The 71438-nt window shown below is 52.0% G+C and overlaps 3 protein-coding genes and 1 non-coding gene across 5 annotated transcripts in view; 1 reads left to right on the forward strand and 3 right to left on the reverse strand.

Annotated features, from left to right (window-relative positions):
- Positions 1–4922: 4922 nt before the first annotated feature.
- LOC122924170 (junctophilin-3-like) lies at positions 4923–5471 on the reverse strand (the record flags this gene model as incomplete). The annotated part of the gene is made up of 1 exon (XM_044275111.1): positions 4923–5471. A coding segment is annotated over exon 1 (382 nt), but the record flags the coding sequence as incomplete, so codon positions are not given.
- Positions 5472–9020: 3549 nt separating this feature from the next.
- On the reverse strand, positions 9021–9091 carry TRNAG-GCC. Its single transcript has one exon. It is a non-coding gene; the product is annotated as a tRNA-Gly (tRNA).
- A 16701-nt stretch (positions 9092–25792) lies between these two features.
- On the forward strand, positions 25793–58769 carry ZCCHC14 (zinc finger CCHC-type containing 14). 2 transcript variants are annotated; one of them, XM_044275109.1, is made up of 14 exons: positions 25793–26105; positions 36180–36868; positions 39418–39541; positions 43853–43926; positions 44659–44730; positions 44963–45069; positions 45152–45246; positions 45322–45376; positions 45461–45722; positions 46983–47074; positions 51118–51242; positions 51704–51847; positions 53191–54597; positions 55748–58769. In XM_044275109.1, the coding sequence occupies exons 2-14, from the start codon at positions 36347–36349 to the stop codon at positions 55801–55803; spliced, it is 3135 nt and encodes a 1044-aa protein (XP_044131044.1). In that variant the 5' UTR covers positions 25793–26105; positions 36180–36346; the 3' UTR covers positions 55804–58769. The 2 variants fall into 2 exon arrangements, with proteins under 2 accessions (XP_044131044.1, XP_044131045.1); XM_044275110.1 differs by lacking the exon at positions 44659–44730.
- Positions 58770–66004: 7235 nt separating this feature from the next.
- MAP1LC3B (microtubule associated protein 1 light chain 3 beta) overlaps positions 66005–71438 on the reverse strand; it is a 6120-nt gene continuing 686 nt past the window's right edge. The window contains exons 2-4 of the mRNA XM_044275112.1: positions 70389–70609; positions 68413–68519; positions 66005–67087 (exon numbers count right to left, since the gene is read on the reverse strand). Coding sequence (XP_044131047.1) covers positions 66916–67087; positions 68413–68519; positions 70389–70609 — 500 coding nt within the window. The 3' untranslated portion in view covers positions 66005–66915. The remainder of the gene's footprint in view (positions 67088–68412; positions 68520–70388; positions 70610–71438) is intronic.

Raw genomic sequence — 71438 nt, forward strand, 5'->3', positions numbered from 1 at the left:
ATGTGCAGAACTATTCACCCCCTAAAGTCAGTACTTTGCAGATCCCCTTTTGCGGCAATCACAGCTCCGAGTCTCTTTGGATAAGTCTCTAGGGACAGTCGCCACATCTGACCGCTGGGATTGTTGCCCGTTCCTCCTTGCAGAACGGCTCCGGCTCCTTCAGGTCGGATGTTTGCGCTTGTGAACAGCCATCTTTACGTCTGACCACAGATCTGCTATTGGACTGAGATCTGGGCTGTGACTCGGCCGTTCCATCACATTTACAGGTCTCCCCTTAAACCCCTCAAGTGTTGCTTTTGCCGTGTGTTTGGGGTCATTGTCCTGCTGGAAGGTGGACCTCCGTCCTGGCCTCAGATCACGCACAGAGTGGGCAGGTTCTGCTGAAGAATATCCCTGGATTTAGCACCATCCATCTTTCCCTCAGCTCTGAGCAGTTTCCCAGTCCCCCCAGTATGATGCTGCCACCACCAGGTCTCACTGTGGGGATGGTGCTCTTTGGGTGATGGGATGTGTTGGGTTTGCACCAGACACAGCGTTTTCTTTTGATGGCCAATAAGTCCAATGTTAGTCTCCTCAGACCGGAGCCCCTTCCTCCATACATCCTCCAGTCTCTGCTGTGGAACTCTGCAGCTCCTCCAGGGTCACCTTAGGTCTCTGTGCTGCCTCTCTGATTAATGCCCTCCTTGCCCGGTCCGTCAGTTTTTGTGGGCGGCCGTCTCTTGGCAGGTTTGCTGTTGTGCCATATTCTTTCCATCTGGTTATGATAGATTTGATGGAGCTCCTGGGGATCATCACAGATTTGGATATTCTTTATAACCTAACCCTGACTTGTACTTCTCCACAACATTGTCCCTTACTTGTTTGGAGAGCTCCTTGGTCTTCACGGCAGGGTTTGGTTAGTGATGCCTCTTGCTTAGGTGTTGCAGCCTCTGGTGTGTATATGTAATGACAGATGATGTGACACTCAGATTGCACACAGGTGACATCATGTCAATAATTATGTATCTTCTGAAGGTAACTGGTTGCACCAGAGCTTTTTATGGGCTTCCTTACAAAGGGGGGTGAATACATACGCACAGGACAATTTTCTTTTTTCTATTTCCAAACAATAGTTTTAGTTATATATTATTCTCATTTCACTTCACCGACTTAGACTATTGTGTTCTGATCCATCACATACAATTCAGTTTAACAAAACAGTGAACTTAAGGCTGTAATGTAACTAAACACAGAAAAAGTCAAGGGGGTGAATACTTTTGCAAGGTACTGTATAATAGATATTAGCTAGATATTCCATAGATAGATCCATCCAGAAAACGAGGCAGCTTTGCATAAAGACAGAAGAGCCGACCACTAACTATCCCTCCACCTGACAGCAGTCGCTCTCTTATACCAATGTATCCAATATGTATCTAAGAGTTACATCGATATTAGAGAAATAGATCAATAGCTATTAGAGGTTATGCAGATCAATGCAGGAGAGAGATCTGTCTGTGTCACATCTGTACAATCTCCATCTCACAGCTTCAAACAGATCCTTCTCTCTAATATCTGTCCCTCTATCTTTAATAATAAATAATAATAATCTTTCTATTGCGCAGCGTTTTACACTCAGGGGCTCATGTACAAACCAAGTGAGGGCCCTGATCACAAGAGCTTACAATCTATGAGGAGCCGGAGGAGCCGCAAGAGCTTACAATCTATGAGGAGCCGGAGGAGCCGCAAGAGCTTACAATCTATGAGGAGCCGGAGGAGCCGCAAGAGCTTACAATCTATGAGGAGCCAGAGGAGCCGCAAGAGCTTACAATCTATGAGGAGCCGGAGGAGCCGCAAGAGCTTACAATCTATGAGGAGCCAGAGGAGCCGCAAGAGCTTACAATCTATGAGGAGCCGGAGGAGCCGCAAGAGCTTACAATCTATGAGGAGCCAGAGGAGCCGCAAGAGCTTACAATCTATGAGGAGCCGCAAGAGCTTACAATCTATGAGGAGCCGGGGGAGCCGCAAGAGCTTACAATCTATGAGGAGCCGGGGGAGCCGCAAGAGCTTACAATCTATGAGGAGCCGGGGGAGCCGCAAGAGCTTACAATCTATGAGGAGCCGGGGGAGCCGCAAGAGCTTACAATCTATGAGGAGCCGCAAGAGCTTACAATCTATGAGGAGCCGGGGGAGCCGCAAGAGCTTACAATCTATGAGGAGCCGGAGGAGCCGCAAGAGCTTACAATCTATGAGGAGCCGGGGGAGCCGCAAGAGCTTACAATCTATGAGGAGCCGGGGGAGCCGCAAGAGCTTACAATTTATGAGGAGCCGGGGGAGCCGCAAGAGCTTACAATCTATGAGGAGCCGGGGGAGCCACAGGAGCTTACAATCTATGAGGAGCCGGGGGAGCCACAAAAGCTTACAATCTATGAGGAGCCGGAGGAGCCACAAGAGCTTACAATCTATGAGGAGCCGGAGGAGCCACAAGAGCTTACAATCTATGAGGAGCCGGGGGAGCCGCAAGAGCTTACAATCTATGAGGAGCCGGGGGAGCCGCAAGAGCTTACAATCTATGAGGAGCCGGGGGAGCCACAAAAGCTTACAATCTATGAGGAGCCGGAGGAGCCACAAAAGCTTACAATCTATGAGGAGCCGGAGGAGCCACAAGAGCTTACAATCTATGAGGAGCCGGGGGAGCCGCAAGAGCTTACAATCTATGAGGAGCCACAAGAGCTTACAATCTATGAGGAGCCACAAGAGCTTACAATCTATGAGGAGCCACAAGAGCTTACAATCTATGAGGAGCCACAAGAGCTTACAATCTATGAGGAGCCACAAGAGCTTACAATCTATGAGGAGCCACAAGAGCTTACAATCTATGAGGAGCCACAAGAGCTTACAATCTATGAGGAGCCGGGGGTGACACAAGAGCTTACAATCTATGAGGAGTCGGAGGAGACACAAGAGCTTACAATCTATGAGGAGTCGGAGGAGACACAAGAGCTTACAATCTATGAGGAGCCGGAGGAGACACAAGAGCTTACAATCTATGAGGAGACACAAGAGCTTACACTCTATGAGGAGCCGGGGGTGACACAGAAGGTAAGTACTTGTTCAGTACAAATCTACGTGCGCGGTCACCAGCCGATATCCGTAGCTCGGATCTCTCTAATTTCTACGGTTTTAGGAGACCGTTACATCACATAGAGCGATGTTCGTTTGTACTTTCGGTCATTAATAGTTCGCTACAAAGTATCGCGCCTCGATGTGATCCATAAGCGACTCCATGTTCTACCAACGGATCTGTGACCGAGGAACAGGGATTTAGCAGGAGGAAAAATCGCGAATGGTGAGAAACGTGCGATTCCCGGCTCGGCGTTTAATCTCTCGTACCTATTACATCTCATGAGACTCGTACAATATTTGCGCCGTCTAATATGGGCTTCACTCTTACATTGATAGAGATATCCGTCCATCTCTCCGTCCGTCTGTCTGATATTTCTGTCTGTCGGGCGGCGCTGTGTGCAGTCAGTTGGGCGCAGGACAGGAGGCTCCATCTGGAATGATCCTCACACGCAGGCACTCGGGGGGCAGTGCCCACACATCAGCTGTGCCACCCGGCGGGTACAATGCAATGGTGAAGCCAGTGGAGGGTGAGATCTGCAGAGGGGGTTCGGAGAGCGCCGATCACCAACTCCACTACCCACAGCTGGGAGATCTTCCTGGGGCCCTCAGTGAATAACATGAGGATGTCCAGAGGCCCTCACTGTACACATGACAGGGTACCATCCAGGGGCCCTCAGTCTCTACATAACACTGGACCATCTAGGGGCCCTCAGTGTGTACAGGACATGGGACAATCTAGGGGCCCTGAGTCCATACATAACACTGATCCAGGGGCCCTAAGTCTACACTTGGCAAGGGACCATCCAGGGGCCCTCAGACTGTACATGACATGGGACCATCCACCATGCAGGGGCCCTCAGTCTGTACAGGACATGGGACCATCCAGGGGCCCTCAGTCTGTACGTGACATCATGGGACCATCTACAATCCAGGGGCCCTCAGTGTGTACAGGACATGGGACAATCTAGGGGCCCTAAGTCTACACATAACACTCGACCATCTAGGGGCCCTAAGTCTACACTTGGCAAGGGACCATCCAGGGGCCCTCAGTCTGTACATGACATGGGACCATCCACCATGCAGGGGACCTCAGTCTGTACAGGACATGGAGCTGTCCATGGTCCCTCAGTATGAGCATCAAAAAAAATCAGACCATCCACCATGCAGGGGCCCTCAGTCTGTACATGACATGGGACCACACAGGGGCCCTCAGTCTGTACATGACATGGGACTATCCACCATCCAGGGGCCCTCAGTCTGTACGTGACATGGGACTATCCAGGGGCCCTCAGTCTGTACGTGACATGGGACCATCCACCATCCAGGGGCCCTCAGTCTGTACGTGACATGGGACCATCCACCATCCAGGGGCCCTCAGTCTGTACGTGACATGGGACCATCCACCATCCAGGGGCCCTCAGTCTGTACGTGACATGGGACCATCCACCATCCAGGGGCCCTCAGTCTGTACATGACATGGGACCATCCACCACACAGGGGCCCTCAGTCTATACGTGACATGGCACTATCCAGGGGCCCTCAGTCTATACGTGACATGGGACCATCCACCATCCAGGGGCCCTCAGTCTGTACATGACATGTGACTACACAGGGGCCCTCAGTCTGTACATGACATGTGACTACACAGGGGCCCTCAGTCTGTACATGACATGTGACTACACAGGGGCCCTCAGTCTGTACATGACATGTGACTACACAGGGGCCCTCAGTCTGTACGTGACATGTGACTATCCAGGGGCCCTCAGTCTGTACGTGACTACACAGGGGCCCTCGGTGTACACAGGGGCCCGGGGTCTTACCTCCGTCGGAGTAGGTCTCGGTGCCGTAGCCATCCTGCAGCCCGTTGGTCCAGGTGCCCTCGTACTTGGCGCCGGTGCCCGCGCTCTCCCGCACCCCGTAGCGCCCCTTGAAGCCGTTGGTCCACTCGCCCCGGTACACCCACTTGCCCTTGCTCTCCACGCCGATGCCATGGCGCTTGCCCTGCGCCCAGGTGCCCTGGTAGGTGTTGCCGCTGGGCCAGGTGTAGACGCCCAGCACCTCGAAGCCGTGGCTCCAGGAGCCCGTGTACTCGCCCTGGCCCCTGGGACCCGTGCAGATGCCGTGCCCGTGCGCCTTGCCGTCCTGCCAGCCGCCGCAGTAAGACCCCCCATCGTCAAAGTTAAATCTGCCCCCCGTGGACATGCACGTACCGCGGCCCCTGCACACAAGCTGTGAAGACGGGGCTCCGGGGGGCCCGGGGCTCAGCTCAGGGGCGCGCTCAGGGACCCCGGGCTCCCCAGCATTCCGGGGGATGCTCGCCGTGTACGGGGGGATGAGCACTGCAGCTGCCGAGCCCTCTCCCTCCTCCTCCTCGGTTATGTCCCGGCCCCCGCCTCCTCCTCCTCCCGCTGCATTGGCTGCCGCTCCCGGGACTGACGGAGCTGACAAGACGCAGCGACTGCGCAATGAGGACAGCGGTCTAACCCGAGACAGCGGCGGCGGCGGCGGCGGGCGGGGCCTGGCATCCTCCGCCGCCGGATACACCCCCCGCGTCACCATGGAAACCGGCGGTGTCACGGACCTGTCAGCGGAGGCACCTGGAGTCACCGCATGGACCCCCAGATGTGCCCCCAGAGTCACCACATGGACCCCCCAAATGTGCACCCAGAGTCACCGCATGGACCCCAGAGTCACCACATGGACCCCCCAGAGTCACCGCATGCCCCCCAGAGTCACCACATGGACCCCCCAGATGTGCCCCCAGAGTCACCGCATGCCCCCCAGATGTGCCCCCAGAGTCACCGCATGGACCCCCAGATGTGCCCCCAGAGTCACCGCATGTACCCCCCCGATGTGCCCCCAGAGTCACCGCATGGACCCCAGAGTCACCACATGGACCCCCCAGAGTCACCGCATGCCCCCCAGATGTGCCCCCAGAGTCACCACATGGACCCCCCAGATGTGCCCCCAGAGTCACCGCATGCCCCCCAGATGTGCCCCCAGAGTCACCACATGGACCCCCAGATGTGCCCCCAGATTAACCGCATGCCCCCCAGATGTGCCCCCAGAGTCACCACATGGACCCCCCAGATGTGCCCCCAGAGTCACCACATGGACCCCCCAGATGTGCCCCCAGAGTCACCGCATGCCCCCCAGATGTGCCCCCAGAGTCACCACATGGACCCCCCAGATGTGCCCCCAGAGTCACCACATGGACCCCCCAGATGTGCCCCCAGAGTCACCGCATGCCCCCCAGATGTGCCCCCAGAGTCACCACATGGACCCCCCAGATGTGCCCCCAGAGTCACCGCATGCCCCCCAGATGTGCCCCCAGAGTCACCGCATGGACCCCCAGATGTACCCCCCCAGATGTGCCCCCAGAGTCACCGCATGTACCCCCCCGATGTGCTTCCAGAGTCACCGCATGTACCCCCCCAGATGTGCCCCAGAGTCACCGCATGGACCCCCCAGAGTCACCGCATGGACCCCCAGATGTACCCCCAGAGTCACCGCATGGACCCCCCAGATGTACCCCCAGAGTCACCAAATAGACCCTCAGATGTACCCCCAGAGTCACCGCATGGACCCTCAGATGTGCCCCCAGAGTCACCGCATGGACCCCCCAGAGTCACCACATGGACCCCCAGATGTGCCCCCAGAGTCACCACATGGACCCCCAGATGTACCCCCAGAGTCACCGCATGGACCCCCCAGAGTCACCGCATGGACCCCCAGAGTCACCGCATGGACCCCCAGATGTGCCCCCAGAGTCACCGCATGGACCCCCCAGATGTACCCCCAGAGTCACCGCATGGACCCCCAGATGTGCCCCCAGAGTCACCGCATGGACCCCCCAGATGTACCCCCAGAGTCACCACATGGACCCTCAGATGTGCCCCAGAGTCACCGCATGGACCCCCAGAGTCACCGCATGGACCCCCAGAGTCACTGCATGGACCCCCCAGAGTCACCGCATGGACCCCCAGATGTACCCCCCCAGATGTGCCCCCAGAGTCACCGCATGTACCCCCCCCAGATGTGCCCCCAGAGTCACCGCATGGACCCCCAGATGTGCCCCCAGAGTCACCGCATGGACCCCCCAGAGTCACCGCATGGACCCCCAGATGTGCCCCAGAGTCACCGCATGTACCCCCCCAGATGTGCCCCCAGAGTCACCGCATGGACCCCCAGAGGTGCCCCCAGAGTCACCACATGGACCCCCAGAGTCACCGCATGTACCCCCCCAGATGTGCCCCCAGAGTCACCGCATAGACCCCCCGAGTCACCACATAGACCCCCAGAGTCACCACATGGACCCCCAGAGTCACTGCATGTACCCCCCCCAGATGTGCCCCCAGAGTCACCGCATGGACCCCCAGATGTGCCCCCAGAGTCACCGCATGGACCCCCCAGAGTCACCGCATGGACCCCCAGATGTGCCCCAGAGTCACCGCATGTACCCCCCCAGATGTGCCCCCAGAGTCACCGCATAGACCCCCCGAGTCACCACATAGACCCCCAGAGTCACCACATGGACCCCCAGAGTCACTGCATGTACCCCCCCAGATGTGCCCCCAGAGTCACCGCATAGACCCCCAGATGTGCCCCCAGAGTCACCGCATGGACCCCCCAGATGTGCCCCCAGAGTCACCGCATAGACCCCCAGATGTGCCCCCAGAGTCACCGCATGGACCCCCAGAGTCACCGCATGGACCCCCAGATGTGCCCCCAGAGTCACCACATGGACCCCCAGATGTACCCCCCCCAGAGTCACCGCATGGACCCCCAGAGTCACCGCATGGACCCCCAGAGTCACCGCATGGACCCCCAGAGTCACCGCATGGACCCCCCAGAGTCACCGCATGGACCCCCAGATGTACCCCCCCAGATGTGCCCCCAGAGTCACCGCATTTACCCCCCCAGGTGTGCCCCCAGAGTCACCGCATGTACCCCCCCAGATGTGCCCCAGAGTCCACGCATGGACCCCCAGATTCACCGCATGGACCCCCAGACCCATCGCATGGACCCCCAGAGTCATCGCATGGACCCCCCCCAGAGTCACCGCATGGACCCCCAGATGTGCCCCCCGAGTCACCGCATGTACCCCCCCAGATGTGCCCCCAGAGTCACCGCATGGACCCCCAGATGTGCCCCCAGAGTCACCGCATGGACCCCCAGAGTCACCACATGGACCCCCAGAGTCACTGCATGTACCCCCCCAGATGTGCCCCCAGAGTCACCGCATAGACCCCCAGAGTCACCGCATGGACCCCCCCAAATGTGCCCCCAGAGTCACCACAGGGACCCCCAGAGTCACCACATGGCCCCCCAGATGTGCCCCCAGAGTCACCGCATGGACCCCCCAGAGTCACCACATGGACCCCCCAGATGTACCCCCAGTCACCACATGTACCCCCCAGATTCACCTGTCACCGGACATAGCCCAGTGTCCTCCACTGCAGCTTCAATTGGGGTTGTCACTCGTCATTCCCAGGTCCCCCTGGACCCGCAGCATAGTAAGCAATAATAGATTACAATACGGGCAGTTTGGGCGGCTCCCGGGGGCCACAGACTGGATGTGCACTGCAGTTTTATTGAGTTTTTTGCCAAAAATCAGTACCAAAAAGGCAACATGGCTGCTTTGTACTATGATCCAAAAGACCTGCACATGACCCCAGCAGGTCCTCCGGCCACAAGGCAGAGCCGCCAGGTCTACTTCCCCGCTCCACTACTTCAGATCGCATAAAATCCGCCAGGACAGACCGACGCTGCGATTCTGAGCCGCAAACAGAAAGACCGCTAAAGCCACAGGTCGTCAATGCTTCCACCAGTGATAAAAAGTCACCGTTTTCTAAGATCAGATTTATATAAATGCACAGATATAGAGAAAAAACGTATACAGAAAAAAAAATCTGCTGTGCATTGGCCGGGAATCGAACCCGGGCCTCCCGCGTGGCAGGCGAGAATTCTACCACTGAACCACCAATGCTGCAGCTGTGAGCTCAGCCCCGGGCAGATGTGGAATTCCTGAGGATCCGCACCAAACCCTCCATACTTGCTTCTCCACAGAGCACGATGAGAGTTGTTGTCTTATAATGTTCTGCGGACCTCTAGAGAGGTCAGTGGTGTAATAATCTGCAGGATCTATCACTATGTGTCAGGAGGTAGAGAGGACAGAGCGATGTTCTGCAGATCTCTAGAGAGGTCAGTGGTGTAATAATCTGCAGAAACTATCACTATGTATCTGTCAGGAGGTAGAGAGGACAGAGCGATGTTCTGCAGATCTCTAGAGGGGTCAGTGGTGTAATAATCTGCAGGCTATATCACTATGTATCTGTCAGGAGGTAGAGAGGACAGAGCGATGTTCTGCAGATCTCCCGGTGTCAGTATTAGCAGTGATGAGTTGTCAGATCCCAGTGAAGGGATCCGAGGGGAATGTTTGTATATCTGGAGTCCCGTAGTACTATTCCGCCACCCAGTGGACACAGGCGAGTACTGCATTACGTTTACCTTCCACTAAACATGATTGGTCCTCTCGGTACAGCCATAGGAGGTGCTCTTAAAAATTTTTTTAAAAAAAAGGGTTAGGGGTCCCAAAACCCATTATAAATCAATAGGTGTAGATAGCAGGAGGCCTCTGTTCCTATATACTGTATACGTGTAGATAGGAGGAGGCGTCTGTTCCTATATACTGTATACGTGTAGATAGGAGGAGGCCTCTGTTCCTATATACTGTATACGTGTAGATAGGAGGAGGCGTCTGTTCCTATATACTGTATACGTGTAGATAGCAGGAGGCCTCTGTTCCTATATACTGTATACGTGTAGATAGCAGGAGGCCTCTGTTCCTATATACTGTATATGTGTAGATAGCAGGAGGCGTCTGTTCCTATATACTGTATACGTGTAGATAGCAGGAGGCGTCTGTTCCTATATACTGTATACGTGTAGATAGGAGGAGGCCTCTGTTCCTATATCCTGTATACGTGTAGATAGGAGGAGGCGTCTGTTCCTATATACTGTATACGTGTAGATAGGAGGAGGCCTCTGTTCCTATATACTGTATACGTGTAGATAGGAGGAGGCGTCTGTTCCTATATACTGTATACGTGTAGATAGGAGGAGGCGTCTGTTCCTATATCCTGTATACGTGTAGATAGGAGGAGGCGTCTGTTCCTATATACTGTATACGTGTAGATAGGAGGAGGCCTCTGTTCCTATATACTGTATACGTGTAGATAGGAGGAGGCCTCTGTTCCTATATACTGTATACGTGTAGATAGGAGGAGGCCTCTGTTCCTATATACTGTATACGTGTAGATAGGAGGAGGCGCCTGTTCCTATATACTGTATACGTGTAGATAGGAGGAGGCGCCTGTTCCTATATACTGTATACGTGTAGATAGGAGGAGGCGTCTGTTCCTATATACTGTATACGTGTAGATCGGAGGAGGCGTCTGTTCCTATATACTGTATACGTGTAGATAGGAGGAGGCGTCTGTTCCTATATCCTGTATACGTGTAGATAGGAGGAGGCGTCTGTTCCTATATCCTGTATACATGTAGATAGGAGGAGGCCTCTGTCCCTATATACTGTATACGTGTAGATAGGAGGAGGCGTCTGTTCCTATATACTGTATACGTGTAGATAGGAGGAGGCCTCTGTTCCTATATCCTGTATACGTGTAGATAGGAGGAGGCGTCTGTTCCTATATACTGTATACGTGTAGATAGGAGGAGGCGTCTGTTCCTATATACTGTATACGTGTAGATAGGAGGAGGCCTCTGTTCCTATATCCTGTATACGTGTAGATAGCAGGAGGCGTCTGTTCCTATATACTGTATACGTGTAGATAGGAGGAGGCGTCTGTTCCTATATACTGTATACGTGTAGATAGGAGGAGGCCTCTGTTCCTATATCCTGTATATGTGTAGATAGCAGGAGGCCTCTGTTCCTATATACTGTATACGTGTAGATAGGAGGAGGCCTCTGTTCCTATATACTGTATACGTGTAGATAGCAGGAGGCGTCTGTTCCTATATACTGTATACGTGTAGATAGCAGGAGGCCTCTGTTCCTATATACTGTATACGTGTAGATAGGAGGAGGCGTCTGTTCCTATATACTGTATACGTGTAGATAGGAGGAGGCCTCTGTTCCTATATACTGTATACGTGTAGATAGGAGGAGGCGTCTGTTCCTATATCCTGTATACGTGTAGATAGGAGGAGGCGTCTGTTCCTATATACTGTATACGTGTAGATAGGAGGAGGCCTCTGTTCCTATATACTGTATACGTGTAGATAGGAGGAGGCGTCTGTTCCTATATACTGTATACGTGTAGATAGGAGGAGGCCTCTGTTCCTATATCCTGTATACGTGTAGATAGCAGGAGGCGTCTGTTCCTATATACTGTATACGTGTAGATAGCAGGAGGCCTCTGTTCCTATATACTGTATACGTGTAGATAGGAGGAGGCGTCTGTTCCTATATACTGTATACGTGTAGATAGGAGGAGGCCTCTGTTCCTATATACTGTATACGTGTAGATAGGAGGAGGCGTCTGTTCCTATATACTGTATACGTGTAGATAGGAGGAGGCGTCTGTTCCTATATACTGTATACGTGTAGATAGGAGGAGGCCTCTGTTCCTATATACTGTATACGTGTAGATAGGAGGAGGCCTCTGTTCCTATATACTGTATACGTGTAGATAGGAGGAGGCCTCTGTTCCTATATCCTGTATACGTGTAGATAGGAGGAGGCGTCTGTTCCTATATCCTGTATACGTGTAGATAGGAGGAGGCGTCTGTTCCTATATACTGTATACGTGTAGATAGGAGGAGGCCTCTGTTCCTATATCCTGTATACGTGTTGATAGGAGGAGGCGTCTGTTCCTATATACTGTATACATGTAGATAGGAGGAGGCGTCTGTTCCTATATACTGTATACGTGTAGATAGGAGGAGGCGTCTGTTCCTATATCCTGTGTACGTGTAGATAGGAGGAGGCCTCTGTTCCTATATACTGTATATGTGTAGATAGCAGGAGGCGTCTGTTCCTATATACTGTATACGTGTAGATAGCAGGAGGCGTCTGTTCCTATATACTGTATACGTGTAGATAGGAGGAGGCGTCTGTTCCTATATCCTGTATACATGTAGATAGGAGGAGGCCTCTGTCCCTATATACTGTATACGTGTAGATAGGAGGAGGCGTCTGTTCCTATATACTGTATACGTGTAGATAGGAGGAGGCGTCTGTTCCTATATACTGTATACGTGTAGATAGGAGGAGGCCTCTGTCCCTATATACTGTATACGTGTAGATAGGAGGAGGCGTCTGTTGCTATATACTGTATACGTGTAGATAGGAGGAGGCGTCTGTTCCTATATACTGTATACGTGTAGATAGGAGGAGGCGTCTGTTCCTATATACTGTATACGTGTAGATAGGAGGAGGCGTCTGTTCCTATATACTGTATACGTGTAGATAGCAGGAGGCCTCTGTTCCTATATACTGTATACGTGTAGATAGGAGGAGGCGTCTGTTCCTATATCCTGTATACGTGTAGATAGCAGGAGGCGTCTGTTCCTATATACTGTATACGTGTAGATAGGAGGAGGCGTCTGTTCCTATATACTGTATACGTGTAGATAGGAGGAGGCCTCTGTTCCTATATACTGTATACGTGTAGATAGGAGGAGGCCTCTGTTCCTATATACTGTATATGTGTAGATAGCAGGAGGCGTCTGTTCCTATATACTGTATACGTGTAGATAGCAGGAGGCGTCTGTTCCTATATACTGTATACGTGTAGATAGGAGGAGGCGTCTGTTCCTATATCCTGTATACATGTAGATAGGAGGAGGCCTCTGTCCCTATATACTGTATACGTGTAGATAGGAGGAGGCGTCTGTTCCTATATACTGTATACGTGTAGATAGGAGGAGGCGTCTGTTCCTATATACTGTATACGTGTAGATAGGAGGAGGCCTCTGTCCCTATATACTGTATACGTGTAGATAGGAGGAGGCGTCTGTTGCTATATACTGTATACGTGTAGATAGGAGGAGGCGTCTGTTCCTATATACTGTATACGTGTAGATAGGAGGAGGCGTCTGTTCCTATATACTGTATACGTGTAGATAGCAGGAGGCCTCTGTTCCTATATACTGTATACGTGTAGATAGGAGGAGGCGTCTGTTCCTATATCCTGTATACGTGTAGATAGCAGGAGGCGTCTGTTCCTATATACTGTATACGTGTAGATAGGAGGAGGCGTCTGTTCCTATATACTGTATACGTGTAGATAGGAGGAGGCCTCTGTTCCTATATCCTGTATACGTGTAGATAGGAGGAGGCCTCTGTTCCTATATACTGTATACGTGTAGATAGGAGGAGGCGTCTGTTCCTATATACTGTATACGTGTAGATAGGAGGAGGCCTCTGTTCCTATATACTGTATACGTGTAGATAGGAGGAGGCCTCTGTTCCTATATCCTGTATACGTGTAGATAGGAGGAAGCGTCTGTTCCTATATACTGTATACGTGTAGATAGCAGGAGGCCTCTGTTCCTATATACTGTATACGTGTAGATAGCAGGAGGCCTCTGTTCCTATATCCTGTATACGTGTAGATAGGAGGAGGCGTCTGTTCCTATATACTGTATACGTGTAGATAGGAGGAGGCCTCTGTTCCTATATCCTGTATATGTGTAGATAGCAGGAGGCGTCTGTTCCTATATCCTGTATACGTGTAGATAGGAGGAGGCCTCTGTTCCTATATCCTGTATACGTGTAGATAGGAGGAGGCGTCTGTTCCTATATACTGTATACGTGTAGATAGGAGGAGGCCTCTGTTCCTATATCCTGTATACGTGTAGATAGGAGGAGGCGTCTGTTCCTATATACTGTATACGTGTAGATAGGAGGAGGCCTCTGTTCCTATATCCTGTATACGTGTAGATAGGAGGAGGCGTCTGTTCCTATATACTGTATACGTGTAGATAGGAGGAGGCCTCTGTTCCTATATACTGTATACGTGTAGATAGGAGGAGGCGTCTGTTCCTATATACTGTATACGTGTAGATAGGAGGAGGCCTCTGTTCCTATATACTGTATACGTGTAGATAGGAGGAGGCGTCTGTTCCTATATACTGTATACGTGTAGATAGGAGGAGGCCTCTGTTCCTATATCCTGTATACGTGTAGATAGGAGGAGGCCTCTGTTCCTATATCCTGTATACGTGTAGATAGGAGGAGGCGTCTGTTCCTATATACTGTATACGTGTAGATAGGAGGAGGCGTCTGTTCCTATATACTGTATATGTGTAGATAGCAGGAGGCGTCTGTTCCTATATACTGTATACGTGTAGATAGCAGGAGGCGTCTGTTCCTATATACTGTATACGTGTAGATAGGAGGAGGCGTCTGTTCCTATATACTGTATACGTGTAGATAGGAGGAGGCGTCTGTTCCTATATACTGTATACGTGTAGATAGGAGGAGGCCTCTGTTCCTATATACTGTATACGTGTAGATAGGAGGAGGCGTCTGTTCCTATATACTGTATACGTGTAGATAGGAGGAGGCCTCTGTTCCTATATCCTGTATACATGTAGATAGGAGGAGGCGTCTGTTCCTATATACTGTATACGTGTAGATAGGAGGAGGCGTCTGTTCCTATATACTGTATACGTGTAGATAGCAGGAGGCCTCTGTTCCTATATACTGTATACGTGTAGATAGGAGTAGGCGTCTGTTCCTATATACTGTATACGTGTAGATAGGAGGAGGCCTCTGTTCCTATATCCTGTATACGTGTAGATAGGAGGAGGCGTCTGTTCCTATATACTGTATACGTGTAGATAGGAGGAGGCGTCTGTTCCTATATACTGTATATGTGTAGATAGGAGGAGGCCTCTGTTCCTATATACTGTATACGTGTAGATAGGAGGAGGCGTCTGTTCCTATATACTGTATACGTGTAGATAGGAGGAGGCGTCTGTTCCTATATACTGTATACGTGTAGATAGGAGGAGGCCTCTGTTCCTATATCCTGTATACGTGTAGATAGGAGGAGGCGTCTGTTCCTATATACTGTATACGTGTAGATAGGAGGCCTCTGTTCCTATATCCTGTATACGTGTAGATAGCAGGAGGCCTCTGTTCCTATATACTGTATACGTGTAGATAGGAGGAGGCGTCTGTTCCTATATCCTGTATACGTGTAGATAGGAGGAGGCGTCTGTTCCTATATCCTGTATACGTGTAGATAGGAGGAGGCCTCTGTTCCTATATCCTGTATACGTGTAGATAGGAGGAGGCCTCTGTTCCTATATACTGTATACGTGTAGATAGGAGGAGGCCTCTGTTCCTATATACTGTATACGTGTAGATAGGAGGAGGCCTCTGTTCCTATATACTGTATACGTGTAGATAGGAGGAGGCGTCTGTTGCTATATACTGTATACGTGTAGATAGGAGGAGGCGTCTGTTCCTATATACTGTATACGTGTAGATAGGAGGAGGCGTCTGTTCCTATATACTGTATACGTGTAGATAGGAGGAGGCCTCTGTTCCTATATACTGTATACGTGTAGATAGGAGGAGGCCTCTGTTCCTATATACTGTATACGTGTAGATAGGAGGAGGCGTCTGTTCCTATATCCTGTATACGTGTAGATAGGAGGAGGCCTCTGTTCCTATATCCTGTATACGTGTAGATAGGAGGAGGCGTCTGTTCCTATATACTGTATACGTGTAGATAGCAGGAGGCCTCTGTTCCTATATACTGTATACGTGTAGATAGGAGGAGGCGTCTGTTCCTATATACTGTATACGTGTAGATCGGAGGAGGCGTCTGTTCCTATATACTGTATACGTGTAGATAGGAGGAGGCCTCTGTTCCTATATCCTGTATACGTATAGATAGCAGGAGGCGTCTGTTCCTATATACTGTATACGTGTAGATAGCAGGAGGCGTCTGTTCCTATATCCTGTATACGTGTAGATAGGAGGAGGCCTCTGTTCCTATATACTGTATACGTGTAGATAGGAGGAGGCGTCTGTTCCTATATACTGTATACGTGTAGATAGGAGGAGGCCTCTGTTCCTATATCCTGTATACGTGTAGATAGGAGGAGGCGTCTGTTCCTATATACTGTATACGTGTAGATAGGAGGAGGCCTCTGTTCCTATATCCTGTATACGTGTAGATAGGAGGAGGCCTCTGTTCCTATATACTGTATACGTGTAGATAGGAGGAGGCCTCTGTCCCTATATACTGTATACGTGTAGATAGGAGGAGGCGTCTGTTCCTATATACTGTATACGTGTAGATAGGAGGAGGCCTCTGTTCCTATATACTGTATACGTGTAGATAGGAGGAGGCCTCTGTTCCTATATCCTGTATACGTGTAGATAGGAGGAGGCCTCTGTTCCTATATCCTGTATACGTGTAGATAGCAGGAGGCGTCTGTTCCTATATCCTGTATACGTGTAGATAGGAGGAGGCGTCTGTTCCTATATACTGTATACGTGTAGATAGGAGAAGGCGTCTGTTCCTATATACTGTATACGTGTAGATAGGAGAAGGCGTCTGTTCCTATATACTGTATACGTGTAGATAGGAGGAGGCGTCTGTTCCTATATACTGTATACGTGTAGATAGGAGGAGGCCTCTGTTCCTATATCCTGTATACGTGTAGATAGGAGGAGGCCTCTGTTCCTATATACTGTATACGTGTAGATAGGAGGAGGCCTCTGTTCCTATATACTGTATACGTGTAGATAGGAGGAGGCCTCTGTTCCTATATACTGTATACGTGTAGATAGGAGGAGGCCTCTGTTCCTATATCCTGTATACGTGTAGATAGCAGGAGGCCTCTGTTCCTATATCCTGTATACGTGTAGATAGGAGGAGGCCTCTGTTCCTATATCCTGTATACGTGTAGATAGGAGGAGGCGTCTGTTCCTATATACTGTATATGTGTAGATAGGAGGAGGCGTCTGTTCCTATATACTGTATACGTGTAGATAGGAGGAGGCGTCTGTTCCTATATACTGTATACGTGTAGATAGGAGGAGGCCTCTGTTCCTATATCCTGTATACGTGTAGATAGCAGGAGGCGTCTGTTCCTATATCCTGTATACGTGTAGATAGGAGGAGGCCTCTGTTCCTATATCCTGTATACGTGTAGATAGGAGGAGGCCTCTGTTCCTATATCCTGTATACGTGTAGATAGGAGGAGGCGTCTGTTCCTATATACTGTATATGTGTAGATAGGAGGAGGCCTCTGTTCCTATATCCTGTATACGTGTAGATAGGAGGAGGCCTCTGTTCCTATATCCTGTATACGTGTAGATAGGAGGAGGCCTCTGTTCCTATATACTGTATATGTGTAGATAGCAGGAGGCGTCTGTTCCTATATACTGTATACGTGTAGATAGCAGGAGGCGCCTGTTCCTATATCCTGTATACGTGTAGATAGCAGGAGGCCTCTGTTCCTATATCCTGTATACGTGTAGATAGGAGGAGGCCTCTGTTCCTATATACTGTATACGTGTAGATAGGAGGAGGCCTCTGTTCCTATAACCTGTATACGTGTAGATAGGAGGAGGCCTCTGTTCCTATATCCTGTATACGTGTAGATAGCAGGAGGCGTCTGTTCCTATATACTGTATACGTGTAGATAGGAGGAGGCCTCTGTTCCTATATCCTGTATACGTGTAGATAGGAGGAGGCCTCTGTTCCTATATCCTGTATACGTGTAGATAGGAGGAGGCCTCTGTTCCTATAACCTGTATACGTGTAGATAGGAGGAGGCCTCTGTTCCTATATCCTGTATACGTGTAGATAGCAGGAGGCGTCTGTTCCTATATACTGTATACGTGTAGATAGGAGGAGGCCTCTGTTCCTATATCCTGTATACGTGTAGATAGGAGGAGGCCTCTGTTCCTATATCCTGTATACGTGTAGATAGGAGGAGGCCTCTGTTCCTATAACCTGTATACGTGTAGATAGCAGGAGGCCTCTGTTCCTATATCCTGTATACGTGTTGATAGGAGGAGGCGTCTGTTCCTATATACTGTATACGTGTAGATAGCAGGAGGCCTCTGTTCCTATATCCTGTATACGTGTAGATAGGAGGAGGCCTCTGTTCCTATATCCTGTATACGTGTTGATAGGAGGAGGCGTCTGTTCCTATATACTGTATACATGTAGATAGGAGGAGGCGTCTGTTCCTATATACTGTATACGTGTAGATAGCAGGAGGCCTCTGTTCCTATATCCTGTATACGTGTAGATAGGAGGAGGCCTCTGTTCCTATACCTGTGTCTCTGCTCCAGCGTCCTCTGTGTGACTGGAGCTCGGACTCTGTACCCAGCCGGGTTGCAGACAATGCAGATCAGATCGGGGGAGACACAATCGCATTCAGATCCCGAGCTCCTCACTGGGGATAATTACAGCAATTACTTCTAATCCCACAAAAGAGCAGAGAAATCTCCTTAGTTCTGTCGTCCTCCTGCTCTACTGTACGGAAAACCCAGGGGCGACAATTCTATATCCGAACTGGGACGATAGGCCCATTCACACCTCCGCACTGTATTGCGGATCCGGCCGACACCTCCATAGAAATGCCTATTCTTGTCCACATGTTCTATTTTTTTCCGGAGCTGCGGACCGGATGATCGGGGCCGGATGAGTGGGTCCGGATTTGTTCCGCAACATTGCGGAATGGATCCGGCCCCATTCTACGGACGTGTGAATGGACCCTTACTGTACATAATTAAAGGGGTTGTCCCACAAAAAAATATTCTATTTTTCAACCCTGGACCTTAATACTTTTGTAACTGAACGTAATTAAAAGTTTAGTCACAGAGTTATTCAATAAACTGTATCTGTACAGCGCCACCTGCTGTTTGTTCTTTATTTGTCCTTATTTCTAGTCCACTTCACTGGGGTGGTCGCACTTGGTCCGTTTAAATCTTGAACTGCCACCAGCCATATCTTCTGTTAGAAGTTGTGGCAGTTATAGGGAGACAGCTGCAGCAGAAAGGACACACACCCTGAGCTGTGATAGGGACAGAGCTGCAGCAGAAAGGACACACACCCTGAGCTGTGATAGGGACAGAGCTGCAGCAGAAAGGACACGACACACACCCTGAGCTGTGATAGGAAGGTGATTTGCAGCAATAAGGTCACATACCCTGAGCTACCAGAGCGATTGGAGCAGTGAATGGGGAGATCTCTGGAGCCATGTGAGGTCCAGGGCTGGTTCTGGATCTGTTACGATGTGATTTGCTTTATGATGATCTCCATATCAGCAGCCGTGCGAGGCGACGCTGCGAGGCGCAGTATCTGGTACATCAGCCAGGACTGCGGAGAGCTACTTTAACTCCAAAATAGGATTGTAGAAAATCCCCATTCAGTGTAATCTGCCTACTTGGGAAGATACACATGTTTCGCCCTAATCTGGCAGCTGTGGATTACAGGCGCGCCGCGTCCATACCGACAGATGACAAAGCCAAGCTTCCAGAGCTGCAGCGCAATAACATACATGACCTACAGGGGGAGCCAATGAGATCTACACACATGTACACGGTATATATACCCGCATACACACACCGCATGTAGCGCCAGCCTAAAAATGTGCGGCTTTTGTTTTAATAGATTTCTGTGTTATCATTGCTGGGAGTCCGACTTCTGGGAATCCCACCAATCACGAGAATGGGGTCCCAGAGTCCCATGTGAATGGATCAGTGGTCAAGCACACGCACTATTTCTCCATTCACACAGGGGACCCCCTTCAGGTGATTCACCCCTGTTTTGCTGCATTACAACCGTGGGCTGCCATCTGGCCGGTATCACAGCAGGACCCGATTACCAATGCACAGACATGGCGGTCATTTTCCGGGAGGTAGATGTCCCCTTGCTATAAATGGCTACATCTCAGGCGGTATAGCAGCTAGAGAGATGAATGTAAGAATCCAATTCATCTTTAATGGGGTTTATTTTAAGATTCTGATATTCATGACCTATCCTCAGGGTAGGCCTTCAATATCGGTTTGGCAGGAGTCCGACACCCAGGACCCCAACCAATCAGCTGTTTGCAGCCTCCTTGCAGTCTAAGAACAGCACTGACCATTTGATAGGGGCTGATCAGCAGGGGGACAGGCAGGGGGCCCAGGGGCTGCAGCAGAGGTGATCAGCGGGTGCCAAGATTTGGACCCCCACGATCAATTACTGATGACCTATCCTGAGGAAAAAATCTGTTTTATACAATTGGAAAGCCCCTTTAAAACAAGATCGACATTGGGGTGCTAGCTGCCATACAGCCTGAGATATAGCTCTTAGTAATACCTGCCTCGTAGCTGTAGCTGCTATACAGCCTGAGATATTTCAGGTTGGAGCAGCTCCCCTCCCCCTTCAGCTGGTCTGCAAGGAGGAGGAGAGGGGACAGTGGCGGTTGTGCTGACAGGCTGCAGGGAGAGGGGACAGTGGGGGTTGTGCTGACAGGCTGCAGGGAGAGAAGGAAAGTGCCAGTGGGGGTATGTACTGACAGGCTGCAGGGAGAGGGGCCAGTGGGGGTTGTGCTGACAGGCTGCAGGGAGAGGGGACAGTGGGGGTTGTGCTGACAGGCTGCAGGGAGAGAAGGAAAGTGCCAGTGGGGTATGTACTGACAGGCTGCAGGGAGAGAAGGAAAGTGCCAGTGGGGTATGTACTGACAGGCTGCAGGGAGAGGGGCCAGTGGGGGTTGTGCTGACAAGCGGCAGGGAGAGGGGCCAGTGGGGGTTGTGCTGACAAGCGGCAGGGAGAGGGGACAGTGGGGGTTGTGCTGACAGGCTGCAGGGAGAGAAGGAAAGTGCCAGTGGGGTATGTACTGACAGGCTGCAGGGAGAGGGGCCAGTGGGGGTTGTGCTGACAAGCGGCAGGGGTAGGATGAGAGGGGCCAATGGCAGTCGTGCTGACAGGCCAGAGGGGAGGGGCCAGTAGAGGTCGGGCTGACATGCTGCAGGGAGAGGGGCCAGCGGGAGTCATGCTGACAGGCTGCAGCGCTAAGGGAAGAGGGGCCAGTGTTGGTAGTGCTGACAGGCTGCAGTGGTAGGAGGACAGTGGCCAGTGGAGGTCATGCTGACAGGCTTCAGGGAGAGGAGGAGAGGGGTTAGTGGGGGTCATGCTGACAGGCTGCAGCGCTAAGGGAAGAGGGGCCAGTGTTGGTAGTTCTGACAGACGATTGTAGCGAAACCCGGGTCGGGCAGAAACCAGACGATTGTATCTATTGATATATGCCTTTTGTTGATCGACTCTTGTGAGTACAATAAAACCTTTTAATAACATCAAGCCAAAGGTGCTTCACTATTGTATCAATTTCCTTGAACCCTATAGAGGAAACCATCTGTGGAAGATTGGACCTTTTTTGGGTGGAAAGGAAAGGTGTTGGAGCCCGGCACCATCCACTATTGACCGGAGATTATAGTCCAGAGCAGCGCGGTTCCAAAAACTCTTATTACCTGGTAGTGCTGACAGGCTGCAGTGGTAGGAGGAGAGTGGCCAGTGTTGGTAGTGCTGACAGGCTGCAGTGGAAGGAGGAGAGTGGCCAGTGGAGGTCGTGCTGACAGGCTGCAGGGGGAGGAGGAGAGGGGTTAGTGGAGGTCGTGCTGACAGGTGCAGGGAGAGAAGAAGGGTTAGTAGGGGTCATGCTCACAGGCTGCAGGGAGAAGAGGAGAGGGGCAAGTGGAAGTCGTGCTGACAGGCTGCAGGGAGAGGAGATTAGACAGTGGAGGTCGTGCTGACAGGCGGCAGGTAGAGGAGAGGAGACAGTGGGGGTCGTGCTGACAGGCTGCAGGGAGAGGAGAGGAGACAGTGGGGGTCGAGCTGACAGGCTGCAGGGAGAGGAGAGGGGCCAGTGGGGTTTGAGCTGACAGGCTGCAGGGAGAGGAGGAGAGGGGCCAGTGGGGGTCGTGCTGACAGGCTGCAGGGAGAGGAGGAGAGGGGCCAGTGGAGGTCGTGCTGACAGGCTGAAGCGCTAGGAGGAGAGGGGCCAGTGGAGGTCGCGTTGACAGGCTGCAGGGAGAGGAGGAGAGGGGCCAGTGGAGGTCGTGCTGACAGGCTGCAGGGAGAGGAGGAGAGGGGCCAGTGGAGGTCGTGCTGACAGGCTGCAGGGAGAGGAGGAGAGGGGCCAGTGGAGGTCGTGCTGACAGGCTGCAGGGAGAGGAGGAGAGGGGCCAGTGGAGGTCGTGCTGACAGGCTGCAGGGAGAGGAGAGGAGACAGTGGGGGTCGAGCTGACAGGCTGCAGGGAGAGGAGAGGGGCCAGTGGGGTTTGAGCTGACAGGCTGCAGGGAGAGGAGGAGAGGGGCCAGTGGAGGTCGTGCTGACAGGCTGCAGGGAGAGGAGGAGAGGGGCCAGTGGAGGTCGTGCTGACAGGCTGAAGCGCTAGGAGGAGAGGGGCCAGTGGAGGTCGCGTTGACAGGCTGCAGGGAGAGGAGGAGAGGGGCCAGTGGAGGTCGTGCTGACAGGCTGCAGGGAGAGGAGGAGAGGGGCCAGTGGAGGTCGTGCTGACAGGCTGCAGGGAGAGGAGGAGAGGGGCCAGTGGAGGTCGTGCTGACAGGCTGCAGGGAGAGGAGGAGAGGGGCCAGTGGAGGTCGTGCTGACAGGCTGCAGGGAGAGGAGGAGAGGGGCCAGTGGAGGTCGTGCTGACAGGCTGCAGGGAGAGGAGGAGAGGGGCCAGTGGAGGTCGTGCTGACAGGCTGCAGGGAGAGGAGGAGAGGGGCCAGTGGAGGTCGTGCTGACAGGCTGCAGGAAGAAGAGGAGGTACGTGACCCGGGGGTGGGGGTCATTCACATCTGCTTTGGTGCTTCTAAAACAAATTTGGTTCTGTTACTACAAAGAACAGAAAGATGGACCCCCCCCCCTTACTATGATTGACATCAGGGGTGTAAGGTCGGCACCAGGTCCGCGCAGTTTGACCCCAGGCCGCCATGAGAAAAAGACCTAAAAGAGACATGGCGGAAGGGGCTTTCCTGTATTTTTTTAACCCTTCAAGTCAATGACAGAGTTGGTTGATTAATGTCTCCGGGTCACACGGGCGCAGTCTCCTGGTCACACCGGTGCAGTCTCTGGGTTACATGGGAGCAGTCTCCGGGTCACACCGATGCAGTCTCTGGGTTACATGGGAGCAGTCTCCTGGTTACACGAGTGCAGTCTCCGGGTCACACGGTAGCAGTCTCTGGGTTACATGGGAGAAGTCTCCTGGTCACACCGGTGCAGTCTCTGGGTTACACGGGCGTAGTCTCTGGGTTACACGGGCGCAGTCTCCTGGTCACACGGTAGCAGTCTCTGGGTTACATGGGAGAAGTCTCCTGGTTACACGAGTGCAGTCTCCTGGTCACACCGATGCAGTCTCTGGGTTACATGGGAGCAGTCTCCGGGTCACACGAGTGCAGTCTCCGGGTCACACGGTAGCAGTCTCTGGGTTACATGGGAGAAGTCTCCTGGTTACACGAGTGCAGTCTCCTGGTCACACCGGTGCAGTCTCTGGGTTACACGGGCGTAGTCTCTGGGTTACACGGGCGCAGTCTCCTGGTCACACCGGTGCAGTCTCTGGGTCACACAAGCGCAGTCTCCGGGTCACACGGGAGCAGTCTCCGGGTTTCACGGGCGCAGTCTCCGGGTCACACAGGCGCAGTAGCAATCTCCGGGTCACACGGGAGCAGTCTCCTGGTCACACGGGAGCAGTCTCCTGGTTACACGGGAGCAGTCTCTAGGTCACACAGGAGAAGTCTCCGGGTCACACGGGCGCAGTCTCCGGGTCACACGGGCGCAGCCTCCGGGTCACACGGGCGCAGTCTCCGGGTCACACGGGCGCAGTCTCCAGGTCACACGGGCGCAGTAGCAGTCTCCGGGTCACACGGGCGCAATCTCCGGGTCACACGGGCGCAGTCTCCGGGTCACACGGGCGCAGTAGCAGTCTCCGGGTCACACGGGCGCAGTCTCCGGGTCACACGGGCGCAGTAGCAGTCTCCGGGTCACACGGGCGCAGTCTCCTGGTCACACGGGCGCAGTAGCAGTCTCCGGGTCACACGGGCGCAGTCTCCGGGTCACACGGGCGCAGTCTCCGGGTTACAGGGCGCAGTCTCCGGATCACACGGGAGGAGTCTCCGGGTCACACGGGCGCAGTCTCCGGGTCACACGGGCGCAGTCTCCGGGTCACACGGGCGCAGTCTCCGGGTCACACGGGCGCAGTCTCCGGGTCACACGGGAGCAGTCTCCGGGTTACAGGGCGCAGTCTCCGGGTCACACGGAAGGAGTCTCCGGGTCACACGGGCGCAGTCTCCGGGTCACACGGGCGCAGTCTCCGGGTCACACGGGCGCAGTAGCAGTCTCCGGGTCACACGGGCGCAGTAGCAGTCTCCGGGTCACACGGGCGCAGTCTCCGGGTCACACGGACGCAGTAGCAGTCTCCGGGTCACATGGGCGCAGTAGCAGTCTCCGGGTCACACGGGCGCAGTCTCCGGGTCACACGGGAGCAGTCTCCGGGTCACACGGGAGGAGTCTCCGGGTCACACGGGCGCAGTCTCCGGGTCACACGGGCGCAGTAGCAGTCTCCAGGTCACACGGGCGCAGTCTCCGGGTCACACGGGCGCAGTCTCCAGGTCACACGGGCGCAGTCTCCGGGTCACACGGGCGCAGTCTCCGGGTCACACGGGCGCAGTCAATCTTTAGTGTAAAACCTGCGGAGAGCTCCTCTAGCAGCAAAATAGGAAGAACATTAAGGGGGTCAATACTTTTGCAAGGCACCGTTCATCTATCCTCTGGGCCCCAGTATACAATCTGTGACCGACCCCTCCACCCGCCATGTGCTTTACACAACACTGGGGTCTTCTTACATGGCAGAGGGGGCCCCTGGATCAGCTGGTGACCTCTACCTCCAAACCCCACTCCAGATGAGAGACAAGCCATACAGAAAGGGATACACTGTAACAAAGCCTCAGCTGTGAGAGCATTAGGTCTAAATGGGTTTCCTACCTATGTATTTAAATAAAAAGGCCCTGTTCAATGACAGCAAGCAGAGATCTTTAAACTGAACTGACAGCACATTGGGCAATGGTTTCTCTTCATTCTCCTCATCCAGGACACCTAGTAGGACCACAAGGTCGCGCATGCCTGGTGACGACCTCTGCGCCGCGGTGCATGCTGGGAGAGCCGCACAACATCTGGAGCCACCAGTAGAGCCTCAGCTCCTAATAGAAAGGCGATGTAGAAGAGTCCATGTCACATGAAGGGGGGAGCACAGAATGTCAATACTAAGGGATTCTCAGACCCGCACCCGATATTATCACATTTAACGCTTGACTTCTCAGGTCATACCAAATCCAGAGACACAGGCAGAACTAAAAGACCTCAGCTCACCCGCACAAGCAATGGTTTGATCCTTGCTTGGCTTGTATTTGATAAGCAGACGAGACGACCAATAGGACGCAACTATTGGGGCGGGGGAACGGTAGAGCCCTCCCCTTCTGATTGACAGGCCACCTCAACCATCCACGACGGCGCTTTTTTTCTCTCTCTCCTTCTGGTCCTAGGTGAAAAGATTGACAGGGCTATTAACCAATCAGATCTCTCACATTCATTAAATAGGCGGTTTTACCTCAGGGACTAACCAATGGCGTGGAGTGGCATTACGGGCCGCGGGCGGGTCATCGTGTCAGCGCTGGGGCGCTAGTCGTTCACTTAGCGGTTTGGGGGTGAAGGCAAAATAACGGCGAGTAACAGAAACCCCGGGGACGCCGGCTCCCGGTCAGGACGGACTGCGGGCCGCGCCTCGTTTTCCTGGGCAGTGGTCGCGTCAGCCGGGGTCGGTGGTTTTGGTGTTCTTGTCGCCTCCTGAGGCGGTCACCCAGACACCCGCAGCGGGGAGGAGCGTCAGAGGCCGGGACTATCGGGACAGCTCCGGACCAGCAGTTGTCACGATAAGCCCCGCCCAGAGGCCACTGGTGAGTAATGGTGACTGGTATAATATACAGTAATCTATAACGGACAGGGGACGACGCAACCGCGGTCTGCGACGGACGACGCAACCGCGATCTGCGACGGACGACGCAACCGCGGTCTGCGACGGACGACGCAACCGCGGTCTGCGACGGACGACGCAACCGCGGTCTGCGACGGACGACGCAACCGCGGTCTGCGACGGACGACGCAACCGCGGTCTGCGACGGACGACGCAACCGCGGTCTGCGACGGACGACGCAACCGCGGTCTGCGACGGACGACGCAACCGCGGTCTGCGACGGACGACGCAACCGCGGTCTGCGACGGACGACGCAACCGCGGTCTGCGACGGACGACGCAACCGCGGTCTGCGACGGACGACGCAACCGCGGTCTGCGACGGACGACGCAACCGCGGTCTGCGACGGACGACGCAACCGCGGTCTGCGACGGACGACGCAACCGCGGTCTGCGACGGACGACGCAACCGCGGTCTGCGACGAACGGGGGGGGGGGGCGACGCAACCGCGATCTGCGACGGACGGGGGGGGGGCGACGCAACCGCGATCTTCGAAGGACGGGGGGGCGCCGCGGCAGACAGGAGGCAACGCAACTGTAGTGTAATATACAGTAGGATATATAGCGGTCAGATAATATGCAGTATATTATATTGCACAGTGTAATATAGAGATGTAGTAAACATTAACCTGACCTTTCATGTATTCAGTACAGACTAAACGTTTGGTTTATATTTACTGTATCTGTATAATGTGTGGTGGATACACGGTGGATTCCCATTATCCTGACCACTTCCTACTGTAAACGTCGGCCTCGTGTAGCTCATGAAGGAAGTCACTTGTGCAGAGTGGGTATAAGGGCTGTGATAGGCTGTCTGCACACATATCCCTCGGTGGGTATATAAGGTGTGCGATAGGCTGTCTGCACACATATCCCTCGGTGGGTATAAGGGCTGTGATAGGCTGTCTGCACACATATCCCTCGGTGGGTATATAAGGTGTGCGATAGGCTGTCTGCACACATATCCCTCGGTGGGTATATAAGGTGTGATAGGCTGTCTGCACACATATCCCTCGGTGGGTATAAGGGCTGTGATAGGCTGTCTGCACACATATCCCCTGGTGGGTATATAAGGTGTGCGATAGGCTGTCTGCACACATATCCCTCGGTGGGTATAAGGGCTGTGATAGGCTGTCTGCACACATATCCCTCGGTGGGTATATAATGTGTGCGATAGGCTGTCTGCACACATATCCCTCGGTGGGTATATAATGTGTGCGATAGGCTGTCTGCACACATATCCCTCGGTGGGTATATAAGGTGTGATAGGCTGTCTGCACACATATCCCTCGGTGGGTATATAAGGTGTGATAGGCTGTCTGCACACATATCCCTCGGTGGGTATATAAGGTGTGATAGGCTGTCTGCACACATATCCCTCGTGGGTATATAAGGTGTGATAGGCTGTCTGCACACATATCCCTCGTGGGTATATAAGGTGTGATAGGCTGTCTGCACACATATCCCTCGGTGGGTATATAAGGGGTGTGATAGGCTGTCTGCACACATATCCCTCGGTGGGTATATAAGGGGTGTGATAGGCTGTCTGCACACATATCCCTCGGTGGGTATATAAGGGGTGTGATAGGCTGTCTGCACACATATCCCTCGGTGGGTATATAAGGGGTGTGATAGGCTGTCTGCACACATATCCCTCGGTGGGTATATAAGGGGTGTGATAGGCTGTCTGCACACATATCCCTCGGTGGGTATATAAGGGGTGTGATAGGCTGTCTGCACACATATCCCTCGGTGGGTATATAAGGGGTGTGATAGGCTGTCTGCACACATATCCCTCGGTGGGTATATAAGGGGTGTGATAGGCTGTCTGCACACATATCCCTCGGTGGGTATATAAGGGGTGTGATAGGCTGTCTGCACACATATCCCTCGGTGGGTATATAAGGGGTGTGATAGGCTGTCTGCACACATATCCCTCGGTGGGTATATAAGGGGTGTGATAGGCTGTCTGCACACATATCCCTCGGTGGGTATATAAGGGGTGTGATAGGCTGTCTGCACACATATCCCTCGGTGGGTATATAAGGGGTGTGATAGGCTGTCTGCACACATATCCCTCGGTGGGTATATAAGGGGTGTGATAGGCTGTCTGCACACATATCCCTCGGTGGGTATATAAGGGGTGTGATAGGCTGTCTGCACACATATCCCTCGGTGGGTATATAAGGGGTGTGATAGGCTGTCTGCACACATATCCCTCGGTGGGTATATAAGGGGTGTGATAGGCTGTCTGCACACATATCCCTCGGTGGGTATATAAGGGGTGTGATAGGCTGTCTGCACACATATCCCTCGGTGGGTATATAAGGGGTGTGATAGGCTGTCTGCACACATATCCCTCGGTGGGTATATAAGGGGTGTGATAGGCTGTCTGCACACATATCCCTCGGTGGGTATATAAGGGGTGTGATAGGCTGTCTGCACACATATCCCTCGGTGGGTATATAAGGGGTGTGATAGGCTGTCTGCACACATATCCCTCGGTGGGTATATAAGGGTGTGATAGGCTGTCTGCACACATATCCCTCGGTGGGTATATAAGGGGTGTGATAGGCTGTCTGCACACATATCCCTCGGTGGGTATATAAGGGGTGTGATAGGCTGTCTGCACACATATCCCTCGGTGGGTATATAAGGGGTGTGATAGGCTGTCTGCACACATATCCCTCGTGATAGGCTGTCTGCACACATATCCCTCGGTGGGTATATAAGGGGTGTGATAGGCTGTCTGCACACATATCCCTCGGTGGGTATATAAGGTGTGATAGGCTGTCTGCACACATATCCCTCGGTGGGTATATAAGGTGTGATAGGCTGTCTGCACACATATCCCTCGTGGGTATATAAGGTGTGATAGGCTGTCTGCACACATATCCCTCGGTGGGTATATAAGGGGTGTGATAGGCTGTCTGCACACATATCCCTCGGTGGGTATATAAGGGGTGTGATAGGCTGTCTGCACACATATCCCTCGGTGGGTATATAAGGGGTGTGATAGGCTGTCTGCATACATATCCCTCGGTGGGTATATAAGGTGTAATAGGCTGTCTGCACACATATCCCTCAGTGGGTATATAAGGTGTGATAGGCTGTCTGCACACATATCCCTCGGTGGGTATATAAGGGGTGTGACAGGCTGTCTGCATACATATCCCTCGGTGGGTATATAAGGTGTAATAGGCTGTCTGCACACATATCCCTCAGTGGGTATATAAGGTGTGATAGACTGTCTGCACACATATCCCTCAGTGGGTATATAAGGTGTGATAGGCTGTCTGCACACATATCCCTCAGTGGGTATATAAGGTGTGATAGGCTGTCTGCACACATATCCCTCAGTGGGTATATAAGGTGTGATAGGCTGTCTGCACACATATCCCTCGGTGGGTATATAAGGGGTGTGACAGGCTGTCTGCATACATATCCCTCGGTGGGTATATAAGGGGTGTGATTGATTTATCCAAGTTGCAGGAGGGATGATTATTGGCTTTCGGGCCCCGGTTGGCAGTATTTCTGACACTGCGCAGTGTGAACTGTTCTCTGCTGCTGTGGACATTGTGATTAACCCCTTCAGGACCCTGCCATTTTTCACCTTAAGGACCAGGCCATTTTTTGCAAATCTTACACTTATCACTTTATGTGGTGATAACTTTAAAACGCTTTTACTTATCCAGGCCATTCCTAGATTGTTATCTTGTCACATATTGTACTTCATGACACTGGTAAAATTGAGTCAAATTTTTTATTTTTATTTTTTTTAAATGCCAAATTGACCAAAAATTTTGAAAAATATTTAATTTCCAAATATCAGTTTCTCTACTTTTATAATAAATAGTAATAACTCCAAAAATAGTTATTACTTTACATTCCCCATGTGTCTACTTCATGTTTGGATCATTTTGTGAATGACATTTTATTTTTTGGGGGATGTTACGAGGCTCAGAAATTTGGAAGCAAATCTTGAGATTTTTCAGAAAATTTCAAAACCCCAATTTTTAGGGACCATTTCAGGTCTGAAGTCACTTTGCGAGGCTTACATGATAGAAACCACCCAAAAATGACCCCATTCTAGAAACGACACCCCTCAAGGTATTCAAAACTGCTTTTACAAACTTTGTTAAGCCTTTAGGTGTTCCATAAGAGTTATTGGCAAATGGAGATGAAATTTCAATTTTTATTTTATTTTAAATTTTAATCCATTTTTTCCAGTTACAAAGCAAGGGTTAACAGCCAAACAAAACTCATTATTTATGGCCCTGATTCTGTAGTTTACAGAAACACCCCAAATGTGGTGGTAAACCGCTGTACGGGCACACGGCAGGGCGCAGAAGTAAAGGTACTCCATACGGTTTTTAGGAGGCAGATTTAGCTGGACTGGTTTTTTGACACCATGTCCCATTTGAAGACCCCCTGATGCACCCCTTGAGTAGAAACTTAAAAAAAGTGACCCATTTTGGAAACTACGGGATAAGGTGGCAGTATTGTTGGTACTATTTTAGGGTACATATGATTTTTGGTTGCTCTATATTACACTTTTTGTGAAGCAAGGTAACAAGAAATGGCTGTTTTGGCACCGTTTTTATTTTTTGTTATTTACAACATTCATCTGACAGGTTAGATCCTGTGGTATTTTTATAGAGCAGGTGGTTACGGATGCGACAATGCCAAATATGACTGTTTTACATAATAAAGCATTTTTGGGGAAAAACATTTTTTTTTTTTAGTGTCTCCACATTCTGAAAGCCTTATTATTATTATTTTTTTTTTTTTTTTTTTTTTTTTTTTGCGACTTTCTTGTGTAGGGGCTCATTTTTTTTTTTTGGGAATGAGATGACTGTTTGGTACTATTTTAGGGTGTATATGACTTTTTGTGATGTAAGGAGGCAAAAAATGGCTTTTTTTTACACCGTTTTTATATTATTATTATTTTTTCCGGTGTTCATCTGAGGGGTTAGGTCATGTGATATTTTTATAGTGCTAGTTGTTACGGACGCGGCAATACCTAATATGTCTACTTTATTTATGTAAGTTTCACACTATCACTTTTTAAACAAAAAAATATCATGTTTTAGTGTCTCCATATTCTGAGAGCCATAGTTTTTTCAGTTTTTGGGCGATTGTCTTAGGTAGAGTATGATTCTTGCAGGATGAGATTACGGTTTGATTGGCACTATTTTGGGGTGCGTATTACTTTTTGATCGCTTTTGCTATTACACTTTTTGTGATGTAAGGTGAAAAAAATGGCTTTTTTGACACCGATTTTATTTATTTTACGGTATTAAGCTGAGGGGTTAGGTCATGGGATATTTTTATAGAGCAGGTCGTTACGGATGCAGCGATACCTAATATGTACCGTATACTTTTTTTTTTATATATATACTTAAGTTTTACACAATAACAGCATTTTTTAAACCCCAAAAATCATGTTTTAGTGTCTCCATAGTCTGAGAGCCATAGTTAGGGTTTTTTTGGGGCGATTTTCTTAGTTAGGATATGATTTTTTGCGAGATGAGGTGACTGTTAGATTGGTACTATTTTGGGGGGCATATGCCTTTTTGATCGCTTGGTGTTGCACTTTTAGTGATGTAAGGTGAGTTTTTTTTAGCACAGTTTTTATTTTTAATTTATTTACGGTGTTCATTTGAGGGGTTAGGTCATGTGATATCTTTATAGAGCCGGTTGATACAGACGTGGTGATACCAAATTTGTCTAATTTGTCTACTTTTCTTTTTTTTTTGGGGGGGGGGGCAGGACGCCTTTTTTTAACTTAATTTTTTTGTCAAACTTAATTTTTTTTTACTTTTTTTTTTTTTTTTTTTTTTTTTTACACTTTATTTTTCTCCCACTCTGGAACTTAAACTTTTGGGGGTCTGATCCCCTTTACAATGCATGACAATACTTCTGTATTGTGATGCATTGGCTGTAAGTGTATTACTAGTGTAATACAGGGGGCTGGATCTCACAGGCATTGGGCTGCCTTCCATGCCATCGGGTCCCTGTCACAGCAGCACGGGGACCCGATGGAAGCTCCGATACTTGCAAGGACATTGCAGGTGCCGCGGTCAGCGCTGACCGCTGCACATCAAGGGTTAATGCGCCGGCATCGGTGATTTCCCCAATGCCGGTGCATGCAGCAGGGGTCCGGCTAACAGTGACTGCCGGACCCCTGCTGCAGATCGGGCGGGCGCATCTCCTGCACCCGCCCAATCACAGCGCCGTACATTTACGCCGCTGGTCCTTAAGTCACAAACATCTGTGCCGTACATGTACAGCGTGGGTCCTCTACGGGTCAAGAGATGTGGAAACTGCGGAGCACCACCTGCAATTGATGAGAGGTAAACGTTGGCTACGACGGTGCGTGAGGGCGGTCTGACGTGCTATAGAGGAGTATCTCGCTGCCAAAATGAACCAGGGGGCAACAGAGAACCCACTGCGTACGGGGTCCCAGAGTGGACGGACGGTCACTGCTCCTCTGATAACGAAGCTTCATCGGCAGAAGTCTTCAGTTTCGGTGGCGGTATCAGAGTATCCGCTGGTAAAAGGTCGTCTTCTCCGATGAGGCCCGTTTTCTACTTCACGGAACAGATGGATGTTGGTGGGTCAGGCGGGAAACATCAGAGAGCGAACACTGCTGGAAGAAGACGGTGGGGGCTGCGTTATGGTCGGGGGAAGGAGCCACTCATCCATGTGGAAGGCGCTCTCCACCGATTCTCGTATGAATCCATCCTTGCAGATCACGTACACCCGTACATGCTGATTGTCTCCCTTGGGGTAGATGGGATCTTCAAGCAAGACAATGCGATGTGTCACATGGCTAGAAATGTCCGACATTGGTTGGAAGAGCATGAGCAAGACTTCAGGGGACTCCCCGGCCCCTAATTCCCCAGACCTCAACCCAACTGAGCATCTGTATGACCATCTTGGTGAATCTCTCTGTGGATCCCCCCACTCCCCCGTCCAGCAGCTGTGGGACCACCTTGATGGTCGTGTTCACCCTATGGATCCCCACCACTCCCCCGTCCAGTAGCTGTGGGACTACCTTGATGGTCGTGTTCACCCTATGGATCCCCACCACTCCCCGTCCAGCAGCTGTGGGACAACCTCAATGGTTGTGTTCTCTCTATAGAACCCCCACTCCCCCTCCAGCAGCTGTGAGACTGCCTCGATGGTCATGTTCTCTCTATGGATCCCCCCACTCCCCCTCCAGCAGCTGTGGGACCGCCTTGATGGTTGTGTTCACTCTGTGGATGTCCCCCCCCCCCCCCCCCTACTCCCCGTCCAGCAGCTGTGGGACCACTTTGATGGTCGTGTTCTCTCTATGGACCCCCCCACTCCCCCTCCAGCAGCTGTGGGACCACCTCGATGGTCGTGTTCTCTCTATGGATCCCCCCACCCTCCAGCAGCTGTAGGACCACCTCGATGGTCGTGTTCTCTCTATGGATCCCCCCACCACTCCCCCTCCAGCAGCTCTGGGACCACCTTAATGGTCGTGTTCTCTCTATGGATCTCCCCCCTCCAGCACCTGTGGGACCACCTCGATGGTCGTGTTCGCTCTGTGGATCCCCCCCACTCCCCCCTCCAGCAGCTGTGGGACCACCTCTATGGTCATGTTCACTCTGTGGATCCCCCCACGCACCTTCCAGCAGCTGTGGGACCACCTCAATGGTCGTGTTCACTCTATGGATCCCCCCACTCCCCCTCCAGCAGCTGTGGGACCACCTCTATGGTCATGTTCACTCTGTGGATCCCCCCACGCACCTTCCAGCAGCTGTGGGACCACCTCAATGGTCGTGTTCACTCTATGGATCCCCCCACTCCCCCTCCAGAAGCTGTGGGACCACCTCGATGGTCGTGTTCACTCTATGGATCCCCTCCAGCAGCTGTGGGACCACCTCGATGGTCGTGTTCACTCTATGGATCCCCTCCAGCAGCTGTGGGACCACCTCGATGGTCGTGTTCACTCTATGGATCCCCCCCTCCCCCTCCAGCAGCTGTGGGACCACCTTGATGTTGTGTTCGCTCTGTGGATCCCCCCCACGCACCTTCCAGCAGCTGTGGGATGCTCTGCAGTCAGTATGGCTCCAGATACCTGTGACAACCTCCTAGGACCTTATGGAGTCACTCCGGGCTCGTCTAGCTGCTATCTGTGTCAGAATAATGGGACTCAACTGGATATAAAGCCATATATAATGCACAGTATGTTATATAATGCGCGTTTCATAAGTCGGCTCCTACCCTAAGTCTCTGTCAGTCATTTCCTCCTGTGCCTCCCTATGACAACACTTCTACCTGTGTTTCTGATGACATCATCAGTGCACTCTGAGGATCTGTGTCATCATACACTAATCGCCAGCCTCAATTTCTGGGAGCCCTACAGTGCCTGCCCATAAGAGCTTGCAATCTAAATGTTTCCACCCCTTTTTTAGTTACTTTGGAGACCAGGGTCTGGCCGGCTGGTTTTCTGCTTTTGGGACACATTTTTGCCCATGAAGATAAGCGTTGCATGGGACCCCTGGCAGCCACTGACTCACTGCCAACAGGTTGTGAGGTTTGGCTTGAGATGTGACACCGGATAGGCCATGGAGCCAGCAAGTGGTGTCCGCCACAGCCCGACGTCACGTACTCGGAGGCTAGTCTTATAATTTACAGTCCGGGGGGGGTATAGGGTACATTATACTGTGCAACAGTCCGATATATATATTGTGTATGAGACTGTTCTATAACTGTGTCCTGTGCATTCGTCCCAGACCCCACCCAGTGCCGCCAGACCGCTGCTGCAGCCGCCAGATACCCAAGTATTGAAAATTCTATGAAACAGCTGTTGAGCTGTTGGGTGGTGTAGTTTACGAAAGGGTTTTCACTGTGGGGTACCTCAGGGCCTCTTCAAATGCAACATGGCGCCTAAAGACCATTCCAGCAAAATCTGTCCTCCAAAAACCATATGGCGCTCCTTGCCTTCTGTGCCCTGTGGTGTGCCCATACAGCGGTATACAACCACATATGGGGGTTTCTGCAAACTGCAGAATCAGGGCAATAAATATTGAGGTTTGTTTTTTTGTTAACCCTTCATGTTCATTTTCAAATTTCACCTCTATTTTACCCCCTTTATGTATCACCCCCTCTCCTCTGTGTATCCACCCCCATTATCCCTCTTCTCTATGTATCCCATCCTCCTTTGCGTATCCCCTCCTCTGTGTATCCCCCCATTATCCCCTTCTTCTGTGTATCCCCCCCATTATCTCCTCCTCTGTGTATCCCCCCCCCCATTATCTCTTCCTCTGTGTATCCCCCCCCCATTATCTCTTCCTCTGTGTATCCCCCCCCCATTATCTCTTCCTCTGTGTATCCCCCCCCCCATTATCTCTTCCTCTGTGTATCCCCCCCCCCATTATCTCTTCCTCTGTGTATCCCCCCCAGTATCTCTTCCTCTGTGTATCCCCCCAGTATCTCTTCCTCTGTGTATCCCCCCCCATTATCTCTTCCTCTGTGTATCCCCCCCATTATCTCTTCCTCTGTGTATCCCCCCCATTATCTCTTCCTCTGTGTATCCCCCCCATTATCTCTTCCTCTGTGTGTATCCCCCCCATTATCTCTTCCTCTGTGTATCCCCCCCCCATTATCTCTTCCTGTGTATCCCCCCCCCATTATCTCTTCCTCTGTGTATCCCCCCCCCCATTATCTCTTCCTCTGTGTATCCCCCCCCCCATTATCTCTTCCTCTGTGTATCCCCCCCCATTATCTCTTCCTCTGTGTATCCCCCCCCAGTATCTCTTCCTATGTGTATCCCCCCCCTCTTATGTGTATCCCCCCCCCTCCTCTTATGTGTATCCCCCCCCCCCCTCCTATGTGTATCCTCCCCCCCCCCCTCCTCTTATGTGTATCCTCCTCCTCCTCGTATCGCCCCCCTCTGTGTATCCCCCCTATTGGCCCACCACCACCAGCAGCCGTGGCCCCTCACTCGTGTCTTTGTCCCCGCAGGGGTGATGCCCGCGGCTCGGTGAGAGGAGGATGCGGCGGACGGCCCGGTGAGAGCTCCCCGGTAGCAGCGCGCGGCCCCGGAGGAGGCGGGCACAGCCGGAGCGGGAGGCGGCGTCTTGGTGGATCGCAGAGAGCGGGGGCTCAGCCGCCGGGTGTGTCCGGGCACCATGGTGGAGAAGCAGCGCTGCCCCCTGCAGAGGGACGGCGTGTACCGCTGGTTCTCCGAGCTCTCCTCCTCCCAGCGCATCGAGTTCCTGTGCGGCCTGCTGGACCTCTGCCTCCCGCTGGAGCTGCGCTTCCTGGGCTCCTGCCTGGAGGACCTGGCCCGCAAGGACTACCACTGGCTGCGGGACTCCGAGATCAAGGCCAACAACCCGGCCGACCTGGGCAGCCTGACCAACCTGGCGGACGAGGTGGTGCGCAGCAAGCTGCTGGTGTCGCTGGCGCTGCTGGCCTCCGACCAGCGGGAGGCGGCGGGCGTGCTGTGCCGGACCCTCACCCACCTCGACTGCATCATCAACAACCTGGGCCTGCAGCTGAACGAGGGCCGCGCCGGGGACGAGTTCCTGCTGCTCTTCACCATGGCCACCAACCACCCGGCCTTCAGCTTCCACCAGAAGCAGCTGCTGCGCAAGGAGCTGGCCCACATCCAGGGGAGGCATGGTGCCAGCAGCAAGGGCTGCGCCAAGGTAACTGGTGCCCGCTCTGTCCCCGTCTCTGCCCAAACCCCCTCACCCCGGTGTCCCCGCTCTGTCCCCGTCTCTTCCCAAACCCCCTCACCCCGGTGTCCCCGCTCTGTCCCCGTCTCTGCCCAAACCCCCTCACCCCGGTGTCCCCGCTCTGTCCCCATCTCTTCCCAAACACCCTCACCCCGGTGTCCCCGCTCTGTCCCCATCTCTTCCCAAACACCCTCACCCCGGTGCCCGCTCTGTCCCCGTCTCTTTCCAAACCCCCTCACCCGGGTGCCCGCTCTGTCCCCGTCTCTTCCCAAACCCCCTCACCCGGTGTGCCCGCTCTGTCCCCGTCTCTTCCCAAACCCCCTCACCCGGTGTGCCCGCTCTGTCCCCGTCTCTTTCCAAACCCCCTCACCTGGGTGCCCGCTCTGTCCCCGTCTCTTTCCAAACCCCCTCACCTGGGTGCCCGCTCTGTCCCCGTCTCTTTCCAAACCCCCTCACCCCGGTGCCCGCTCTGTCCCCGTCTCTTCCCAAACCCCCTCACCCCGGTGCCCGCTCTGTCCCCGTCTCTTCCCAAACCCCCTCACCCCGGTGCCCGCTCTGTCCCAAACCCCCTGCCCCCTCACCCCGGTGCCTGCTCTGTCCCTGTCTCTTCCCAAACCCCCTCACCCCGGTGCCCGCTCTGTCCCAAACCCCCTGCCCCCTCACCCCGGTGCCCGCTCTGTCCCAGTCTCTTCCCAAACCCCCTGCCCCCTCACCCTGGTGCCCACTCTGTCTCTTTCTATTACCAGCCCCCAGTCGCCCACTCAGCCAGTAGGATAAGCATCATCTCGCTGGCACTGATTGGTACGGTGAAGGTTGGGGCGCTGTGGGGGTTGGTATATGACGTGACATGCTGCCCAGTGTCTGACAGTATCGTTCTGTTGGTCAGCAGTCTAAGGTCAGGACCCCGTGGTGACATCACACACAGTGGGCATGGGGGGCGTTATGTAACTTAGTGCTGTCCATCATTGGGCTTATTGAAGCCAGATGTCAGGTGAGGGTGCAGCGTGGCCCGTTCACCCTCTTAGAGCCCGTGCTCCCTTGTGTGCCACCTGCTGACCTTGGTGACTGAGGAGGCCACAATCCGTGTGCCCTGCTGGAGGCTGATCAGTGAAATGTCACTCCCTTGGCAGTCAGGCCAGCCGTCTATACATAGCATGGGGGGAGTGTGCCCGCAGGTATGAAGGAGCAGTGTCCCCTGCCTCCATTCTCAGTATAGCAGAGCCGGCCGCAATGAGAGGGAGTTCCCCTTTTAAATGGGTTTTCTCAGCCCGAATGTGAGTGGAAAGCCTGAGACAACCCGGCGGCCGGCTCTTCTCCTGCGCTGCGCCCGTCACCGGACCAAACGACTTCCACATTGTCAGACCAAGTAGATCATACGAGTGCCGCCCGCTGATGGGTGTAGGGTGGTCGGGTCCTACAGCTTGGTGTCAATGGCTTATTCATTGTACAATGAAGTTCTTCAGCTTTCTAATAGTTTGTCTCATCATCCTTCTTCAATGTCTCTGCTTGCTTTCAGTGAATAGAAGTGTCCAGTCTAAACAATCCTTTATAAATCAAACAGACTGATACATTGTAGCAAACTAGAGGTTCTGCTGATGTCTAACTGGCAGAGGAATCCAGCAGGGAAGGTGCCCAAACCTGGTGCGGTGCGGCTGTGAGGTTCACATGGGGATCACCGTGTCGCACCCTGATGACCCCCCCCCCCCCCCCTCTACCGCCACCCTAATACACCCTCATCTGTGCACACAGGCTGGTACTGAATGGTGGCAGGACCATTGTACAGGACTGATCCATTGTAGTGAACCCTCAGCTGTGAGAAGAATAAGGTCTCAACAGGTTTTTAGCACTCTGGCTGTAAACCAGAATGATTCAATACACTGACAGCAAGCAAAGATTTTGAAAATGGTGTGCAAATGTGGCGATCTAGGAAGGCTGGCGTTTCCTATGCCAGTCTTTGTGACACATTTTGCTTGTCTGTTTGCCAGAATCTGAAAAATACACGACTATGACCAGCCGGAGACTTGCGCTGTAATTTGCGCCAGTTTCTACGGTATAGTAAATCTGTCGGGCTGCGGAAGATCACGCCCACTGCTTGAAAAATTGGCAAGAGCAGTGGAAAGTGCCCGAAATTTGCACTTAAAAAAAAAAAATGTATTTATTTATTTTTTGCAACTTAGGCTTATATCACTATTTGCAACTTTTGTACGTCTGTTTTCTGAGCGCAAAAGTCAAATTTTTGATCAAATGCCATTTAAGAGGAGCCGTGCGCTCTCCGGACAGGTCTGTTTTAGTAACTGCATGCACTCACATAGTGGTAATATTCTGGCACCAGTATTCCCGTGACTCGCCATTCCTCTATTATTCCTACTAGACGTTTAGGAATGGTCCATCCGGGGGTCGTCCTTGCACAGTCTGGCTGCTTCCTTGTTCCCAGTAGACGTTCTAGACTGATCAGGGGCTGCCTGATAACGGCGCCTGTGGCCGGTCCTGGATGACGTTGTGTCTGCTCTGACCCACAGGTGACTCCAAGAACAGAGACCCCGACCAGCAGCGTGGGCAACAGCTTGGCGAATGCACTACACACATCAGCACATTCCATAGAAGATCCGACACCCAAGAGGCCTTCCGGAAAGCACTCCAAAGGTAAGAGCCGGCGTCCTCGCCTGTGCGCAGAAAGCTTATGGTGTCCGACAGTAGCAGACGTGGTCGCAGCAGAGAGGAGCACCTTTCACTATGGAGAATTCGGGGGGACCAGGGTGGCGTCCCTGCGGGGGAGATGCCTTCCTGTCAGCAGCTTCTCCGTTAGGCCCATATGGAAAACATGGCACTGGTGGGTGACCTATTGGCAGCGGCTCGGCACATCCCACAATATAGCCACGTGTCAGGACTTGCTATTGTAGTCCGCCCCGGGCGCTCGGCAGTTATTTTCTTTGTATTTGGAGGTTGTGAGCGTCTTTATGGCAAGTTTGCCTTGGATGAAGCCACCCGCAGAACAGACATTTCTGGGCTCTGTGGGACCTGGCACATCCTTCCCCAGGTCTAGGTTATAAGATAAGCGGCGCCAGCACCTCATTCATAGAGAACAGACCTCAGAGGGGATCTCCATAGGTTGCAGAATTGGACAGGGTGACCTGTTGCCAGCTTTGCACCCTTAGGACGTATTTACACGCCGTGAGCAGAGTCCTGCGCTCATCCAGGGTCCAGGAGAACCGCACACGGGACATTCGTGTTCTGTCTGTTTTTCACTCATCCATTGTTTTTTGTGGGAATCAACCACGGTAAGTGAATGTTGAGACACGTCCTGATCTGGGACCTTCGCTGATAAAACGCGGACCTGTGAACGGGCCCTTATTCTGCTCCCATAGACTTGGGGCACCGGCCTGTGTAGGAGCAGGTAGTGGCCCCCTGAGGCCTCGCCGGTCCCTAGGCTGGAGCAGGATCATAGAGCAGCCGGCTTGTAATGGGGGAGGGGATTTACCATTGTGACACCCCCATATCTCCCCCCGAGCGGGTAGGTTTCCATGTTCTCATTTCTCGCCCTGTTATCTGATCTCCGCTGTGTCGTGTGTTATCGTAGATTGCACATTCAAGCCAAGGCATGCCGCCCCGACAGCTGCCGCGTATACCCTTAATCTGCTATGTGGCCACGTTAACTCTCTCACTGCTGGCATGAGCAATTGCCGTTCACATAGGACTGTGAGGGTGGGAGTGCGCCATAACTGGTTTCAGAGCGGTGGGTCTGTATTAAAGGGGGTTTCTGCTTTAGACGGTCCGCTCCTCGCTGGATCGGTTGGCTTTGTAAGTAATGTGGGGGAGCACCAGGGCCTGTAGTGAACGTCCCCCATCGCCCACTTTGAGTCTGCCCTTTCTAAAGCACAAGGCTGATTTTTCTTTTTCCCATGGACCCCCCTCCCCTCCCCCATGAGCACTATGAAGCTGAGAGCCAACGCGTCCAATTGAACAAATGTGTTCCCTTCCAATTTCTGCTGGAAGTGCTTATTTTTCTACGTTCCTGCGGCTTCCTCTCGCCACGTCTTGGTTATTTGTCCAGCATTACGCTGAATGTGCATTTGTAGAAATTGCAGCTGTGTTCAGGGGGATTCCTTCCCGGCTGCAGCAGGAACCAGCTGTAACGTGCGGGCTCCATTCAGGACCAGAAGTCTGTTACCACAGCACTCCTGTGTCTGCCGGACCCTAGAGCTCTGCTCATCCAGTGCAGCCTGGTTCATGAGTCAGAAGTACAGAGCACAGGAAGCAGGTTAGACTCCCCATTCTATACATGTCAGAGGCGGGGGTCCCCCACGTGTGACGCTGCTTATTTGGGGATCCATCTACATGGCCGTCGTATAAAACTCCCTGCTGTTTGGTGACCTGAGCAGGACAACGGCCACAATTTGAAAGGCGCGGACAACCGATTTATGTGCCGTATCGGGTCTGTGGAAAGCTGTGCTACTGCCCCGTGGTTGTCACCCTGCACCCGCCTCTATAGGGCTGAAGAATAAGTGATAGGTAGGGTTTGTGGCTGCGCCATCTGATGCCAGGTCTCAGGTGGCCCTCCAGCGGTGGCAGGGGCACTCTTTCTGCCGTTCCCTTTAGCATCCGGGGTCCAGACAATGCAGGAGAGGGGGTTTCTGTGAATAATAACATCTGGCGGCGCGGCCTCCGTCCCGTGGATGAATCATCGCTGGCGCTGCTGCAGATGGAAGCGCTTTGCTCCCTGTGTACTGTACGGAAACCATGTGCAGCCACAAAGCGGCTCCTCTTTCATCAGCATGTGCTGACGTAGACGGGTTTCTGGTGAAGCTGCAGGTAGGGTGGGGGTCACGTTAATGCCCTTCTGGTCACCCCCCGCCGGAGCTTCCACCATCGTTGTGTTGTCTGGATCACTGCTGCTTCTTCTTCCCGTCCAGAATTAAAGTAAATGGAAAAATGCATAAAATCGATAGAGAATCCTGCAGACAGTGAGAAGTGCCAACGCAGCAAACGCTTAGTGAGTCCACGCCAGAAAGCTGGGCGCCGTGAGAGCTCCCACAGGGACGTCACCCAGCTTTCCCACACCCCTGATAACCGGGAACATGACAGGAGACTAACGGACCACGGACCCCATTGTGTCCTGGGGACTGCAGCAGCGGAACGGAGAACACCGGTGGGAAATGTCAAGGCAGCAATTGTTTTCAGGCTTTCCCATTGCTAAGGGTCCAACCCCAAGTCTCATTGGGCTGAGCCCCACTGGTCTAGTTGCCTCTGGCTGGGGGGCCCCTTTACACTGTGGTGTATTATAGTAGCAAATGCTGTGGCAATAAGTCACACGCAGCATACATTCTCTTGGAGATTCCACAGCAATGGTGGATTAAAGGAATCCTGTTGCGTTTCTGGCTGGTTGTCGGGATTAGATTAGGACAGTGATGCTCAACCTGCAGCACTCCAGCTGTTGCAAAACTACAACTCCCAGCATGCCCAGGGAGACTACAGCAGGGCATGATGGGAGTTGTAGTTTTACAACAGTTGGCGGGCCGCAGGTTGAGCATCCCTGCTGTAGGCTGTCCTGGCATGATGGGAGGTGTAGTTTTGCAACAGCTAGAGGGCCGCAGGTTGGGCATCCCTGGATTAGGACATGGGTGCTGTAGACCTGCCTATAACTCCATCCAGAATTCATCTCAATATAATTACTTCTGCAGCTTCCTAATTGATTTTGTGTGTCTTCCATCACTGCTTGCTGTGCGTGACTGGAAATGTCCTCGTTTACACCCAGGGATTGAAAAACCCATCCTGGTCTAATACTGAGAGGGTTTTGTTACAATGTATCATTTTAGACAATGATCTGGAAGCTGAACACATCCGTAACCCAAGCCTCTCTCCTGTCCTGATATTTTGTTACAGTGTGTCGGGGCAGTGACTGCCGTGCCCTCCATCAGTCCCGACTCTTTTCAGGAGCATTCAGACGACCGTAGTGCTTTGAGGATCCGTAAAACACAGATGCCAGCCCATGTGCGTTTTGCAATTTGCGGACCGCACGTGGCCGGCACGATCATAGTACATGCTCTATCTTTTTTTGCGGAGCCACGGAACAGAACTACGGATGCTGACAGCACATGTTGTCCGCGTCTTTTGCAGCCACATTAAAAAGAATGGGTCTGCACCCGTTCTGCAAAATTGAGGAACTTGTGCGGACCCATTCATACAGTCGTGAATGGGCCCTTAGAGTTATGGCTTCATGCGTTCTTTCATGTGATAGATCCACTCTGAATGATTAAAGGGATTCTGTCATGACGTTTTAGGCCTATAACCTAAACATATGGCCAGGTCCGTCCAAATAGAGTGAATCCGAAACTACTTACTAAATGTGCCTGTGGCTCTATTAGCACATAAGACAGGTTTTTATAACCTGTCATCACCTACCTAAGGTGCCCAAGGGGCCGTCGCTTCATACAGTGTGCCCGGCTGCACCCATCTCCGTCTGGTGCCGAGCGCCACCTTTCCACTAGAAATCGCCGCCCTCCCTGTCTATAGTGTCGCCTTTCTCAGCGCCGCCTCCGCAATCGTCCGGTCCCTCTGCCAGATCCCGCGCGTACGCACTAGGCATAACCTGAGGGACCGGATGATTGCAGGGGGCGGCGCTGAGGTGAGGAAGGCGGCACTATAGACAGGGAGGGCGGCGATTTCAACTGGGAAGGCGTCGCTGGGCACCAGACGGAGATGGGTGCAGCCGGGCACACTGTACGAAGCGACGTCCCCTTGGGCACCTTAGGTAGGTGAATGACAGGTTATAAAAACCTGTCTTATGTGCTAATAGAGCCACAGGCACATTTAATAAGTACAGTTTCGGATTCGCGCTATTTGGACGGACCTGGCCATATGTTTAGGTTATAGGCCTAAAACGTCATGACGGAATCCCCTTAAGATTTCTCCTTCCTCTGAGTAATTTTTTTTTTTTTCTTCTTTTCTCTTTTTTAGTGAATGTTGAGAAAATTGAACTTAAGGTTTTGCCGCACAAGAAAAAGGAGAAGAATGCAGACTGCTGTTTTGAGGTAACTAGTGCAGGCTCAGTCAGAAGGGTTAAAGGGGTAACTTCAGGTTATCCCCTATATACTGGATAGGGGAACTATCTGATTGGTGGTCGGGGGTTCCACCGCTGGACCGGATTCCCTGGTTGAGCCGAGAGCACGGCGCTTTATCCCCAAGGGTCCTCTAGAAAATGCAGAGGCAGTGCACATGTTCAACCTGCTGCTCCATGAGCCCAGGGGTATAGGGACCCCCCACCACCTTAACCATTTGTAGACTGGGCCTCTGTCTTTGTAGAAGGTCCAACTCTGCAGAGCCTGTGGCTGCACAGAAATCGAGCAGCTTCAAGACAGAAGAACTGGCTGTCGGCGGCAGAGGCGGCTTATTGCAACCCTGCCTTCCTGATCGCCAGATACTCGGCTCTCGATTGTAGGAGCCGCTGGGGCCCAGATCAGCTCTGCAGTGCATGTCCCCTGTAACTGGGGCCAAGAGGCTAGTCGCAGGTTCAGCAGAAAACAGCCAATGGTAAAATAAGAAATAAAGGTGAACCTCATCAGTACTGGCCCAGACCGCCCCTGGTGACCCGAAAACACCGCAGGGGAAAAGGGGCCACAGTTTAAAAAAAATAAAAAAAAATTCAATTTTTGCTTTGAAATTAAGAGTAGAAAAATGGTGAAATAATTATTGCTTTTCCGCTTCACTCCTGCAGCATTAATCCTGCACGTTTGGGTAGTGCCATCATTTCTCTTCTATTTCAGGTATTTTGGTCTGATTCCTCTGTTTCGTTGGTTACCAAATCCTCAGCTGAAGTTACAGAATTTATTTCTAAGGTAATGAAAGGTGACTCCAGGGTATGTAGACGGCATGCGGTGACTGTGTGTATAGCTTATATGTTCACCACGTATCATAGACCACAAAAGAGTCTACATTATGTTCTCAGATTTCAGCTCTGAAGCCTGCAGAATAGTGAGTGCAGCTCTGGAGTGTCCATACCCACTGTAGGTGAAGGATGTTCTCTCTTCCTTGGATCCCTGTGATGAGCCTTCTCTTTGTGTCTTGCAGCTCTCTCACGTGTTCTCTGAAGATTTGGAGAAATGCATTCCTTACCGTGGGGCTGTGGACACTTATTCCGTGGACAGGAACCATGTGGACTTTGATTTCGATCACCGGTACGATCGTTCTCTATTTTTATTACTCTTCTCATTCACGGTGACAACTTTGCCTCATTGACTTTTCTGCCTTGTGCTCCAGGTGTTTTGCGTCTCTGCCCCCCCAGGTATTAAAGAGTGACCTTCTTAAAAAATTCTTCAGCACTTCAGCAAACCACCAACAGCATCAGAACTTAAGTGAGTGTCAGCGGCCATTTTCCTGTTACTTACTGTTTGTACAAATCCTGATTATTGGGGTTACATCTCCCATAGGTCCCAGCACCCCATCCCATGTGAAAATGAGCACATCTATGGGTCCCTCTATACGGTACGTAGGCTCCGGCAGCTGGGGGCTCCTCATCCGGTTTCTCCATCATCCGCTTGGTGTGACTGGATGTTGCTTGTATTGCAGACCCATATGTGGCGTGGCCAGCATCCAGTCTTCCCACAGCAGCCTTGCCTTGCACCACAGCGGAGCCACAATGAGCATGTCCCCGTGTTCAAGCTCGACCTCTGTAACATATCGGCCTTCATCGGAGACCACGTCCTCTACTGGAATACCTTCCAGTGTGCCGAGCCCGCAGACTCAAGAACAGCAGGAAATATTGGAGTGGCTCAGGAAGTTACGCCTGCACAAATACTACACAGTATTCAGCCAGCTGTCAATGAAAAAGGTAATGAGTCCTCCTAGCAGGGTGACCTCGGTGTCCGCATGTTGCTTCAAGACCAGATCACGTGACTTCACGCCTGGTGAACTGGTGGTCATTCAGAAGCACCGCCTGCAGGTCGACGTTATGTCCCCGTACTGCTGTACAGTTGGGTAGGTTTCACATACAGTTGTTTTTCCCAGTATTATTTTTTTATTTATTTTTTTACAGCCAGATATTTAGGGTCCATTCACACGTCCGCAATATCAGGAACGTGTGCGGACCCATTCATTCTCAATGGGGCAGGAATGGATGCGGAGAGAACACTATGTGCTCTCCGCATCCGCGTTTCCGGAGCGCGGCCCTGAACTTCCGGGTTTTCCTCTGCAAAAAATAGAACATGTCCTATTCTTGTCCACAGTTGCGGACAAGAACAGGCAGTTCTATGGGAGGTGCCGGCCGAGTGTACTGCGGATCCGCAATACACCACAGACGTGTGAATGGACCCTTAATGTGACTTATTACCAGAAATAGTGTCCCTGTTTTATGGATTCTACTGGGAACCAATGCCTGTTCAGAGTGTTCCAGCTCCTACATGAAGCAATCAATGGTGACCTGCACAGGAACGGCACGTGAGGCCATTGATTGGTCAGCAGCAATGGGAGCTAAGCACTGGGCCAGGAATTGAACTACACGGCCCCCTTACCATTAGTTTCCAATGTGTTTGCAACGTATATAGTTATGGGTAATATTAAAGGTGTATTCCCAACTCAGCATTTATAGTATGTTACAAATGTAAGATCGGTGCCGCCTCTGGGATCCACTCCTATCTCCAGAACCAAGGCCTTTGAAGTGAAGGAGAGCTTTGACCATTCATTAGTTTTTTCCTGAACTTAGATATCGATGTGATGCCTACCTCCCAGATTATCAGCATCAGGGCGTTGGGAGTTTGACACGCGACGCCCGCTTTGATCAGGTGTTTTGGGCAGCCGCCATCACCAGAAACTATACAGTGTTCAGAAGGTTCCATCTGCTGTGTAGTTTTGGCAGTGCTGCCCAGCTCATGGACGGAACCAGTGTGCCCGCTCCCATCCCCTGTATAGTTTCTGACACCTGTTGAGGACTGGTGATTGGAGGGGATGCCGAGTGTCGGACCCCTACTGTTCTGACACTGATAACCTATCCTGATGAGAGGCCATCCGTGTCCAGACCCCTCTGGGATTGGTGCAGTTGGGACGTAGAAAGCTCTGCTCTTCTTACATGACTCTCTGTGTTTTCTCTTCTCAGTTCTTGAGTCTCACCGAGGAAGATTTAAATAAGTTTGAATCCCTAACGATGGGAGCAAAGAAGAAGCTGAAGACTCAGCTGGAGCTTGAGAAGTGAGTGCCGTCCTCGCCAGGGCCATGGTGTTAGGTCCTGGATCCTGGTTGTGATGATTGGGTTACAGGCTGTAAGGCGCAGCTCGTTGGCTCATTGTTCCTCTCGTCTATTTTTGGAAGTAAATTAGCAACAATATGAGGGAGAGGAACGAGTGAGCCATCTCTGGCCGCAGCGGGGCTATGAGGGAGAGGAACGAGTGAGCCATCTCTGGCCGCAGCGGGGCTATGAGGGAGAGGAACGAGCGAGCCATCTCTGGCCGCAGCGGGGCTATGAGGGAGAGGAACGAGTGAGCCATCTCTGGCCGCAGCGGGGCTATGAGGGAGAGGAACGAGCGAGCCATCTCTGGCCGCAGCGGGGCTATGAGGGAGAGGAACGAGCGAGCCATCTCTGGCCGCAGCGGGGCTATGAGGGAGAGGAACGAGCGAGCCATCTCTGGCCGCAGCGGGGCTATGAGGGAGAGGAACGAGTGAGCCATCTCTGGCCGCAGCGGGGCTATGAGGGAGAGGAACGAGCGAGCCATCTCTGGCCGCAGCGGGGCTATGAGGGAGAGGAACGAGCGAGCCATCTCTGGCTGCAGCGGGGCTATGAGGGAGAGGAACGAGCGAGCCATCTCTGGCAGCAGCGGGGCTATGAGGGAGAGGAACGAGCGAGCCATCTCTGGCAGCAGCAGGGCTATGAGGGAGAGGAACGAGCGAGCCATCTCTGGCAGCAGCGGGGCTATGAGGGAGAGGAACGAGCGAGCCATCTCTGGCCGCAGCGGGGCTATGAGGGAGAGGAACGAGCGAGCCATCTCTGGCAGCAGCGGGGCTATGAGGGAGAGGAACGAGCGAGCCATCTCTGGCAGCAGCGGGGCTATGAGGGAGAGGAACGAGCGAGCCATCTCTGGCAGCAGCAGGGCTATGAGGGAGAGGAACGAGCGAGCCATCTCTGGCAGCAGCGGGGCTATGAGGGAGAGGAACAAGCGAGCCATCTCTGGCAGCAGCAGGGCTATGAGGGAGAGGAACGAGCAAGCCATCTCTGGCCGCCGCGGGGAACGAGCGAGCCATCTCTGGCTGCAGCAGGGCTATGAGGGAGAGGAACGAGCGAGCCATCTCTGGCCGCAGCGCCACTATGAGGGAGGGGAACGAGCGAGCCACCTCTGGCCGCAGCGGGGCTATGAGGGAGAGGAACGAGTGAGCCATCTCTGGCCGCAGCGGGGCTATGAGGGAGAGGAACGAGCGAGCCATCTCTGGCCGCAGCGCCACTATGAGGGAGGGGAACGAGCGAGCCATCTCTGGCCGCAGCGCCGCTATGAGGGAGGGGAACAAGTGAGCCATCTCTGGCCGCAGCGGGGCTATGAGGGAGAGGAACGAGTGAGCCATCTCTGGCCGCAGCGCCACTATGAGGGAGGGGAACGAGCGAGCCATCTCTGGCCGCAGCGCCGCTATGAGGGAGGGGAACGAGTGAGCCATCTCTGGCCGCAGCGCCGCTATGAGGGAGGGGAACGAGCGAGCCATCTCTGGCCGCAGCGCCGCTATGAGGGAGGGGAACAAGTGAGCCATCTCTGGCCGCAGCGGGGCTATGAGGGAGAGGAACGAGTGAGCCATCTCTGGCCGCAGCGGGGCTATGAGGGAGAGGAACGAGCGAGCCATCTCTGGCCGCAGCGGGGCTATGAGGGAGAGGAACGAGCGAGCCATCTCTGGCCGCAGCGGGGCTATGAGGGAGAGGAACGAGCGAGCCATCTCTGGCAGCAGCGGGGCTATGAGGGAGAGGAACGAGCGAGCCATCTCTGGCCGCAGCGGGGCTATGAGGGAGAGGAACGAGCGAGCCATCTCTGGCAGCAGCGGGGCTATGAGGGAGAGGAACGAGCGAGCCATCTCTGGCAGCAGCAGGGCTATGAGGGAGAGGAACGAGCGAGCCATCTCTGGCAGCAGCGGGGCTATGAGGGAGAGGAACGAGCGAGCCATCTCTGGCCGCAGCGGGGCTATGAGGGAGAGGAACGAGCGAGCCATCTCTGGCCGCAGCGGGGCTATGAGGGAGAGGAACGAGCGAGCCATCTCTGGCCGCAGCGCCACTATGAGGGAGGGGAACGAGCGAGCCATCTCTGGCCGCAGCGCCGCTATGAGGGAGGGGAACGAGTGAGCCATCTCTGGCTGCAGCAGGGCTATGAGGGAGAGGAACGAGCGAGCCATCTCTGGCCGCAGCGCCACTATGAGGGAGGGGAACGAGCGAGCCATCTCTGGCCGCAGCGCCGCTATGAGGGAGGGGAACGAGTGAGCCATCTCTGGCCGCAGCGGGGCTATGAGGGAGAGGAACGAGTGAGCCATCTCTGGCCGCAGCGCCACTATGAGGGAGGGGAACGAGCGAGCCATCTCTGGCCGCAGCGCCGCTATGAGGGAGGGGAACGAGTGAGCCATCTCTGGCCGCAGCGGGGCTATGAGGGAGAGGAACGAGTGAGCCATCTCTGGCCGCAGCGGGGCTATGAGGGAGAGGAACGAGCGAGCCATCTCTGGCCGCAGCGGGGCTATGAGGGAGAGGAACGAGCGAGCCATCTCTGGCCGCAGCGGGGCTATGAGGGAGAGGAACGAGCGAGCCATCTCTGGCCGCAGCGGGGCTATGAGGGAGAGGAACGAGTGAGCCATCTCTGGCCGCAGCGCCGCTATGAGGGTTTGCCTTCTGCAAGTTGCAGAAGATTAATAACAATGAAATGTAGATGAGAAGGAAGCCAGAAGAAAACGAGCGAGCCGCCATGTTCCCTGATAAGGTTGGGACTTCTTTGAAATATCAGTCACAAATGCAATTCACTGACGTCAAGGAAAGAACTACAAGGGAGTGGATTTATAAAAAATTGGCGTAGAACCTTAAAGGGTATTCCAGCGTTTTATTATTGACGGCCTATCTTCAAGGTAGGCCATCGGTATCTGATCAGGGGGGTCTGACACCCCGCACCCCCACCAATCCACTGTCTGCCCATCATGTAGAGGACAGATCTGGTTACTGCAGTGAATACCCCTACTGCAGAACAGCTGATGGGTGGGGGTGCGAATTGCTGGACCCCCACCTGTCTGATAGTGATGGCCTATTCTGAGAATAACAAGAGTAGAAGCCTGGAATAGCCCTTGGTTGTCATGCTGATTGCATCATGTGGAGGAATGATGGGGGTGACAGAGGAAGCCCCCTCCTTCTGTCTTACCACTTAGTTGTCGCGGTCAGAATGGACAGCGGCATGAAAGTGATTAAACTGCTGAGACTGGCGCTATTTCTGATCCTGGCGGGATGCTAGCCACATACTGCAGCTGGCACCAGCAAATTATCACGTAGGTGCAGCTCCTAAGCCTACGCCATTACTGCACTGTAATAGTGCGGCAGATCTCGGGAACCTCCATCCCACTGCGCAGGGCAGTGAAGGGTTAACAACTCAGCTCCCGATAATTGCAGTAGCTGCTGCTTACAGGGGCGATCCCATCTTTGGGGCGATCCCATCTTTGGGGCGATCCCATCTTTGGGGTGATTCCATCTTCTGATAACTGCCTAATTGTGTAGTTTTTGACACAAGTATCAACTTGCCCAATATAAGTGATTACCGATTCGTCCTCCCTTCTTATATATTTGACATTCTTTTTTAGCGTTGTTTACAGCCGGTTGTTATTGGTTACGGCCACCCCAGCGACATCGGAGCATTGGCCGCGATTGCGCGCTATAAATCTTCTTTTTTTTCTATGCTGCCCTAACTCTCGGGCTTGCGCATTTTCGCACATGCGCGTTGGATTCCTGTCGTTCGTCTTTTTTTTTTTTTTAATAGAACTCTCTGCTGGTTAGTTCTCCTGCGCAAATGATTCCCTGCTCACACGGGAGCGCGCACGCCGGGCAAGTAGGCGGAGTCTGTAGATCAGCAGACCGCTGAACCTGCTGTCAGTCATAAGAAATGTAAACGCCCCCTGATTGAGCAGTTTAGCGGACAGGAGAGAGCAGCCACGGCATGGAAAAGAGAAGGGGGGGATAGCCCCTTTAAGCCGATACGTTTTGGGAGAATGAGTTTTGACTTTCATGTTCCCTTTACCAGAGAGAAGACTGAAAAAAGGTGTCTGAACTCAGCATCGTGTACTTTCACCAGCAGCGGAGTCGCCCGGGTTCCTCCAACCAGTCACGTTGGACCAGTTCAAAATGTCCACTGCAGCCACGCTACAGGTAAGGCTGCTTCGTGCCTGGTGTCTGGGTGGTCATTGCCTCCATGTTATTCTGAGCAGAACGGATTCAATTCCTGGCAACGGAATAGAGTCTGGGTCCAGACCGCACTGGGTCGGCCGTGCCTTAGTCTTGATCCTCATCAGTTTGCAGGATCAGGCGAGGTTCACACCAGTGCGTTTTGCATCCATATTTCAGATGTGCGACACGACACAAGCTGTGATACTGTGAGTTGTCAGTCTGGCCAGGTCTCGCATGCAAAATACAGATGAAAATGCGTCCATATTATGCTGCTGTGAACCCGAGAATTTGGAGACTTCTGATTGTTCCTCCCTGTTGGTTTTGTCACCTATGGAGGAGTCCTCATATGATTGTCTGATATCTCATATCTGCCAGTAATCCACGAGTGCTGACATTCTGTCCCCACCGCCCTTCTCTTAGGGATTGTCCTTTCTTTGTTGCAGAGTTGTCTGTAGACGTGGAGCCCGCAGCCTCTCAGGTGCCTCAAGAAGGCAGCTCGTCCTCGGAGTATTCCAGCTCCCCATCAAGCCCAATGGGGCTGCAGACGCGAGAAGAGAGCTCCGACAGTGCAGAGGAAATGGACAGACGTAAGGAATATGCTGTCCTTATAACCTCCAGTGACATCATATGTGACTGATATCAGCCGCTCCTCTTATAACGCTCCAGTACTGATATAACCTCCAGACATTACATCCTATGTGACTGATATCAGCCGCTCCTCTTATAACGCTCCAGCTCTGATATAACCTCCAGAGACATTACATCATATGTGACTGATATCAGCAGCTCCTGTGCTGATATAACCTCCAGAGACATTACATCACATGGGACTGATATCGGCCACTCCTCTTATAACGCTCCAGCACTGATATAACCTCCAGAGACATTACATCACATGTGACTGATATCAGCCGCTCCTCTTATAACGCTCCAGCACTGATATAACCTCCAGAGACATTACATCATATGTGACTGATATCAGCCGCTCCTCTTATAACGCTCCAGCACTGATATAACCTCCAGAGACATTACATCATATGTGACTGATATCAGCCGCTCCTCTTATAACGCTCCAGCGCTGATATAACCTCCAGAGACATTACATCACATGTGACTGATATCAGCCGCTCCTCTTATAACGCTCCAGTACTGATATATCCTCCAGAGACATTACATCACATGTGACTGATATCGGCCGCTCCTCTTATAACGCTCCAGCACTGATATAACCTCCAGAGACATTACATCACATGTGACTGATATCAGCCGCTCCTCTTATAACGCTCCAGCACTGATATAACCTCCAGAGACATTACATCATATGTGACTGATATCAGCCGCTCCTCTTATAACGCTCCAGCGCTGATATAACCTCCAGAGACATTACATCACATGTGACTGATATCAGCCGCTCCTCTTATAACGCTCCAGCACTGATATAACCTCCAGAGACATTACATCACATGTTACTGATATCACCCGCTTCTCTTATAACGCTCCAGCGCTGATATAACCTCCAGAGACATTACATCACATGTGACTGATATCAGCCGCTCCTCTTATAACGCTCCAGCGCTGATATAACCTCCAGAGACATTACATCACATGTTACTGATATCACCCGCTTCTCTTATAACGCTCCAGCGCTGATATAACCTCCAGAGACATTACATCATATGTGACTGATATCAGCCGCTCCTCTTATAACGCTCCAGCGCTGATATAACCTCCAGAGACATTACATCACATGTTACTGATATCACCCGCTTCTCTTATAACGCTCCAGCGCTGATATAACCTCCAGAGACATTACATCACATGTGACTGATATATACTGGGGCTGACGTTTTATAGTATAGAGATATATGATTGTTGGCACTCTAATTTAACCATTTATATACCGGACCGCTTACCATTATTTGTTTGGTAGGTCTTGGGAGGCACTTGGATTGCATTGAGAAGGACAAGTCCGTCTTGCTGGTGAATCACTTTACATCCAGTTCCGTTCGCCCAACAGCTCAGGTTTTACCAGTGCAAAATGACAGTGGATCCAGCCCTTCAAGCCATCATCCAGTACCACGTCAGATGCTAGCTGGGCCTCCCCCTCACATGGCTCCACTGCACCTCATGAACACTTTGCACAAATCAGACCGCGGCAGTGCAGAGATTAAGATCCTCCAGTCATCTCCTCACGCCATCTTGTCTGCAGAAGACAGGAGTAAAGCTTCACCCGGATCCAGAAGCGGCTTGAAAATAGAGAAGAGCTTTGGAAACCTGCTTCTGGACATCAAAGCTTCAGCCGGCCCATTGCAACCTGGTCAGGTGCTTTCCATCATCCCCGACGGCAGCTCCATGCAACAGACCGTAAGCTTCGGTGTCCGGGCCAAAGTGGGAAACACTTTATCTGGCGAGAGGATGCTAAAACCAGCTCAGCAGCCGGCCATGATGGTGGAGAGCAGCGCCCCTACCACCATACCATCCACTCCAGTCTTCCACGTCACCCGCACTCCCGTGAAGCTTCTCGTATCATCGTCGGATTCTTCTGTGGTTGGACAGATGACCAGTGTCTCTCCGGCAATAATAAACCCCAGAAGCGTTCTGTATTCAGCCAACACCAAAGTTGCCTTTTCTGCTATGAGTGGCATGCCTGTTGCCCAAATGGCTGGCAACTTCTGTGCAAACAGCATTGCCACTTCCAGCAACCACCCCTCAACGTCCTATAGTAATGTGACGAACCTGCCCAGCTGCCCTGTCCCCAGCTCAAGCCCTACAATTTCCTCCACGTCTGACAACAGCTATTGCAGTGGCAATGCCCCCGCCATGAACATTCAGATTTCCAATCAGACTCCCGGCCACCACCATGTGCATCAGCAGCCGCCGGCGGCACAGACTGGGTGCACAGTCTGTAGCTCGTGTGGCTGCAGTGGCAGTTGTGGGTCAGGCGGTGTCGCTGTCAATTATGGAAATTATTTCCAGCATCAGTTCTCTACCCCCTCCATGTTCCCCTTCTCTCTCATGCCCTTCAGCCCAGTGTGCAATAACGGGTACATTAACGCCCAGCAATACAACAGCAGCAGCTCGTTTCCGGTAGTGCACGCACCGTACAGTAACAGCTTGAACCCAGACTCTATGCTGACAGGGCAGCCCGGCTTTTCCTTGCCTCCCATGCAGAACTTTATAACTGGCACAGCGGGGGTGTACCAGCCTCAGGGCATGATGGGCACCATTAACGGCACAACTCACAAAAAGAGTGGGAACATTTCATGCTATAACTGTGGGGTCAGCGGCCACCGCGCTCAGGACTGTAAGCAGCCATCAATGGATTTTAATCAGCAAGGTAACGTCTTCTCATCTACAGCGTCTTCAGTGCATTTAAAGGCTTTCCCTGGGATTGTCATCTGTCACCAGGTGTTTGCTGTGCAGAGCATGAACTAGCCTGAGGCCCTGGTTCCTACATGTCCATGGTCTATCCTCAACCAATATCTTATTGGCACAGGTACAACACCCCGCACCCCTGCCCATCTGCAGTTTCAGTAGAACCCGGAAGTCGGCACATGAGCTACACGGCTCCATTTTGTTGTGGACGGAGCTTGGTTACTGCAGAGTGGCCCCTTGAAGTGAATGAGCGCAGTGCTGCAGCTGCAAAGTCCATCCACTACACCAGGCATGCTCAACCTGCGGCCCTCCAGCTGTTGCAAAACTACAACTCCAATCATTCCCGGGCAGCCTACAGAAGGGGATGGTGGGAGTTGTAGCTTTACAACAGCTGGAGGGCCGCAGGTTGAGCATCCCTGCATTTCACCATGGGCAGAGCTGTGTCGTTCTGGTGCCAACTTCAGGCACAGAAACTACTCTGCAAGACCTGATCGGCAGGTAGGTTGTTGGACCCATGCCAACCATATACTGATGGCCTATTCTGAGGATAGACCATCGACATTAAAGGAGTGGAGAAACCCTTTAAGGCTCTTTTTTGTGTGGTCTAGAAAATACGATCTGTGTGACTGCTTCATTTGTCGGCCGCTGCTTATCTTAGCTGGTCTCGCTGCATCATAGTGACGTATAATACTGTGAATCGTGCTCCAGGTACAATAGACTGAGAGATTCATAGATCCGGGAAATGGCGCCGTCATACGGACTTATGTTCTGGACAACGCACACAACAGCTGTTCTCCGTACTGTAGCAGTAAGGTCTCGATGTGCACGCAGACTCCAGTGTACGGCTCGGATGCAGCAGCGTTCACCTGGTGGTATATTCGCTAGGGGTTGTGCAGTGTCCTCAGGATCAGCTGGTTGAAGAGGCTGCAGCGCTTGCGTGAGTTCTGTGTCCTCTTCATATTTCACCTCCCTTGTGTAATTGCACCTTCCCCTCCCATTCACTCGCTGTCTAGTATACGGCCACGCTTGTAGCCCCTGTACATGTACCAGCACTCCCTCCCGTCGTCCCACAGCTGCCACTTAGTTTTTTTTATGTCTTTTGTTTTATCCAGGAACTTTCCGTCTTAAGTTCGCTCCACCGTCAGACGGCCTGGACTCTGCCGATTAACCTTCCGGACCTCGGTCTCCTCAACCCACATCTCTCATCTAAAGGTGCTTTAGTTTTAACCGGGCTGACGTGAAATACCTTCGGAGCCGACGTTTCTGTATTGCCAAATTCTGCTTCAAGATTTTCATTGCTCTTAATGGCGACGCGATGACCTCGGCCTGTGAGCCTCACGTTTTATAGGAACGATTTCACAGTGAAGGACTTGTTTTTTTTACAGATAACTTTCTCTCTTTCAAGCGCTATCTAAAACTTTTAGGGCAGCTACAATAAACTTCAAGGTAAATTGTAAGAGGTAACGTTCCCTCGTGTCGCTCATCGCCAGGAAGTAATCACTGGGATTCTTGTAGATTGCACTAGGGGAGGACTGGTCTGTATTTTATATTCTGGGAACTGTCAATGAATCCCCCAGCAATGAACCCGATTACACTTCATCGATGAGGAATTTTGCACTTTAATTTTTTATGTATCTTTATATTTCATTGGATTGCTGTTACATGAGGGGGGTGTCCCGTCCCCCGCATGGAAGTGAAACACATGAGGGATAGCCTGGAAGGAGGACCCCGGACCTGACAGTATTATCTGTGCGGAGGACTTGTATCCAAGGGCTGTATACACTACGTCTCCACCATCGCTAGATGACAGGAGATCGTTTCCCCTTCTTGGAAGCTGAGGCCGCTGCCTGTAAATTTTATTTAATTTTTTATTTTAATTCCAGACATTTCTGTTGCAATAACCGTAAAGTATTGAGGAAGCTGCCGCCGATGGAGGTGAAACCTAATTTAGCACTAAATCCGTGATTGCTGCAGCGACCCTGGGAATGATGGCTCCTGCTAAACCAAAGATGTAAAGCGCTGTGCGGCAGAGACCCCCCACGTCGTCTTGTGATGGTTTCCCACTTTACTTGGCTCTGAGGGTCTGTCCGCACGGTGACAAGGCTCTGTTCCCCTGTGGGTTTATGCAGTGAAAACACTACAGAATTGCCAGAATAACCCCCGCTCTATCCCCAACGCGTGCAGCGACGATCACATTGTATTTTCTCTGTTTATTGCCCTGTATCAGTGATAGGCAAACTGCGGCTCTCCAGCTGTTGCAGAACTACAACTCCCAGCATGCAAAGACTGCCTACAGCAGGGCATGGTGGGAGTTGTAGTTTTGCAACAGCTGGAGGGCCGCAGTTTGCCTATCACTGCCCTGTATAACTGATCTGTGTTGTATGGCTCCATCCAGCGGCCGTAGTAATCTACGGACTTGTACGGTGCCGAGATTAGCAACCTCCGCTAACGGTGAAACTATGACTCCCAGCGTGCACACTTGCTCACCTGTACTCGGAACTCCTATGGAATTGAATGGTGCATGCTGGAGTTTGTAGTTTCCCAGCAGCTGGAGTTCGCTGAGCCCTTTCATATGGCATTGTGTGGTCTGATGACGATATCACACGCTCTGTGTAAATGGAGCCAAGACTCCAACGTTATTTCACAATCTACATATAATGTAACTCTCCGGTCACATCCAAAGCTGCATTCAGCCATATACTGTTACATGACCCCGCTTTGTGCAGGGATTTATTTTATTCTATGGCTCCCGCAATGCACCACAGCCAGGAATTATTGACCGATTCAACAGTATATGTAGATTATGAGAGTACAGGGTTAAATCATGTTTGGGAGTGGGGCTGCACTGTAAAGCAGGACATAGAATATCCTCTGTTCACGCCGGGCGCGATGGAAACCTGTTGGTATTACAGAGCAATGCATTATGGGGTATAATATATAATGTCCAGGCCCTCGGTGTAGAGCAATATAGAACTGCGACAGGACGAGAAGACGAAGGGGGCGACTTCTGAAGAGACACTAAGCCTTAATATACTACGGCGGGCGGTGCGTTGAACGGTTTACCCCTCTTTATGTATAGGATACGCCGTGGCCTTTTTCACGCGGCTTCCTCGTGCGCTGAAAGCCAAACTTTTTGCTTTCTTAAGAAAAGGAAAACAACAAAAAAAAACATAATTTTGTCTAAACTTGAATTGTATTTAAGGACATAGGAGAAAAGACGTCTATTTTTAAGAAGAAAACGTTTGATGCCTTCTTTTCTTATAAACGGCCAGTGCACAAAGACTTCCTGTTCACGCTGCCTCTGGGGAGAACGCGCGGCGTCCGCTGCCGGACATTGCTGAGACGTGGATGGCGAGCGCCTCTGTTACGTTATAAGGCGGTTTGTTGTTCCTTGGTCATATTTGCACCTTAATATTTGATGTCTTTGAGAGACTTTCTGATGTGATTATCGCGGTCAGTCAGATGTCGCTTATGCTGGCGACATTCATGGCGAGAGTCAGAATTCGGCAAATCTTATGGCTTTAGCACTTTTTTCTTTACCGTGATCATGAAACCAGCGCTCCGGCTGTACAGTACTATCAGTGACCACCTCAAATTGAGGGCTCCTGTTAAAGGGGTTGCCTCGCTACAGCCATCCCCTTTAATAGCTGTTCAGCTGACAGCCGTGGCCGAATGCTGGTTTCACCTCGGTAAGCTGCAGCTAGCCAAATGGTTTGGTTTCCCTGCGGAGGCCATGAATTCCGGAGCGACCCCACCCCCCATGACATTTTGTACTGATCCGTAGTACGGTGGAATGCTGTGGGCCCATACCGCGCCTCTGGATGTCAATGTGGTGGTATGAGGAAGCGTGGCAGTGTGAACTCGTGGGTGCTGTGAGATCACCAGCAGAGTAGGACCGCGCTACTCCTCCACAACTGACGGGATTGTCGCCCCCACAGATGCCACGGACAATAATGACAACGGCATCTAAGTGGCCCCCAGGTCCGCCATCTTAGTACTAGGCTGTGCTGGAGGCGTAATACATAGCGCTGCACAAGTATCGCAGTTCCTGCTCTAAGGCCTCTTTCACACCTGCGTTATAGTCTTCCGGCATAGAGTTCCGTCGTCGGGGCTCTATGCCGGAAGAATACTGATCAGGATTATCCTAATGCATTCTGAATGGACAGTCCGTCCTTCAGGATGCATCAGGACGTCTTCCGTTCCGGAACGGAACGTTTTTTGGCCACAGCAAATAGCGCAGCATGCTGCGCTTTTTGCTCCGGCCAAAAATCCGGAACACTTGCCGCAAGGCCGGATCCGGAATGAATGCCCATTGAAAGGCATTGATCCGGATCCGGCCTTAAGCTAAACGTCGTTTCGGCGCATTGCCGGATGCGACGTTTAGCTTTTTCTCAATGGTTACCATTGCTGCCGGGACGCTAAAGTCCTGGCAGCCATGGTAAAGTGCAGTGGGGAGCGGGGAGCAGCATACTTACCGTCCGTGCAGCTCCCAGGGCGCTCCAGAGTGACGTCAGGGCGCCCCAAGCGCATGGATCACGTGATCGCATGGACACGTCATCCATGCGCATGGGGCACTCTGACGTCATTTTGGAGCGCCACGGGAGCCGCACGGATGGTAAGTATACCGCTCCCCCGCTCCCCACTGCTACTATGGCAACCAGGACTTTAATAGCGTCCTGGCTGCCATAGTAACACTGAACGCATTTTGAAGACTGATCCGTCTTCAAATGCTTTCAGTACACTTGCGTTTTTCCGGATTCGGCGTGTAATTCCGGCAAGTGGAGTACACGCTGGATCCGGACAACGCAAGTGTGAAAGAGGCCTAAGACGAACTAAAATAAAAGTTTTAAAAAAAGTTTTTGAAGATATTTATAAAAACGACAAAAAAACTAAATCTTTTCCCAATGCTTGATTTGAACAAATAAAAAAAGGAATTTAAAAAGTGCACATAATCGGTATCGCCACCTCCATAATGACATGAGCGGTAAATTGATGGCGTTTTTTCGCCTGCACGGTGAACACCATGCCTGGAGTGCGGTTTTCCACCCAACTCCAATCCCAGAAATTGGAATACAAGGCAATCAAAACGTCATACGTGCCCCTAAACGGTACCACTGACCACATCAACTCACTCCGCAAAAATAAGGGTATTTCACACTAGCGTTAGAAGGATCCAGCAGGCTGCCTGCCGGATCCGGAAATCCGTATGCAAACGGAGATCATTTGTTTCCAGATCCGTCTGACAAATGCATTGAAATACCGGATCCGTCTCTCAGGTGTCATCCGGAAAAATGGATCTGGTATTTATTTATTTTTTTACATTTTTAAAGGTCTGTGCATGCACAGACTGGAAAAACGGATCCGTCAATGCGGCAATTTCCTGAACACTTGGTACCGGATCCGGCATTCTGGCAAGTGTTCCGGAATTTTGGCAAATACCATAAAAGGGACGGAACGGAAGACATCCTGATGCATCCTGAACGGATTGCTTTCCATTCAGAATGCATTAGGACAAAACTGATGCGTTTTTTTATGGTATTGAGCCCCTAGGATGGAACTCAATACCGGAAACCTTTAATGTTAGTGTGAAAGTAGCCTAAACGCGCCGGAGAGGGAAAATTACAGTGAGAACAAATGATGTTTTTATAACAAATAAAGTAAAACAATGTAAGCAGAATAAACATGGTGTCCCCCGTAACCGCACTGACCCGCAATATGAAATTAACGTAGTCTGTGCCGCAGGTAAACGCCAACAAGCCAGAATCCCCCCCTCCCCCCAATAATTGCAGAATTGCTGGTTTTCTTTCCTCCCATTCGCTCGGCAGTGCATGGCGGGTCCCATGAAGGGGTTGCCCAGGATGTTGATACTGCTGGTCGGGCAGACGCCACCGCTGACGCGGTTCTGTCCATTGTGTAGTGGGCTGGTGCTGGTAACTGCTGCCGCAAAATACATGCCGTGAAACTGCACGGAAAAGTACTGGAGAAGACGGCCAGTATACACACTGTATGGCGGAGCGAGAAGTCTGCCCCGGGGTCTCCATGGGGTCCTTCTTTTCAGTAAGGGGCAGAATGAGTTAAAAAGGAAGCCATTCTCCCCGATTTCCTCTGCTGATGGCGCTCTAATGCTTATGGGGTCCAGTGATTGGCCGTCTCCTGCCTGGATCAGGAAGCAGAGCCCCCGGGGGGATTAGTGAGGGGGGAGAATGGCTTCTTCATTTTTTTTTTTTTTTTTTTTTTAACCCTTAACCATTTCTGCCTTTTATATTTAAATTGTTTCTTTAAGAAACTCCCCATACAGTGTAGTCATAACCCCTCCCCTTTCAGTCATGTCATGGTAACCCCTCCCCTTGCAGTCATGTCATGCCATTTAGCTCCTCCCCATTCAGTGATATCATGCCATTTAGCTCCTCCCCATTCAGTGATATCATGCCATTTAGCTCCTCCCCATGCAGTGATGTCATGTTATTCATAAGCACAGGCGCAGCGGGTGTACAGAAATTATTAAAGTAATAATATATATCCAGTCGCTTTCCTGAACACGACTTTCAGCCATTGGAGGTGAGTTTGTGCCTCTCCTGCAGTATTACGAGGCGCGCACATCCCCCGTACAGACCGCGTGCGCTCCGTTGGATGGTTGTGTATTTGGTTCTTGGACTTTTTTTATGTTTATTACACTTTAAGAATTATAAGTGAACATTTTTAGAATGACGTTTTTATCTAAGTCCTGAAGATAAAATATGGTTTATACAGAAATGCACAAAAAAGGCAAATAAAGAAAACGGTTTCCTTTTTTTTTTCAGGATGTTTGTTTAGTTTTTCTCTTTGCGTTCGTCCGCGCGTCCAGCAGCCGGAGACCATGGAGGAGGTAACGGGGATTCACGCGGGGACACGACGCAGCTCGCTAGTTGTGGGGGGGGCCTGGGAGGGACCGTGGTTACCGAAATCCAGACGACCCCTGAGAACTGCAGTGAATGGTGGTCTTCGTAGATATGTGAGAGGTCTTCTGCTGTTACAAAATGCAGTCCTGGGCTACAGATACTGATGAATATCAACGTCAGTGGGGGTCCGACACCTGTCAGCCGTGGCACTGGGGATTGTAGTGTGTATGAAGCCTTCTGCATCCAATGCCGTGGCTGCCCCGATCAGTGGGGGTCTGACACCTGTCAGCCGTGGCACTGGGGATTGTAGGGTGTATGAAGCCTTCTGCATCCGATGCCGTGGCTGCCCCGATCAGTGGGGGTCCGACGCCTGTCATGCCCACCTGTCAGCCGTGGCACTGGGGATTGTACAGTGTATGAAGCCTTCTGCATCCGATGCCGTGACGGGTCCTACACCTGGCATGCCCACCTGTCAGCCGTGGCACTGGGGATTGTACAGTGTATGAAGCCTTCATCCGATGCCGTGGCTGCCCCTATCAGTGGGGGTCTGACACCTGTCAGCCGTGGCACTGGGGATTGTAGTGTGTATGAAGCCTTCTGCATCCAATGCCGTGGCTACCCCGATCAGTGGGGGTCTGACACCTGTCAGCCGTGGCACTGGGGATTGTACAGTGTATGAAGCCTGCATCCGATGCCGTGGCTGCCCCGATCAGTGGGGGTCCAACGCCTGGCATGCCCACCTGTCAGCCGTGGCACTGGGGATTGTAGTGTGTATGAAGCCTTCTGCATCCGATGCCGTGGGTGCCCCGATCAGTGGGGGTCCGACTCCTGTCATGCCCACCTGTCAGCCGTGGCACTGGGGATTGTACAGTGTATGAAGCCTTCTGCATCCGATGCCGTGACTGCCCTGATCAGTGGGGGTCCGACACCTGGCATGCCCACCTGTCAGCCGTGGCACTGGGGATTGTACAGTGTATGAAGCCTTCTGCATCCGATGCCGTGGCTGCCCCGATCAGTGGGGGTCCGGCACCTGGCATGCCCACCTGTCAGCCGTGGCACTGGGGATTGTACAGTGTATGAAGCCTTCTGCATCCAATGCCGTGGCTGCCCCGATCAGTGGGGGTCCGACGCCTGGCATGCCCACCTGTCAGCCGTGGCACTGGGGATTGTAGTGTGTATGAAGCCTTCTGCATCTGATGCAGTGGCTGCCCCGATCAGTGGGGGTCCGACGCCTGGCATGCCCACCTGTCAGCCGTGGCACTGGGGATTGTAGTGTGTATGAAGCCTTCTGCATCCGATGCCGTGACTGCCCTGATCAGTGGGGGTCCGACACCTGGCATGCCCACCTGTCAGCCGTGGCACTGGGGATTGTACAGTGTATGAAGCCTGCATCTGATGCCGTGGCTGCCCTGATCAGTGGGGGTCCGACGCCTGGCATGCCCACCTGTCAGCCGTGGCACTGGGGATTGTAGTGTGTGAAGCCTTCTGCATCCGATGCCGTGGCTGCCCCGATCAGTGGGGGTCTGACACCTGGCATGCCCACCTGTCAGCCGTGGCACTGGGGATTGTAGTGTGTGAAGCCTTCTGCATCCGATGCCGTGGCTGCCCCGATCAGTGGGGTGTCAGACCCCCACCGATATATTGATGACCTGTCCTAACGATAGGTCAACAATATCCGCAGCCCAGAACAACCCCTTAATTAAACCCTGACCCACATGAAGTTTCACATCTCTAATAGTTTTGGATTTCTCGCCATTTTCAAGATGTTTGTTTGCTGTCGGCGAAGTAAAGAGGAATTACACTTTTTTTTTCAATTTTTGATATGTCACAGGGACAAATCGGAAGTGTTGATGGGCGGGGGTCACAGCGCCGAGCGCAGCTTCTCAGACTGTAGACCAGCTCATAGACTTTCTATTGAAACCGTCTACAGTCTCGCTCTAGCGATCGGTGGGGGTCTCGGAGCTGTGACCCCCGCCCATCAACACTTCCGATCTGTCCCTGTGACAAGAAAAGTAGTTACTCTTTAAATCACTTGTTTCTAGTCAGATGCTGCAAACCATGTACAGATCTAGTCCTGCTCTCATCTGAGGGTTTGTTACAATTGTATCCAGTTTACACAATGCTGTGAGCTAAACTGCCTGGACTGATACATTGTAACAAACTAGCCCTTGTGATGTGTTTAGCTCAGGGCATTGACTAGACTGGATACTATTGTAACAAACCCTCAGTTCTAAGCAGGACTAGCTATGTACTAGGCTTGCAGCCTCTTAAAGGGGTTGTCCCATGAAGACAATGGGTCCCTGCCAAGCAGAAGAAGGTCCCAGGTTGGAGTGGCGTGCATGCTGGCCCTCCATTCATCCGTATGGGACTGCCGGAGGCGGCACAGTACAAGCGCTTCACTTGTCTACTTCCAGCAGTCCCATGCACACTTCCTGCCAGAGATAGCTTAATGGGACAACCCCTTTACTGTAAACAAGTGTTTGCATTCACTGACTGCAAGCTTATATCGTGGAAATAATTAAAGCTAAGACACAAAGGATCAGATTTACCAATATGAGCCATATGCCTGTGCCTCTCCATAACTGCGGGTGGAAAAACACGGATCCTGGCCATATGCGGTCCGCATTTTGCAGATCTGAACATCCTTCCCCATGATAGAAATGCCTATTCTTGTCTGCAAAAACTGACAAGAATAGGACATTATCTTTTTTTGCGGCTTCATTGAAATGAAAGGTTTCACATCCGATCCGCAAAATTGTGTAACTGATGCAAAATACAGTCTTGTGAATGAGCCCGAATACTGGTGTATGAAACGCCTTTCTTATCTGCCCCGAAGTCCGTGAGAAAGTTGCGAACTTTTTATGAAACCGCAGAATCGGTTATTATCTTACAGAAAACCCTGGTTACGGGGAAGTTCACAGCACGGAATTGGCAGTGGATTATTTTGTGCTGTAATCTGCGCCCGCTGGCCCGTGAGCGGATTTCTACAACCTTGTTCACACGCATAGGAAAAGGTCCACGGAACTTAGTGGCGCGTCACTAATGACTGACTGTTCTGGAAATCCTCGGATTGCGGCTGCAGGGGCGCGTCGTCATCTGACTGAATGTGATCTGTGTACAGTGATAGCATGTGGCTTATATTGTAGCAGAAGTCTCTACGCTGCGCCAGAGGGGCTGTAGAGAATCGGTAATGACTTATCTGAAGGGGATCCGCAACCGAATAGCTGTAGAAGTAAAATGGACGTCTGCGGGCTGCGTGGGGTCAATGCCATGTGTGTAAACCTATTTCACGACCGCTGTGCGTTCCGGTTCGGCTACAGCTTCCATATGTGCAAAGTGAAGGTTAGACGTCCATCTCCAGCATCTCCTGGACTTGTTGTGTTTGATTGCAACATGGAGGCTTCCAGGGCTGCAAGACCCAAAGGTGGCAGATGGGGGCAATGGTTACCGTGGGTATATTGGGGTCCTATTGCATTTAGTTTAGAAGTCCCTCGGGGGGGATTTGGAGAAGCTGATTATTGGAGATCTTGTTGCTGTGATATAGTTATGGGGAATACAGGGTGACTTCATTGTGCAGGTCAGAAACACCCCACGTGTGCAAGAGGCACTGGAGAGTCTGGACGAGGGGTCCCGAACCTTTGGTACCTTGAGCCACAATCAATATAAAAATGGAGGCTAGCCATATTATAGGGATTATAACCAGCGCAGATGCCCTAAGCCGCCATCACTACCTGATCCTTCTCTGCATTCTGAAGGTGTCTCTATATACAAGTAGAAGGAAAACCTTGCTCGTCAGAAGAGTTGGGGGTATCTGCTCCCGATCGGCAGGGCATTTCATCTCCAATATCATGCGCATGCACAGTAAAGCTGGAGCCCTTCTGTCAGATGAGTCCTGCTTCACTGTGCATGCGTCAATCAGCAGATGGTGGCACGTGTATGAGATGTCAGACACTTGTGCGACATACAAACCAGACTGGGCACGGACCTTCCTGACTACAGTGCTTGTCTTGGAAAGCGTAGTGAAGGAAAGAGTGATGATGATGATGGTTCAGGTGGAGATGGATGTGGAAATAATTGACGCTTCTGTGTTCCTGGATATAAAGCGTAGAGCTGGCAAGAAATAGGAACCTGGGATCATAAAAGACCTCGAGAAGAATAAGGATTGTACTTGCTGTGGACTCCAAAGCAGGACAGAAGTGTCGCTGGAGAAGATCCTGCAGAAGCCCTCGGATAGTGAAGAAAGCGCAGAACCTGAAACGAAACTGCCCGATGAGTGCGCTGGAAGCGCAGGCGGTGGCTGGAGACCGGAGAGACAAATCTAGTATTCTGGAGCCATAGTCTTGTGCGTGCCTCCTTGGAGCCCAGTGTTGCAGGAATTCTGGAATCGGCCCTCGCAGATGTAGAATGTGGCCCCTGGTTGGGCTCCCAGCACATGGTAAGCGTACGACAAAGAAAACAGGAGGGTCCAAGAAATGCACGGGGCGCCAAAAATATATATAAAAAGCTTTATTTATACAAGAACAAAGCAAAACTAAAAAAATTATATGTGAAATAAAGGGTCGTTACTGAAGACAAAATCAGCGAATCCACGTTCTGTCTGAGGCTACGACGAAAATAAAGTGAAAACCGTGCATAAGGTTATTATGTGGGAATCACACGTCCCTCCGCACTGCGCAGAAGCCGAGATATTGCTCAGGTAGTGGGGCGGCAGCTACACATCTGCACCGCCATACTGGTCACCCCCCGATACCACGAGTCTAGCCTGCCGCCGGCTCCACTACAGGGGCCCCGCTTGCCGTCGTACTCGGCGCTAGTCGCACTGAGGTTTGCCTGGCATGGGGTGAGAAACTGCTTTGCATACGGAAGCATTAAGGAAACATTCGCCTACATGTATCGACGATGTACATATGAACACGTGAGCGCAGCCCCGCTCCGTCCGCACAGGACAACTCGTCATTTCCCATCCCGAAATGGAAGCGTTGGATATGGAGCAGTTACATAGACAATTAGGACTGGGGATAAATTACATAATTACAACACAAACTGGAGCAGCGCGGTCCGCCCCAACAGACACTGGACAGTGGATGTACGGATGATGACCCCCAGGATAGAATACAGCATAAAACACATGAAATTACAGGTCAATGAAAAACTAAAACGTTCCCCCCTTTCCAGAGACGGCCTGACTCTGAGACGCAGCTCTCACATTACACATGGTACAACCTGGGCCTTCTCGGGCTTTAATTCTATGCAGGAGGCACGGGGAGCGCGAATACATACGGAGCCGTTCCGAGAAGACCGGCCCGCTGCTAAAGTTTTCCCATAGGACTCAAAGGGAAAAAACAAATCACTTTAAATAAAACCAAAAATAAAAACAATGCTGTGGCAATGGCGGGGCGTTCTTATGCGTTTTCCATCCCGAAAGTCTCCTGTGATGCATAGACCATGTAGAGAAATCCGTCCTCGTCCTTTTCCCGTTCGTAAACCTCAGAAATTGGAGTGGACACGCTCACCATACTGTGGCCATTCACTAGCAGGAAGAAAGCTTGGTTGGCGTTCAGCTGCAGACGTCGCCTGCAAAACCCAGAAAAGGAGCAAAGTCACATCCCGCAGAGGGTCGCATTATTGTGCTGCACACCGCATGCGGACCTCAAAGGGGTCGGAGACACAATGCAAGTCTATGGGCACAGCAGGAGGCGGAGCTGGAACGGCTGCTGCTGCTCCGAGATCCGACTCCTGGCACGCAAATAAGTGTGTGTGTAATGTGCATGTATGCCCTTAAAGGGTTGTCGGTCACACACATTGGCGTCATACTGCTCGGATAGCTCTGGAACTGGGACCCCCGCCGCAGTGCGCTTTCCATTTACTTCTATGGGAGCTCCAAACACAACTGACAAGTGCGCTTGGCCATTAATGGGTTTTCTGGGGTCTCCTATATTGAGGACCTCCTCAGGATAGGTCATCAATAGGAGATTGGCGGGGGTCCGACACCCAGCACCCCCTCCAATCAGCTGTATGAGGAGACGGCGCACACGTCTCTCTTCCTGTTTTGCCACAGACATAGCAGCAGCGCGCCGGGTGTCGGACCCCCACCGATCTGATATCCAGGCCCTATCCTGAGGAAATGACATGGGCCATTCCGGTTACGGTGTGCGATGTGTACACGTGGGTTTGCTTGTCACGTGCAGACACATCCTTCTAAGGATTTTCATACTTGTGACCTGTCCTCTGGATAGGTGATTAGTATCTGACAGTGGGGGGCTGACACCCGGGCCCTCCGCCGGTCAGCGGTTTAGTATCTGACGGTGGGGGGCTGACACCCGGGCCCTCCGCCGGTCAGCGGTTTAGTATCTGACGGTGGGGGGCTGACACCCGGGCCCTCCGCCGGTCAGCGGTTTAGTATCTGACGGTGGGGGGCTGACACCCGGGCCCTCCGCCGGTCAGCGGTTTAGTATCTGACGGTGGGGGGCTGACACCCGGGCCCTCCGCCGGTCAGCGGTTTAGTAAAAGCAGTGAACGCCATGGCCTCCTCCGTGCTCACAAACACAGCGCCGCCATGCTCGGTATCGCGCTCATCCCCATTCACTTCTATGTGGTGAGCTGCCCCTAGGCCATGTGACTGATGAACGTGTCACTGACCCAGGAAAAGCAAAGAGAAGGCCGCGGCGCTGACCGGCAGGGACCCCGGGTGTCGGACCCCCACCCATCAGACACTGATGACCTATAGTGAGGATAGGTCATCAGTATAAAAATCTCCGAAAAGCCCTTTAATGTGTAGATACTGAATGCATGCGTGTGTAATCCGTATGGTGTACAGGGGCCCCGCGCCGCCAGTGTCCAGATACTGAACCAGCGGGGAGGCATTGTACAGTGCTATATGCACTGGGCTCGTGTCTTACCGGATGATTTTGATGAGCTCGCTCATATTGACGTGATCCGGGACCAGGAACTTGGTTTTGTCCAGCACTGGGAGCTGCTTCTCCCCCTTGTACCTCTCGATAATCACCTGTAGGAGAGCAGGAGAGAGCGTCAGCATGCCTACACCTGGAGCACCCTCCTGCCCGCGGGAGCCCGTGGGGCAGCATCTGTGGCTTCTTCCAAAACTCCCATCCAGCAACCATAGGAGTCACTGATCCCTCCCACTCAGCGCCATTTCTGTGATGAGGACTGAGGTCCAGTGACTATTGGAAATGTCCGAAAATACTCACTGTCTGCAACCAGGACAATGGCGGCACTGAGGACCGCAGGAGAAGCGTCATGTGACCGAGCGAGGGGCTGCTGCACAGCCAGAGATGTGATCTCACTTCCTGTGCCCCCTCCTCATCTGCCGCGGCTGGAGCGTTATAAGAGGAGCGGCTGATATCAGTCACATAGGATGTAATGTCTGGAGGTTATATCAGCACTGGAGCGTTATAAGAGGAGCGGCTGATATCAGTCACATAGGATGTAATGTCTGGAGGTTATATCAGAGCTGGAGCGTTATAAGAGGAGCGGCTGATATCAGTCACATGTGATGTAATGTCTCTGGAGGTTATATCAGCGCAGGAGCGTTATAAGAGGAGCGGCTAATATCAGTCAAATGTGATGTAATGTCTGGAGGTTATATCAGCGCAGGAGCGTTATAAGAGGAGCGGCTGATATCAGTCACATGTGATGTAATATCTCTAGAGGTTATATCAGTGCTGGAGCGTTATAAGAGGAGCGGCTGATATCAGTCACATAGGATGTAATGTCTGGAGGTTATATCAGCACTGGAGTGTTATAAGAGGAGCGGCTGATATCAGTCACATAGGATGTAATGTCTGGAGGTTATATCAGCGCTGGAGCGTTATAAGAGGAGCGGCTGATATCAGTCACATGATGTAATGTCTCTGGAGGTTATATCAGCGCTGGAGCGTTATAAGAGGAGCGGCTGATATCAGTCACATATGATGTAATGTCTCTGGAGGTTATATCAGCTCTGGAGCGTTATAAGAGGAGCAGCTGATATCAGTCACATAGGATGTAATGTCTCTGGAGGTTATATCAGCGCTGGAGCGTTATAAGAGGAGCGGCTGATATCAGTCACATAGGATGTAATGTCTGGAGGTTATATCAGCACTGGAGCGTTATAAGAGGAGCGGCTGATATCAGTCACATAGGATGTAATGTCTGGAGGTTATATCAGCGCTGGAGCGTTATAAGAGGAGCGGCTGATATCAGTCACATAGGATGTAATGTCTCTGGAGGTTATATCAGTGCTGGAGCGTTATAAGAGGAGCGGCTGATATCAGTCACATGTGATGTAATGTCTCTGGAGGTTATATCAGTACTGGAGCGTTATAAGAGGAGCGGCTGATATCAGTCACATATAATGTAATGTCTCTGGAGGTTATATCAGAGCTGGAGCGTTATAAGAGGAGCGGCTGATATCAGTCACATAGGATGTAATGTCTCTGGAGGTTATATCAGTGCTGGAGCGTTATAAGAGGAGCGGCTGATATCAGTCACATGTGATGTAATGTCTCTGGAGGTTATATCAGTACTGGAGCGTTATAAGAGGAGCAGCTGATATCAGTCACATAGGATGTAATGTCTGGAGGTTATATCAGCGCTGGAGCGTTATAAGAGGAGCGGCTGATATCAGTCACATAGGATGTAATGTCTGGAGGTTATATCAGTGCTGGAGCGTTATAAGAGGAGCGGCTGATATCAGTTTTGTGTTAACCCTTTACCCTCACATGTCCTGGATTTTCCCAGCTGTACTTTTTACACATGTTGCAATCACAGTTGTCATTATGCAAAACTAAAACCCGTCAGATTTCCCAATAGTCTCCCGGGGCGGCAGCTTACTGGCATTGAGCGGTGGCGTTAGATGAGATCGGGGGGCACTCACCGGGATTTTGTTAGGGTGCTGCTCTCTGATCAGCCTCACATCTTCCACTCTCTGTTCTGGAACAAAAATAAAGGAAATATCAGACGAGGCGTCTAAGAGCGAAACGACCCAGAGAGAGGAGGCTGATGGGACGCAGCCTGCACTCTGCGCCACGGGGCGGGGGTCAGTCACAAATGCAGATTCCCTGGAACATGAACACGTTTCGCCCTGGCAGGTGCATGCTGGGAAATACTTGACAAATCAGATTATATATCAATGTGACCGTTATCATCAGTGACTGTAACATTGCTGAAGGAGGTTTCCATTCACTCACAAGAGGCAGAGGCCTTGTCTGTTATACCATCTCGGACCCACAGGGGGCACATGGAGTCAGCATGGCGGGCACAGGCTCTAGCACTTCACAGGCAGCGATGCAGGGTTTTTCCCTCTGTTTCTTGTTTAGTTTTTTTTTTAAAGATGTTTAACCGCTTCCTGCCCCGGCCTGTTTTAGCCGTTACCATGGTGATATTTTCTTCACTGCACCTTATAAAAGTTGTTGTTTTTTCCCTGGCATCACATGTAACACTGTTACTATTATTAATACACTGGGACGCTTTTTGTATTACTTGTGACGCTCGGAGTACTGCGCGGCTTTCACTTTCTATATGACGGCTCCGCGTACTGCACCAGTTAGGGAAGTCCTTTAAAGGGATCCTTTCCCAGTTGTAACTCGAGTGAGTATTGCAGTTTTCACAAGGGTTATGACAATGACATGGCGCTGTGTATCCGTACGCTGCGCGACCGCGGTGCCTGGAGTGGGATAACAATGATGGCGCCTGACCTTAGGAGCCTTTTAAATATCGCAGCCGCCATAGAATTAGATGATGTCACTGAGGCAGAAATGAAGCTCCCAGCCGCACCGCCCTGACCGCCATTACCCCGATCTCACCCTGTGACCCGCTCCTGGCCGTGCCACCCTGACCGCCATTACCCCGATCTCACCCTGTGACCCGCTCCTGGCCGTGCCACCCCGTCATTACCCTGATCTCACCCTGTGACCCGCTCCTGGCC

This window comes from Bufo gargarizans, unplaced genomic scaffold (genome assembly GCF_014858855.1).
Source record: "Bufo gargarizans isolate SCDJY-AF-19 unplaced genomic scaffold, ASM1485885v1 original_scaffold_887_pilon, whole genome shotgun sequence".
In the NCBI taxonomy this organism is placed as follows: domain Eukaryota; kingdom Metazoa; phylum Chordata; class Amphibia; order Anura; family Bufonidae; genus Bufo; species Bufo gargarizans.

Coding starts and splice junctions, on each gene's coding strand:
- ZCCHC14 (XM_044275109.1), top strand. CDS start 36,347: ATGGTGGAGAAGCAGCGCTGCCCCCTGCAGAGGGACGGCGTGTACCGC. Junction 44,731..44,962: donor TTACAGAATTTATTTCTAAG/GTAATGAAAGGT, acceptor TGTGTCTTGCAG/CTCTCTCACGTGTTCTCTGA. Junction 45,723..46,982: donor GCCAGCTGTCAATGAAAAAG/GTAATGAGTCCT, acceptor TTCTCTTCTCAG/TTCTTGAGTCTCACCGAGGA.